This window comes from Lathyrus oleraceus, chromosome 4, assembly GCF_024323335.1.
Source record: "Lathyrus oleraceus cultivar Zhongwan6 chromosome 4, CAAS_Psat_ZW6_1.0, whole genome shotgun sequence".
In the NCBI taxonomy this organism is placed as follows: domain Eukaryota; kingdom Viridiplantae; phylum Streptophyta; class Magnoliopsida; order Fabales; family Fabaceae; genus Lathyrus; species Lathyrus oleraceus.
The window spans coordinates 388,214,305-388,286,393 of NC_066582.1; the positions used below are offsets into that span (position 1 = coordinate 388,214,305).

Consider the following 72,089-nt stretch of genomic DNA (forward strand, 5'->3'; position numbering starts at 1 on the left):
AATTCCAAACTCTTGATGATTTGATGATCAAAATAACATGCGAAGCTTATGGGGACTCATATATGATGTCTAAATCCATTGTGGACAATTCCTTGATTGTGCTATTGGCAAAGAGGGTCTTAAACCCTCGATGTGAGCTTGATAGATCAAAGGTGATCATGTGCCTTACCTACAAAATAGTTAGACAAATGCAAAGACATATTTTTGGTATTTTGGTTAGTAAATGATAAAATACAAAGTATGATACAATCAAATGGTGCTTGGTGATCTCTCCTAATACAAACCGAATGAATGCGGGGTAAGGAGGATGCCAAGGTATGATCCCAATGTTAATGCATATGATGAGATAGCATGAGGGATCTTAGGGTCAAAATTGGGGTCTTACAGGGAGGCTATAGGCGATGATGAGTAGGTGGAGCTCTATATAATGTATTCCATGAGAACATATCAGCTTTATTTGGTTGGCACTGTAATTGTTTTGGACAAGAATGCCACTTATATATATCTCGTCTACCTACGATACTTCGAGGACTTCGAGTGGATCCATGAGCACAACTGAGGGGCCGCTTGTTTGGTTTACTTGTAGTTGAAGTTATCAGAGGGTTGTTGGTGGAAGACAAATCATGTCACATGCATCATCACACCCTTACTAATGATTTGTGTGTTCCATACTTTTTAGGCTTGGACCCTCCAGCAATTCCTGTGCATCTCTGGCTGGGCAGGTGTACCGACTTACATTGAATATATGCCGCGTACTATTTCATTTTCCCTGCTCAGAGGGAACCAAACAATATAGTCGCTCAGAGTGTATATTGACTGCTTGGTTGTCGAGGACATGCATTTCAACAATTATGTCGATCATCGTGAGACGCGTCCATTTGATGAGATAGTGGTATACTATGGATGGTTGGCATGCATATCACGTTTCATTGCTCCTCATCTTCCCGAGCACATGATACGACAGTTTGACCACACCCAGAACACTCCTAGATACCATGTTGTCTCTGCTGCTCCTGCTTTGACCCGTAGACAGATGGATGCCAGGTTTGATGATTATTAGAGTCCCATAATACCGGAGGACGCACGGTGTACCATAGTTGAGAGCGACTAGAGCTACACCAATGGGTACATCAGGTGGTTCTTTAGGGTGTCACATCTGTATATGGTGCAAGCTGCTCCAGGAGATCTACCGAGGCCAGATCACTAGGAGATACTAAAGGAGGAGAAGACAGAGTTAGATCATGTTGAGGATGTCTTGCATAGATATTGTCTAATAGTGAAGATTGCGCAGACAGGCATTGACATATATATCTTCCCTGATGGATCTGATGTGAGGCAGGTCCTATATGCCATCATGATGGAGGCACAGGGGCGAGGGGTATTAAAGGCCAATGAGCCAGAGAAGGGAGAGGAGATGTAGTCTGACATACACAGTAGTGCAGTAGTATATATTAGTTTTACTTTGGATTCATTATGCATTGTATTTTATTTTCACCTCATGCTACTTTATGGTGTATTTTTACTTTATTTATATATGATGTTTTTGGACCATCTTGATTTATGTACGTCACCTTTGGCATATCAATTACATGGTTTAAATCTCGTCACATAACATGGTACATAACGTTTATAAATATTCATCTGAATAAACCTAAACACAACATAACATCTACTGTTATGGTAGGTTACGAAGATACATCTTTGAAAAATAAATGAAGATGCATCTCTGATATAATATGTGTGTCAAATGCCTTTTAGAGTTAGTGCATGGTGTATGAATTTTAAAATATTAACGAGATGCATCTCTAGATTATTTAACGTTTCATGGTGCATCCGGAGATGCATCTCCAAAATCAGATGACATTTTAGTATTTTCATGTGGTGTACTAGTAATATATAAGGTGCATTAAAAATTCCCAAAAACTTTGGGAAAAAGTATGATGAGGAGTCTATTTTGTAAATTAAACAAAAGATCATCAGTTTTCTTCTATACATTACTAAGGGAATATCATTATATGGACCATGATGGACCCTCTAAGTCATTTTAGAGTGTAGATATTTAGGGAGATCCTATAAAATTCGTTATATGAATCCTACAATCTATTTCTAGATTCTTGGGTCGATTCATAATATGTTTTGTAACTTAAATAACATAAAAGTAAAAGAAAATGAGAATAAATTTAAGGATTTTCTCAATGCACCATATATATTACTAGGGAACCACATGAAAATACTTAAATGCCCCAAATTTCGGAAATGCATCTTCGGAAACACCCCATGTACACACAACTCAAGGACATTAGAAGAGGGAACATACATCCTTTTCTTATTTTGAAACTTCCTAGGAAAATTGTCATTTTCTATGAGAACACCACTCTTATCGAAAGTAAATGGAGGTCTCTTCTTGTCACATTTGCTCTTGCTCCAGTCTGAAGGTTTGGCAACTTCAAGCCCTTTAATGGCCTCTTTATCAAATACAACAATATATCTAAGGAATGACATCACTTAAGAATCCTACAACTTACATCGATTCAAGAAATCAACAAGATTTTCCTCTACCTTTGATAGAACACCTGCATCTTTTCTTCATACTCATCTATAATAACGTGTTCAACTTCCATGTCGAGACCTTCAGTAGTCTCAGCCATCAAGACTTCAATAGGCTTAACATAGTATGCATCCTTTAATTTAAGGGGGTTGGAGTCAAATTGTATTGGAGTTTTGTCTTTATCCCCAAATTTCAATATGTCTTCTTTGAGGGTGTTCTGCACTAAGTCCCTGAAAAGTGCACATTGAGAAGTTTTATGACCCAAAAAATTGTGATACTTACAAAAACCTCTCTTTTTTCTCTGTTCCAATGAGAGGTTTTTTAGGCCTTTTGGAACTATGATTTTTCCATCAGTAACTAATAGATCGAAAACTTCGTCACATTTTGTTATGTCAAATGTATATGTTTTTGTAACGAATTTTTTGTTTTTACTAGGTTCGACTGGGTTTTTCCTGTTCGAAGGGTTTAACAGTTTGCAAAAAAATGGAGGTTCTTGCTTTAACTCTGTCGCATCTCGAAAAATATGATTCCTTGCGATGGTCGCGGAAAAAATTTATGTTCGAACAGAGTCGCCACCGAACTTTATTTATCCTAATGAATGGATAGGAAAATATCGATAAAACCTTTAGGGAATGGAATAATGGTCGTCGCAACCATATTCAGGTTCGGGAGTGGATTACGTAAGGGGAAGGTATTAGCACCCCTTACGTCCGATGTACTCAACGGGAACCTTTTAGTTCTAATTTGTATTTTGTGTATTAATTTATGTTTGTTTGTTATCTTTGGGTTATATTGAAAATAGAAATGGATGGGAACCTCAGAAGAGGGGAAAGGGAGGTTCTTTATTAGTGTGCTCGCGAAGATACAACAATCTCCTGCCTACGTATCCTTATGGTATAATAAGGAAATCAGAGCATTCGTAGTTTGGGGAACTACGGTTGGTTGGTGTCTTTTAATGAACAATTGTTTAGATCGCATCCTAAAGGCCAAACGTTGGCTTGTCTACTCTCGGTGGAGGCTTAAGCGCTAGTTTGTTGTGCGCATTAGAAAAGATTAAATAGTGTTCTTTTTTAAAAGAGTTTTAGTCACACGGGGGTGATGAGTTGGATTAATATGTTAGATATTTTGATTGGTTGAGATGTTTTTGGTTGGATGACAATTACTCGGATGGTCGAGTAAGACAACTCGTATCCTAATAATCGGGAAATGGAATAGAAGACTCTAGACCGCTTTCTGTTTCATCTGAGTATTTATGAAAGGGCTTGATAATAGTTAAGGTGTTTTGAATGGATGACGAATACTCGGATAATCGAGTAAGACAACTCGTATCCTAATAATCGAGAAAGGGAATAGAAGACTCTAGACCGCTTTCTGTTTCGTCCTTAGTAGTTATGAAAATAAGGTTGTGTATGGTTGATGTATTTTAGAATAAACGACAAGTACTCGAATGGCTGAGTAAGACAACTCATATTCAAGCATTTGAGAAGAGGAAATGAAGACTCGAGACCATCTCCCTTTTCGTATAGTCTATTGTGAAAATGATTTGATTTACGGTATAAGGTTTTAATCGGGTGATAAGAATTCGAGCAATATGGTGTGCTCCAATCGTTCGGATACTTGAGAAATAGCAAAGTGAACACTTCCTACATTCTTTTTCATCCCAAGATTTAATTAAGAAAAAGATTGAATTTCAAATTGTCATATTTGTATCTTAAAAACTGTATATATATATAAAAAAGAATGTATATTCAAATAATTATAAAAATAATAAATAAATATAAAGAACCGAAGACTTGAATTTTTTATAAAAAAAAGCGAAGTCACATAATAGCTATTAAGGAAAAAAATATAAAAAAAATGTAAGACCCCTCTTTAATTTAATTTAATGTCATACTGTTAGTAATTAATTATTATTATTATTATTATATAAATTTTGAAGTAAAAAAAAACTAAGTGAATATGCAAAATCTAATTACATCAATTAGGATAATGAGAATTAGCTGATCATCCATAATGTAAGCTACATACATATTATATAACATTTTCCACAGTGCAATGTCAAAACATGAACAGAGCTACAAATATTGCAAGTTTTTTACACTTTTAATCTTAATAGTCATTCCACTTGGAGTACTAATTATTTTCCATAATGAAATTAATAAATAAACATATAACCACAAATCATAGAAGAAATCAATGAAATAAATTTTGAAATTATTCATAGCTACAGATTCACTAGAAAGTTATCTAATCGTCATATCTCTGCATAAAAATGCCAAGTAAAAAAGAATAAATTAGTAGTTTACTACAGCGACACTCAAGTATATTTACACAACATCATAACAAAATCTAGAAGATGATTCAAACCAAACAACATCAATAAAACACATTAGACTAAAAACTCATGCTTTCAAACTACAAATCACAGCAGCAGCAGGTGATCAATACACGCAATACAGCAAAATATAATCTAACCGAAAAAAAACATAATGTAATGAACAGATCAACATAGAAAAAACTTCGACGAGTTTAAATTATTACCAACAGGAATGAGAATATCTAATGCTTTTGAGGTGTGACATAATCTGAACTGAAAATGGATCGGATTGAAAATGGAATAAGGACCCTGCGGTTGTGTTAAATATTGTCGTTACCGTCGTGAAATGTTGTTGCAAAGACGAGTTTGAAAAAACATCGACGAGTTTAAATTATTACCAACAGGAATGAGAATATCTAATGCTTTTGAGGTGTGACATAATCTGAACTGAAAATGGATCGGATTGAAAATGGAATAAGGACCCTGCGGTTGTGTTAAATATTGTCGTTACCGTCGTGAAATGTTGTTGCAAAGACGAGTTTGAAAATGTTGATGTTGTTCTCGTTCAAATTAGAGCAGCCGGTTATTATTGTTATTGATGGTCGTTGCTCTAGCCGGAACCGGTGTGATTGAGTCAGCGGTGGTGGTGACGTTGGCGATGTCGTGGCCAGATCTGAAGCGGGTTTGGAAATATTGCTGCTAATGTTGGAAATGTTGGCGGAACTCGCGGGACTAGAAACTCGTCAGAACAACTAACAATCATGAGTTTTGGTGGAGGTTTGGAGAATGATAAAGCTGAGCATGGAACAAATCTGCAGCAATCTGCAATGTGTCATGAACGCCCCCAGTTCACTACTCTTTCTCATCTCTTTACATACTCATTGTAAACCATATGAACATGACCAATATGCATATCTGATCCAAACTTGAGTTGCTTGAACCACTTTTTCTCATAAGATTTTGTGGAGGTTTAGTTTTCACATGGAGGGTGGATAAATATGCATGGATGAAGGGTGAAATGGTGGTTAACAGAGTCTTGTGGACGATGGCCAGAAGTTTGAGGAGGGTGTTCGATTTGTGATGGAGTGGTGTGGACGAAGACGGTGGTGGTCGTAGTGAGATTTCTTGTTGGAGGAGATTGTACTGAGAGTGCGAAGGAAAAATGAGACGTGGATTTTGCGGTGGTGTAAAGGAAGAAGATTCCAATTCCCTTTTTCTTTTCTCCGTTCCTTTTTGTAGCAGGGAATTCTTGAATGGAGAGAGGTTTGTCTGTGCTCCTTTCTCCACTTTTATTTTCTTCCTTTTTTTTCTTTTCCCGAGAGTGAGAGAGACTAACGTGTGAGAGAGTGTAGTTTGTGGGTGTGTCTAAGAGGAAACGTGAGGGAGAGAGGAAACGTGAAGTATCATAATTTTATTTTCCTTTTCTTTATTAATAATTCTTATTATATATTATTTAAAGAAAAATATTTATTAGATAATAATTTAATTTAGAAAAATATAATAATAAGATAAATCTCTAATTTTGAATACTAGAACAAAATAAAAGGACCGATTATAAATAGAAGTCGGACGAAAATTTACTCGAAACATTAAATCATACACATTAAAATGATCAGCACAAAATATACTTATTGAAAAAATACAACGTTTCTTCAAATGCTAAAATAAATTTTCACCGGTTAAAAGGCTCAGGCGGGTCAAAGTGCAACTGAAACAGTCACTAAAAAATATAACGAGCACACCAGGTTAAACTACGTGAACCGTAGATTAATAATACTGGTGTCTGTAATTTTAATTTTGAAACTTTTTACCCGCTGATTTGTGCATGTTCTTGAGAAAATGATTCAACCGATTTATCTGTATTTTCAATAAATTTATCGTGACTGATATTTTAGGTATTATTAATGATAAAATGCATGCTATGCTGTACATATGATGTAAACTGAAAATTAAATCGAATTTATGAAAATTTAAAATGCCCGGACAAAATCAGGGTATGATAAACTCTGCCACATGGATCTCACTCTCTTTGACATGTTCATAAACTATGTTATATTCGTGATCATCTTCGCCTGCTTCGAGATAAGCAACTTTTTCCTTTTTATTATATTTTTTCGATCTAGCCTTCTCAGCTTTCAAACATTTGACTTGTTGAACCTCTTCGTCCAGTTAGACCATGTCCCTTAGATCTTGTGTATCCAGCTTCTTCCTAATGGAATAGTCTAAACCTCCTACGCCATTTCGACTAACTCATGTTCATACACTTAAGTAAAGCACCTTGTTTTCAACAACCTAAATCTGTTGAGATAGTCCTCTGGTGACTTAGCAAAGTTTCCCTTCACACTAGCCAATTCCTTCAGGCTAATCTTTGATTGCCCCATATAGAATTATTCGTGAAGAACTCTCTCTAGTTGACTCCAATTACATATGTAATGTGATAGGAGTATGGTAAACCATGTGAAAGCGTTTTTTGTTAGAGAATTGGGGAAATATTTCATCCTTAAATTCTTATTGTTTGTCATATCACCAACCTCAGTTTGATATCTAGCGATATGTTCGACCGTGGATTCACTCGTGTCTCCTGCAAACTTGGTGAACTTAGAAACTTTCCAACTTCTGGGAATTTAAGTTTGCAAGACATACTCGAATAATGTAGAGAAGTAATTGGGTTTATGGAGGCCAACTTTGAGGCCATTTTGGGCCAAAATTTGTTATACCACATTAGTTATATTAGTTTTCCCCCAAAATTATTTTGTTGAGCATTCCTAACCACTTAGTTTGCACTTCGTTTCTATGCACCAATAATAACTCAGGGCCATTTTGGCATGTGTTTCCTTCGACTACCATGGGTGTGGGTGGTTCAATTATAACTTGTTATGGTATTAGATTATTAGGAACTGACTGAATGGGTGCTTGAGGAGCACCAATGAAATTAGCAATTCGACCCATTTGATGTGCCAATTGTTTGTAACTATGATTGGTGTTTTGAATCAGGAGATTAAACATAATACCAATTTGTTGTGTTAGGATGTTAACCATGTCATGATTACTTTCATCCATTTGTTGCCTCTCATATTGAAGAGAACTAGTGGTTAATAATGGCATACTTGAGAGAGATATCTTAACCTTTCTTGAGATTGCACCATTCAACCAGGGTTCCTTATACCAAATCCTAATGCTAAATATGGATTGATAGGAGATACAAAAACCATTACCTTATCTGTATATGTAGATGCATTTATGTAGGCATGTCGTCATTGTAGTTGGCATGCAATAAGGTTGTTCTCTACCAACAAGGGGTAATGTAAAATTCAAGGGAAAATGAGGCCTTTGGTCTCCTATATTCTGTGTAACTCCGGGGATAGTTAGAACATTAGACACTTGTGGTGGTGAAACCGCCACTTCAGGAGATATAGTCGAAGCTGACACTTGGCTTATGACTGTAGGATTTTCTCCAACAGAAGTTGAAGTTCCCACATTAGCCATTGTTGATCTGATTGGTTCTTCGTCTAGGTTTGAAACATTGTTCTAGGGTTGGGGTTGATTTTTTTTGTAGGATGAGTCATTTTAGGAATAGTGCTTCCACTCCTCATACGTATATACACTCGACAATTGAAGATATTTCACACATGAAAGACAAGAACAGACAATAAAAAACGCAACACTTTCTGCAATTTTTAAAACTTTTTTACACAAAAGCTTCTTATTGGGTGAGCCAATTTTTTTTACTGGTATTTTTAGTAAAACAATCACGAGTTTTGCTCACTTAAGAGATTAAACTCGAAAAATCTCAAGGGGAGTTTGTGTAGAAAGAAATGCAAAGAAAAAAGTGTTTGTGATTGAAAGTTAAATGCTTGAATATTAATGAACTGGATATAAATTCTATTATCAATATGCTTTGGATAAAGATAATAAACAAAAGCATAAGAAATGTTATGAAATAATTGTTGTAATTGAAATGACTTAAAGAAAATAGTCTGCAGATTCATATATGTTTTCCTCAAACTCGTTTCTCTCTGTAACTCTGATACTTTGAGTTCTATAGGAATTTATGATAAGAACTGCGGACGTATAATTCTATACAATAAGTCTGTGTATATACTACTACATTGATAGTTGTCCATAATGGTCAACTTTTCAGCCTTCGACACATACCCTAATACATTTGTTTCTAGCCTCTAGCGTGTTTCTATGTGTCTTGGTGTTTAAACTATCTATGAACTGTTGTTAATCATTTGAAAAACAATTGTACTACCTCGAACTACATTATATTGAAGACCTTTGTGTCAAAATCATAGTGTAGCATTGAAATTTCCAAAGGACTAGAAAATTTTGCTAAGTCCCCTAACCTGGTAAGGGCGTTGAACTCGCCACGTCATCATGTATAAATCACCATCCGAATGTAGAACTTATACAAAAATAAAAAATATGTTTAGAAGAGAGAGTGAATCTAATCTTGTAGATCTGTTCCTAAGACTCCTCCAAACCATGCCTATTGAATTTAACCCAGTTTCGAAAATCGCAGGTCATTGAACATTCATATCTGAGTACTATCGAGCCCCATATACCATTTCAGAAAGGCCCCAGTCAAACTGTCTTGAAAGTAGTGGATCAGCAATTGATTATTTCCAGTATGAGTCGACATCTTACGAGCGTACATCACCAGATGACTCAGAGGGCAAGAGTTACCTTTGTACTTTTCAAAATCTAGAACCTTTAACTTGTGCGGAATCTTCACATTGGGGACGAAACACAAATCATGAGCATTCTTCCCAAATAGATCTTTCCCCCTTAAAACTTGAACCTCTTTCTGCATAGTTTGAACTTGATCTTGGAACTCATCCATTCTCTCATAAACACCAATAGTCTCACTTTGGTCAGTGTGAAAAACATGTTCTTCAACATACGGAACACCATTAATCATGGGAGGTGGTACAAATATCATAGGTTGAGTTACTGGAAATTCAGGTGGGTACCCTTCAGGCACAAAGTTGGGAGGCATGCCCCAAGAGAAACCAGAAGGCACGTGGTGCTGCGGAGCACTGATGGGAGCCACAGAGATGGGCGTAGAGACAGTCTCAGAAATCATGGTCCTCTGAAGCGGAGTCGGAGGAGGAGGTGGAGGCTGATTCTGAGCAGCCGCCAAAGCTTCCATCATAGTAGTAAGCCTTTCATATTCGTCCCTTAAAGTTGCCACCTCTTCACGGAGCTCACGATTCTATTGCTCTAGGGGGTCCATATTTTTTAACTGATTAGCACGAGTATTGTACCGGTGAGACATCTTGTCTGAATGAAGGCCTAGAAAGAAATAAGACCCCTGACAAACTTGCTCAAAGGAAGACCAAGATGCAACATGATGCATGATATACGAATGCAAATGTTTATTTTCCAAGGAACTTTAAGACATAAGTTGCAAACACATTTCAATGTAAAAAGATTATTTTATTTAAAATAGAAAGGATTAAAATCTGAAATACAATTTTAATGGTCATAAGCAGAAATAAACTAGATCTATGGAATCATGTCCGACGATGATCCGACTCCAAACTGACACTTCTTGCGAAGTCTTTTGATCCTTTTATCGTAGCTGCTTTTCATAGCATCCTTCTCTATTAAGATTTGGTCTATAATTCCTTTCCAAAAGCTAGAAGTAGGAAGATGAGTAGATGATAAACTATTAGAGGAAAATAAATCCTTTTGGCTTCTAGCTCTCTTCACAGCACGTTGTAGCACCTCAAATTTGCCCTCCTCATTCATGCATTCATTTTAGGTCATTTAACATTTCATATTGCATTTCAACATGTTCAAATAGGGTCTGTTCATCATTCAAAATGTTAATCTTGAAGGAGCAAAAGTTTGTTCGTGAGCTGTCATGCTCGCTAGGCGAGCAGAATGGGTCGCCTAGCGAGTCCCAAGAAAAGCCACCAGAATCACCTGCGCTCAGAGGAATTTCCTGAACTGTCATGCTCGCTAGGCAAAGCCCACGCGTTTTGAAAAAAAAAACTAAAAAAAAAACTAAAAAGAAAACGAAAAAAACGAAAAATAAAATAAAAATAAATAAAATATAACAGAAAAATCTTGAACTTGGACCTCTCTCATTTGAGCCCACAAAGCCACGAAAATCAAGTTATAAATCCTGAAATTTCAGTAAAGGAAAAAAAAGGGAGAATTGGTGAAAGCTGAAAACACTCTGAAGTTTCCTTGAAACAAAACCCTAGAGAAAAAAGAGAGAGAGAGATTCTAACTAATTCAGAGCAACCTCCAGAGACTGAAGGGAACTCATCTACAAAGAACCAATTCCCTCTCATATAAACCCTAAGATTGCTTTGCAAACCCAAGGGTGCAATTCGATTTCAATCGATCTCCCCAATCAGGTATGCCTTATTTGCACTACTTTATACTTTCAACCTGAAATTTCTGAATGTATGAGGTATTATGGGTGAATTTGGAAGAGTGGGTATCGTTAGGTTTTGCATGTGGGCACATGTTTTAGTATGTATGTCATGTCTTGATGTGTAAATCCTTGCCCCCTGACTTTGAGTTTTGATACCCTTTTAATGCATTTGTTTGACAAGAGGTTTAGGCCTCCTACCCTTGGTTGCTTTTTGTGAACTTTAAGGGCATGATTCATGTGATTCCCTTATTTGGTGCAACTCTTGATTGCACCCCATCTTGTTTCCCTAACCTGTTTGTTGAGTTTTTTTGTGAGGGCTCACGTGACTCTTGAAGAGATAGCTTGCTTGGTATTCCACTTTATTTGTGAGATACCATTTGGAGATTTATTCTGATTGCTTTGCTGACTTGTTTTCTTTGATGGTGCTAGCCTGAGAGATCTCTGGGTTTCTAATTTCTTTAGTTGCTGTTACTTCGGATTGTTATCCGTGTGGTAGATCTCTTGATCCCTTTTACATCTTTCCCGTATTTTAGCGCTTTCTTAGCTGGAAGACCTCGATAGGAGGCAATATTTTTGTGTGTTTACTTTTGTGCCCAAAGACCTCCAAGAAGAGGCACCAGTGCTAAAGACCTCCATGAAGAGGCAATTGACGGATAAAAGGGATTAGTAGTCAATCCCCTGTTATTCAGTGTGTCGTTCTTTAAGATCACACTACGTGTCGATGCTTCAGAACAAAAGCCCAAGATCTTTTGTCCGGTCAGTCAATGAAGAGGGTTCCACCATTCTGAATCCCCACTTTTTGTCATGAGCTCACCCTGTCCAGGGTTAAGAGCTATGAGGTCTTATCCTCATTACCCTTTTGATTTGCTCACCCTGACGTTCAATGTCAGTGGTTAAGAGCCCATTTGATTACCTTCCCATGGCTTGTTTGTCGAGGTTGATATAACCCCTCTTGACTAAAGCCCTACCCACGGATGTTTGAGCCCCCTTGTTGGCGTGTTTACTTTAGGCATGTTTGTTTTGTATGGTGTGATCGTCTCCCCATAGGATTGCTAGGCTTTGTATAGTCTCTCGTTTGCATGTCAATTAAGGTAGCACAGTTCCTTCGTCTAGGACTTCCTTTTTTCATGAGCATTCCTAAAACAAACAAACTCATTGATTTTTCTTCTCCTAAGAACACGTTAACTCCTTCTACTACAAGTGAGTAAGTCTCCAAAGGTCGAGCATCCGGTAGATTGTGTGGTAACGTTATTCATCACAAAAAACAAACACATAGGTTAGCCGAGCTACGGTGCTCTGATTCTCAATCCTTCTTGAGATACGTATGCAGCAGGGTAAAGCCTGTGCAAGCAATAACTCTTTCTTTTCCCTACTTTGATTTTCTCTCTTCCGCATCGCATATAGGACTTTTTATACACACACTTTAGACATAAATAGCAAGCGTGGATCCTGTGGAGTACCACAGACGTGAAGGGGTGGGATAACCTTCCCTTCACGTAACCGCCCCCCTTACTCAGTTTTCTTTGGTTCGAGACTTTGTTTTATCCATTCCCTCTTGGTTATGCAGTACTACCTTTCCCTCCTCTTGGGATAAAAGTACATAGCTGGCGACTTTACTCTTTTTTTCCTCGCCACTCTTTTCGCGTTTGTACTTGGATTCGGGAAATCCTGGGGAGCGACAGCTGGCGACTCTGCTGGGGACTTATTTTCCCTAGTGGTCCTTTCCTAGCGTTTATTTGTATATTGCCTATTTTGTGTTATTTATTTATTGCTTTGCATACTTATCTGCTTGCATTGCATCCTATGTGTGATTTATTGTTTCATGCATACTGTGCTGGCTGTGTATCTGTTTCGCTGTTGGGTGAGAGTCACAAGAGGTAAAAAGGCCCAATACACAGGCTACGAGTGAACTTTAGGACACCTAGGAATAGAGTGATTCATGGGAAGCGGGTGGTATGGCGCCACATAGCGGAACATGGTATCACAAGCAGTTCAGATTCTAATGGGGTATTATCGTTGCATACACCTGGTGTGCATATGATGATATTCTTGAAAGGATTGTTTATCCTGCGTTTCTCTTGACCTTACCCTGGCCTAGATTACACCCGTGAGTGGGGCGGGAATGAATCATTTACAGGTACTGATGGTGACTGTGTTCTGGTGGTGACTTTTGTTTGGTTCTTGTTGGTGACCGTTGGTTCTGAAGTCTGGGTTCTAAGTTGATGACTGTGTTCTATGGTTCCCGGTTCCGAATTCATGCTGAAGTTTTGATCCTGCTCCTTGTGATACACAACCAACCAGCCATTGTTTCATCATTTTGCATCATAGCATGTTCATTTTCAAAAAAATAATGCATAAAAAAGAAAAAAGTTAACCCGCATATGCATATCATTTTTCAGGTTGAGACTCTTGATTACCTGAGAAATGATAAAACATAGCATACGCATCATACACATATCATTCTTGCATCATTACGGGTGTTCTTGAAGAGGGTGTTCAGGATCAGAAAGGGCCGTGTACTTTCACTAATGTTGGATTGATGAATCACGGGGATGTCTTTGCAACAGACAATGAAGATGGTGACAGTGATTGTGATATGGATAATTGGGTGCGCCCGTGTGCTCCGGGGGAGAAGATCAACAACTAGACTGCTGAAGAAATAGTCCAAGTTACTCTTTAGACAGAGTAATTTTCTTTTGTTTTTCATTTTGCATGAAAATCCTACGCTCTTCCCAGGGCGTAGTGGTTCATTGTAGGGCCACATCATGTTTTGAATTTTCAACGATTATCATCAATAAAGGACGTTTTGCAATCAAATTTGTGTTCACTGTCTTTCTGTTTTTACTTTCATTTTCAAAACAATAAAAATGGCAATGTTTTTTTTGTTTTTTGTGACTTCCTTGAACTCTTTTCTAAAATAAAGCATGAAACATCATTCGTGCAGAATTGATCTTGCGGATTCCATTAAAAACAGTTATGTTATGGCTCAGTATGACTTTGATAATCCCATTTACCAAGCCGAAGAGGTAAGTGAAGAAGATTGTGAACTCCCCAAAGAATTGGCCAGACTATTGAAACAGGAGGAAAGGGTCATTCAACCTCATCAGGAAGAGTTGGAAGTCATTAACCTTGGTACTGAGGACGCAAAGAAAGAGTGTGACACCAAATGTTACACCATATGTCCATGTGTCTAAAATAGTGGTATTAAATGGTAAAAATGCCAAACAAAATCCAGAAAATCAAGTCACATGTTATGATCAGGCATGTCAAATTTCAAGGCAATTGGACAAACTATGAGCATTTCACAAATCAAATAGCACAACATGTCATTTAGGCATCATGTTCAAGCAATCAAACACATTTAAAAATCCAGAAATGCTAAAAATCAGGAAATTAACATCAACAAATAATAGACATTAAAATGAACATGTGGAAAAAATTTGAATTAAATTGGATGCATATGCTATTTTTTATGATTTTTTGAATTTGATGAAAATAATGAAATAATATCGAAAATCATATGGAAATGATATGAAATGAAAATTGAAAATATGCAAAAGCCAAGAGTTGAACACAGGACACAAAGGTCAAATAGGCGTTGGTAATTAAATTAATTGGAAAATGAAAATATGCATGAAGAGGAATCGAACACAGGCATGGTGAGTCACAGGCGCTGGGAAATAAAATGGAAAATATGCTAGCAAGGCTCGAAGTCATGTACATGAGGTTCCAGGAGTGCTTAACAAAACAATTAAATTCCAAGTACACACATGCCAGAATCGAACCAAGGATGTTAAGGTTCAAGCGCGTTTCAAGTTGAAACGCTGCGTTTTGGCAAGGCAAAGGAAATCATAAGTGAAAACTAAAACTAGCCAGGCGAGGATCGAACACAAGACGCATTGGTTCAAGGTGCTTCTACAGTGAACCCTAGCGCGCTGAACCAGAAGCACTGCACTATTCATGGACGGTGGAACACGGTGGTTTCCACCGTCTTCTTCGTTGAGTCCGGCGGCGACGCATCAATAATTTTTCCAGAATCATGCATACTATATATGGATCGAAAGATCTCGTTACCAGGAGCATGAATCCAATAATCATTTGATCTAATTCTCAATAATAAGCATGGATCGAATGAAAACATAATGCACATCAAAAGTTCAACTCAGCATATCTCACTCATTTCTCAACCAAAACAGAATCTAAACACATTAGGATCATCAGCCTTGAAGGTTCTACCTAATCATGTGCATAAAATGAAGAAACAAGAGATTCGATTTCCAACCTTTCTGGAGAACAGAATGATGAAACAGTGGATTCAAGCTCCAGCAATGTCCAGATCTGCTCCTCAACTTGTGTATTGAAACTTTATGCACGAATTGATGCTTGAAACGGCTTGGATCTAGCTCAAGTTGAGGCTTCCATGTTCATCTTCATATGCTTGTGCAGCTTGATCTTTGCTCCAATTCTTCAATCCAATAGCTAGATCTTCCTCAATAACACTTGCTGAACACGATTATGCAAGAATTCTGATGAATTGGATGAAGAATTTTGAAAAATGAAGAGAGAGAAATTTGAGAGGGAAGTGAAAAATCTGATCTAAATTATGTTATTCCCTTGATTGTGATTAGCAAATTGGCTTTTATATGGCCCCTTAAGCATGCTGTAATTAAGATTAAGCATTGGCTAATGAAGAATTAATGAAATATGAGGTGTATGACCAAATTAGCAAATATACCTATGCATGGCAAAAGCACACGTGAACAGTGCCATGTGAGGGTGTAAAATCACTTAAAATCAGCTCATGAACAACATAGAATTGGAATTTAACTCATGTAATGCACCAAATTTGAATTAGGCATTTTCCCTCCAAAATACTCATGCCTGGACAAATGATCATGTGATTTAATTTCATGCAATGCAATGATGGATTTGGAAAATATTGGTCATGATAAGCATAATGCAAAAAGAGTGGTTCAAATTGGAGCTTTGTAGCCAAAGTTATGCCACTTTGAAGTTCCATGCACACTTTGCAATCATTGGATTATAACTTCTCAACCATTCATCAGATGCTAATGATCTTGGACTTTTTGGAAATGGGAGAGAAAGATCTTCAACTTTCACGTTGACCAAAAATTCATTTAAAGCCCCTCTGATGTTGGAAAGTCAAGTTGAATGTGGACCAAAAACTTGCCATTTTTGGAAACTTTCAATTACATGTCACTTTCCATTTTTGGAAACTTTTGATTTGGCTTCAAAATCTTCAAGATAGGTGTTTGACATGATGAATAGACCTTGTATGAACATGATTGAGATGCTTCCACTCACTTCCCCACCTCAAAGCCCTCAGTTGACTGCACAGTTGACTTGTGTGGGCCTCAGATGACTTGAAAATGCACTGATGAATTTGGGCCTCTACCACTTGGTAAAGTTGCTTCAAAATGAACCTTGGCTCATATAAGCTCTTTAGAATAGTCATGTGGCCTTCATATCAAGGAAAGACTTGTTCTTTTGTATTGATGAGTTCCTTGATGCCAATGTTGACTGCCAAGATGCAATGCAATATGAAATGATAAATGACCTAAAAAATGAAATGAATGCATGAATGGGGGGTGCAAATTTGAGGTGCTACACTGGGGCATGGGATTGTTGACGACACTAGGAGCTGGTGCAAAGTTAACGGCCTTTGAATCAATGAGGTCCTGAACTACGTGCTTAAAAGCTTTGCAGTTCTCAATATTGTGGCCAGGTGCCCTAGAGTGGAAGCTACACCTAGCATTGGCGTCATAACCCACCGGAAGCCTACCAACGGGAGGAGCCAGAGTGCGCAACTGCACAAGTTGTAGTTGTTGAAGACTAGAAAGTAGCTGAGCGTACGACATTGGAAGAGTGTCGAAACGCCGGTCCATCGTCCTTGGCCTCGGTTGATAGGCGGGTCTGTTACCCGGTTGTTGTGGTTGGTACTGAGCTGGTTGACGCTGTGGTTGTTATTGTTGTAGTGGTGCTGCAGCTGGAATGGTCACAGCCGCAACATACGGTTGCTGATGATAGTTCTGAAGGTATTCCTCCAGTTATCCCTGTTCTGATAAGAAGATATGGCACTTACGTCCCCTTCTCTCCTCTTTTGTCCCTGAATGAACGGCTTCTTCACCCCTGATGAGGATCCATCTCCACTCTGGGTCTTGTATGTCCTCAGGTGATTCTCCACCCTCTCTCCGGTAGAGACTACATCAGCAAAATTGGAGGCATTGCAACCCACCAGGCGCTCCAAATAAGGTCCTGGCAGAGTGTTCATGAACATGTTAGCCATTTCCTTCTCCAACATAGGAGGTTGAACACGGGAAGTTGTTTCTCTCCAGCGTTGAGCGTATTCTCTGAAGCACTCATTGCTTTTAAGAGACATATTTTGAAGTTAAGTTTTGTCCGGAGCCATGCCTGCATTATACTGATACTGCTTCACGAAAGCCTCAACCAAATCCCTCCAGCAACGGATGTAGGCTCTGTCCAGCCTCATATACCATTCCAGGGATGCCCCAGCTAGGTTGTCCTGGAAAAAGTACATAAGCAACTTTTCGTCATCGGAGTATGCAACCATTTTACGGAAATAGGCTTGCACATGGGTCTTCGAGCAAGAGTTGCCATTGTATTTGTCAAATATCGGGACCTTGAATTTCGGTGGCACTCTCACACCTGGGACTAGCCCCAAGTCAGCAACATATACTCCCAGAGGATTCTGTCCTTCCACTGCCTTCAACCTCTCTTCCAATCTTCTAAACTGGGGTCCACACAATGACCCATACCAAAGTCTTCCTGCAGTAGGGGGAACTAATCGTCCTGATCATCATGAACGGGTTGTTGACCGGAGGTGACATGTAGGATTGGGATAGGCCCCGGTCCATTGGGTGAAAGCTGAAAACACTCTGAAGTTTCCTTGAAACAAAACCCTAGAGAAAAAAGAGAGAGAGAGATTCTAACTAATTCAGAGCAACCTCCAGAGACTAAAGAGAACTCATCTGCAAAGAACGAATTCCCTCTCATATAAACCCTAAGATTGCTTTGCAAACCCAAGGGTGCAATTCGATTTCAATCGATTTCCCCAATCAGGTATGCCCTATTTCCACTACTTTATACTTTCAACCTGAAATTTCTGAATGTATGAGGTATTATGGGTGAATTTGGAAGAGTGGGTATCGTTAGGTTTTGCATGTGGGCACATGTTTTAGTATGTATGACATGTCTTGATGTGTGGATCCTTGCCCCCTGACTTTGAGTTTTGATACCCTTTTGATGCATTTGTTTGACAAGAGGTTTAGGCCTCCTACCCTTGGTTGCTTTTTGTGAGCTTTTTGTGAACTTTAAGGGCATGATTCATGTGATTCTCTTATTTGGTGCAACTCTTGATTGCACCCCATCTTGTTTCCCTAACCTGTTTGTTGAGTTTTTTTGTGAGGGCTCACATGACTCTTGAAGTGATAGCTTGCTTGGTATTCCAATTTATTTGTGGGATACCATTTGGAGATTTATTCTGATTGCTTTGCTGACTTGTTTTCTTTGACGGTGCTAGCCTGAGAGATCTCTGGGTTTCTTATTTCTTTAGTTGCTGTTACTTCGGATTGTTATCTGTGTGGTAGATCTCTTGATCCCTTTTACATCTTTCCCGTATTTTACCGCTTTCTTAGCTGGAAGACCTCGATAGGAGGCAATATTTTTGTGTGTTTACTTTTGTGCCCAAAGACCTCCAAGAAGAGGCACCAGTGCTAAAGACCTCCATGAAGAGGCAATTGACGGATAAAAGGGACTAGTAGTCAATCCCCCGTTATTCAGTGTGTCGTTCTTTAAGATCACACTACATGTCGATGCTTCAGAACAAAAGCCCAAGATCTTTTGTCCGGTCAGTCAGTGGAGAGGGTTCCACCTTTCTGAATCCCCACTTTTTGTCATGAGCTCACCCTGTCCAGGGTTAAGAGCTATGAGGTCTTATCCTCATTACCCTTTTGATCTGCTCACCCTGACGTTCAATGTCAGTGGTTAAGAGCCCATTTGATTACCTTCCCATGGCTTGTTTGTCGAGGTTGATATGACCCCTCTTGACTAAAGCCCTACCCACGGATGTTTGAGCCCCCTTGTTGGCGTGTTTACTTTATGCATGTTTGTTTTGTATGGTGTGATCGTCTCCCCATAGGATTGCTAGGCTTCGTATAGTCTCTCGTTTGCATGTCAATTAAGGTAGCACGGTTCCTTCGTCTAGGACTTCCTTTTTGCATGAGCATTCCTAAAACAAACAAACTCATTGATTTTTCTTCTCCTAAGAACACATTAACTCCTTCTACTACAGGTGAGTAAGTCTCCAAAGGTCGAGCATCCGGTAGATTGTGTGGTAACGTCATTCATCACAAAAAACAAACACATAGGTTAGCCGAGCTACGGTGCTCTGATTCTCAATCCTTCTTGAGATACGTATGCAGCAGGGTAGGGCCTGTGCGAGCAATAACTCTTTATTTTCCCTACTTTGATTTTCTCTCTTCCGCATCGCATATTGGACTTTTTATACACACACTTTAGACATAAATAGCAAGCGTGGATCCTGTGGAGTACCACAAACGTGAAGGGGTGCGATAACCTTCCCTTCACGTAATCGTCCCCCTTACTCAGTTTTCTTTGGTTCGAGACTTTGTTTTATCCGTTCCCTCTTGGTTATGCAGTACTACCTTTCCCTCCTCTTGGGATAAAAGTACATAGTTGGCGACTCTACTCTTTTTTTCATCGCTACTCTTTTCGCGTTTGTACTTGGATTCGGGAAATCCGGAGAGCGACACACGTTGCTCGAGTAATTCTACTAAGTCATCCTTTTCCTTTAGCTGCGCTTGCAATTCTACTTTATGAAGGTGTGAGGTGTGAAATTTGCTTTCCCAATCATCCCTCTATTTCTTTATCCTATCTAAAGCTTGTTGCAACTCCTCTATTCCTTTAATAGTGGGAGATTTGACCATTACTAAGGACATATGTCTTTCATAAGCGTATGGTATCTTGAACTCCTTTGCTCTCTTTTTCACCCAACTAGTGTAAGGCTCCAAAGCTACACAATTCCTCAATCCAAGTTCACCTTTTCTCTTCCTATGAACGTTGTGCCAAGCATGCACTATCCTAGCTTTCAACCCTTGAGTGTCCTTCCCTTCTTGGAAAAATAAACCTTCTAACAAAGTGTTATTAGGTTCGTCATTCATAGCAAACCGAAGTTGACATCTTTCCAAAGCCGAATTATAGTTGATTCCTCCTTTTATACCAAGAAGAGGCACATTAGATAATTCCTCCACAACTATCAATAATCTCTACGTCGTTGTAAACAAAATAATACCAAGTAATGTCATCATTGGTGAGAGACATAAGTCTTTGAGACCACCTCAAACAACCCTTGTTTTCTTGGGAGACAAGAGGCTGTGACAAGTGCAAAATAAACCACTTGTATAGTAAAGACGTACAACAAACTATAGTTCCACCCCCTTTAGAAGTCATATGCTGAATGGAGAAATAAATGTCACCAAGCAAAGTTGGAACAAGATTCCCAACCAAAAAGATCCTAATAGCATTAAAATCAACAAAATTGTCAATGTTGGGGAACAACATCAAACCGGTGTTGGATCATGTTATAGGATGTGGGGGAGAATGTTTGGTGCAAATGTGCATGGTTAAAGTCCTGCATCGCCTATGAATGGGTGGAATGTTGGATTTATAAGAGAGATGACTCATTTACCTATTACCTTAAGTTTTTTGGTGAATTGTGGTGTCTATCTTACTTGTGTGTTGCTCTTGACCCAATGTTGATGCTCCTCCTCATGACCCAAAAAATGTTATCATGAGCCTTTGGTTCGAATAACGTCTCTTTCAGTCCTCTTATTGTACTCTTTTAACCTTTTGTGACTTATATATATATATATATATATATATATATATATATATATATATATATATATATATATATATATATATATATATATATATATATATATATATATATATATATATATATAACTTAACGTAACATTTTATAGAAATTATGTCAACCAAAATAAATTAGGTGCCTTCAATTTTATGTCTTTTATTAAAACATATTTCACTATGATTCATAATAACAACCGTAGTGATATGTTTAGTGTTACTGGCTTAGAATCCCAGCACCAACCATTTTTCTTTTTTTTTGTCACAAAATAGGTGTGTCACTTATAATCTTAATATTTATATTAAAATTAAAATACCTTTCAACATGGAATGTAGTAGAAACCGTTCTGAAATGTATTAACATTTAATCACAGTCATTTTGTTCAACCGTGGTGAAAAATATAACAATATATTTAAGAAAATTTTTGCTTTTTCATGACAGACAATCGTGTCTCTCTTAACAAACCCATAACATTCTCTCACACCTCCATAAACAGTTACATACCAAGGAAATATGTTACACAAAACATATTTCTTTCACTTTACCCTCCTTACATTTTCGGTACGTAGACGTTTCCACCTTTCACTTCCTCTTCACGTTTTTGTTTGTAAAAGTGTAATGTTGTTTAAGTTATGTTGTTGTTAATAAAAGTTATATATTTTTTAGGGTATGTTGTTGATGATAAAACTTGTATGTTGTTGATGATAAAATTTGTATGTTGTTGATGATTTTGCTTTTGTTGAGCTATGCTGTATGTTGTTTATGGTAGGTTGTTGTTGATAAAAGTTATTTTTTTTTGTTGAGTTATGTTGTATGTTTCTTATGGTATGTTGTTGTTGATAAAAGTTATATGTTGTTGATTATTTTTTTGTTAAGATATGTTGGGTGTTTTTAAACTATATTTTTGTTGATAAAAGTTCTATGTTGTTGATTCTTTTGTTTTTGTTGAGTTATGTTGTATGTTGTTTAAAGTATATTTTTGTTGATAAAAGTTATATGTTGTTGGTGATTTTGTTTTTGTTGACTTATGTTGTATGTTGTTATTGATAAAATTATATGTTTTTTGATAAAAGTTGTATGTTGTTGAAGGTGTGCTATTGTTTATCATGTTGTTCGTTCAACATGTCCTAAAAGATGAGTTTATTATATTGTATGTGGCTTGAGTGTGTTACCAACCCCTCATTTAATATATAATCTTTCAAATTGAATTAGAAATTAATAATATAAAAAATTAAGTTATATTAGAAAATAAATTATATTAATCAATGTTTTACGTGCTTTCTTCAATCTATTATCGACATCTCACTCTATGACGGTTGGAATTTGATTTAATGCTTGTAGTTCTTCAATCAACACTTTCTTTTTTACCATTGTATTTCTCTAAAGTTAATAATTCGCATAATGAACTAGTAATAAAAGGAAGTGTTGATTAAATAACTACAAACAATAAACAAAATTTTAATAGTCAATGAGTGAGATACGGATAATGAGTTGCAGAAAGCTCAAAAAATATTTATTAGTGTAACTTATTCTTCTAATATAACTTAATTTATCATATTAATTTCTAAATCAGATTGAAAGATTATATATTTAACGAGCAGTTACTGAAATAATTATTATCCTCATGAGCCTCGCATCGACGTTTCCATTGATCCATCCCCTTTCAGGTGGTTTCTAGTTTGATCCATCCTCTATATGATGGTTTCCAATTTATAAACCTTGTAAATAATTATTATTAAACTTTTAGAATTTGATAAAATCTTAATGTGATCTTAAATTAAAAAATATTAGATATAACATCTCTCTATATATAAGGTATTCATATATGTTTTACACATCTGATTAAAGAGTTATCATTAAAAAAAACATTTTTGTCTTTCATGTAGTGGCAGTATAGGAAAGGTTTCAACATATCTTCTATCTTCGTTCGCATGACAATGCTTGTCAGAATGCTTGTCAGACTGCACACCAAAACTCTTCATCTCCTTCCAAACCTGAAACGATTTCTGACACAGTTTATATATGAAAAGCGAATCAGTTGAGATATAAATTAATATTTGAGTTTAATATTTTCCATTCAAACATGAAGTCGAGGCTTCGAGGTGGAACAACAACATCTGATTTCTTTTTAGTGGCCAGCTCATATCAGTGTGAGATTAAGGTAATTCCTACTATATTATGTTAGGATAAATGCATTTTGTTTATTTAGTTAGTAACAACTTCAACAGGTTCATATAAAAAGAAGCATGATCTACTACCTAATACTTGGTGTTGTACAAATTTGCAGCAGAGCCTGCAGTCAAATATAGTTATGTCCCTGAATCACATGTGCAATTCAATTTTAACCAATTTAAGAATTTAGGAATAACACGAGATGGTTTACCTTCTACTTCTTAATCAATTAAAAAAAATAAATAAAGGATTAAATATGTTTACCATCCTCTTATCTCATATTTTATTTTTAATTTTTGAAAAAAATATTTTCAAAGAATAGTCTTCCTAAAAAAATTTCAATAACCCTTTTGATCCATCCTGCTAAAACTACGCTAATTCGGTTACTCGGTTTCTAAAATTGTCGTAAATTTTATCATTAAATTATAAAATTCGTTGCTAAATTACAAGAGAGACAAAAAGTATGGATATAAAATTTTAGGAGGATCTTTTTTAAAGAATATTTTTTTAAAACTCAAAAATAAAATATGAAATATTTAGAAGGACCACAAACATAATTAACCTAAAAATTAATGAACCAAAATCACATCCACCTAAAAGGAACAAAAACCACTTTAGCCACAAATCGAAAACCATCTCCCTTTCCCCAAGCAAACTCAACTGGTTAATGACGACCCAAAATTAAACTAAACTTGACCTTCCCTTCCAAACATCTACACAACAATATCTCGTACATGATGAAAAATATGACAAATCACTTGACAATATACAATTATGTTTGAGGAAGAGATAAATTGACTGAGAAAATGTCATAAAATTTGGACATCTTTTTAAATTTAAGAAACACGGTCAAATAAACTATCATAGATCAAGTACATGTCCTCGACCTACTTTAAGAATTGCTTATTGGAAGATTTACTCATTGTTTACGGTTTCTATTAGGCGGTCAATCGTATTACATATTATATTGTAGGTGAGAGACACTAACATCTGATGAGCACATTCTAAGCCTCGAGAATAGGCCCAAATTCTCTAGTTTGGAAATCAACTTGCTCAAACCTTTCACCACAGGTTTCCGTCACAAGCAGAAAAAAGAAAGGAGTTAAAGGATCATCTTACTTCAAACCTCTTTAGATACTAATCTCTTGGGTCAAACAATCGTTGACCAACACTGCTAGATTATAGAAAAAAACACAAGCACAGATCCAAGCTCTCCATTATCATTCAATTCAAACCTAATAAGCATGAATCTAAAAATCGAACTAACACTAATGCAAAAATAAAAATATAATTTTAAAATTTACACCATTTATACTAAAAACGAGTGTAAATAAAAAACACAGAGCCAATTTTGTAAATAAAATCTCACTTTAAATATTAATACGTGGCAATACACACTACGCCAAAAACTAGAATAGACAGCGCACCTTAGAGGGCGCTTTATTACAAAAGCGCACTCTAAAGTGAAGCGAAAAAATAAGGAGCGAACAACTGGAATAGACAGCGCACTTTAGAGGGCGCTTTTGTAATAAAGCGCCCTCTAAGGTGAAGCGAAAAAATAAGGAGGAGATAGAGGGACAACAATACAGGGCGCTTTTAAAAAAGCGCTCTATAAGTCCATGTGCATTTCCAGTTTATAAAGCGCTTTTTGAAAGCCTTAGAGAGCGCTTTCATAAGCGCCCTCTTAGGCCCCCTTTAGAGGGCGCTTTTTTTCCACAAGCGCCCTCTAAGGTCCCCTTTAGTAAATATTAAAATTATAACATACTGCGCGTTTTGTTATTTCACTCTCTGTTATTTTCGTTCTTTTTCACGTTAGGGTTCTCACTGCTATGATTTTCGCTACTTCTAAGGCGTTCTCCTTCCACCTCTGTTAGATCTACGACGTTTCCTCCTTCTATTAATTCGTTGTTAGCTATTCGATTTTGACACCATAGGTATTTTTCTAATCTTCATATTACTTGGTTTCTCTTCTGACGTTCGCTATTGTTCATTTTTGGTTTCATTTTTCTTGGTTCATACATTTATTGAGTATTCTCAACAATAATTATTGTGTTGCAATGCTAGAAATGGAGACTAGGCATTATGGGTTAAAAGTTTCACAGAGTTATTAGCCCTTTTGAAAGATATGCTTCCTGAGGATAATGTTCTTCCCAATCGAATATATGAGACCAAAAAGATGTTGTGCTCTATTGGCATGAGCTATGATAAGATACATGCATGTCCAAACGATTGCGTTTTGTTTCGAAATGAGTATGCATCGTTAAATGAGTGTCCTAAATGCGGTGTCTCGCGATATAAGAACAAGTTGTCTCCAGCAAAAGTCTTGTGGTATTTTCCTGTTATTCCTAGATTTAGACGCATGTTTTGAGTGATGTAGCAACATTTGGAGTCGGTGTTGTTCAGGTTCGACCGAAAGGAAACTAAATTTGTAACGTTCCAAATTTATCAGACCATAATCTGAACAATATTTACATGTCATTTAGGTTCTTGCTACGATTTTAACTTTGTGGTTAGCAGACAAATCTGGTCGCCGGCTTTTACTTATTGTGAGTCTGAGCTTTTTCGATAATTTTTGCATTCACATTACTATTAGTTTGGAGGGTAATAAGAGATTAATCAAAATCTCCTATTGCAGGTTTCTTCATCTGCAATGGCTTTGAGTCTTTTGGTTGTTTCAATATCATTCTACTTGAAGGTAATAATAATTTTTTTGTTTGTTATATTTTTTGAACATTTTTTTTTGTTTATTTTTATATATACATAATACATTAACTAGATATTACACATGCATTCATGCATAAATGTTCAGAAATTTGTAACACAGATTCACAAGATTATATATCAGTAAATTCTTCTTTATATTTTTGGTTTTTTATATGGATAATATATTTTATGTTGAATTTGCTCTCAGGAATATATATCACCAGATTCTGATTTATATGCGACATTGAGCCTCGTATCGGTGGGTGGAGTTGTGGTGTGTAAATACAACTTTATTACACAAATGATGGTTTCTATTGTTTGTTTCCCTAACTTCATTATTATAAACTTTCAATTTCTTTCAGGTCATGGTTATTGCATTCTCTCTGGGATTAGGAGCAATGCCATGGATTATAATGTCTGAGGTACAATTTTCTTCAATAATAATATGCATGACAACCCTATATGAACAAACCTTTGTTGTAATATAATGTGATAGTTGATGTGTTGAATATATTTTACATAATAGATTCTTCCGATTAACATCAAAGGCCTAGCTGGAAGTTTTGCAACACTTGCCAATTGGTTCTTTTTCTGGTTGATTACATTAACAGCAAATTTGCTCTTGGATTGGAGTCCGGGAGGTTTGTGTGCATTGCCTATGTTAATTTTCTATAAATATCTATTGTTTCTAACCAGAAGCTTCCTATGTTTTTATCAGGAACCTTCACAATATATACTGCAGTGTGTGTTTTCACAGCAGGATTTGTTGCCATTTGGGTCCCCGAGACAAAGGGAAAAACTCTTGAAGAAATACAACAGTTTTTCAGATGAAGTTTCCTTTCGAGTAGCACTTCAGCTAGTGTTCACTCATGTATTCACATTCATATTTTTTTTTCTGAATCAACTCAATTCATTTTTGTGCTCTTTGGTCTTGTTAAATATGAAAAATACCAAAACAGTGTGATTTTCTAATCTAGCAGCATACTTGCATTTTTGTTGTAATTGATTGATTATAAACAAATAAATGAAAGAGAGTGGTTATTATACATTTCAATTAGAGTAGCAGTGGTTTCGGTTCATGACATTTCAAATAGCAAGAGGATCATATAAACAATAAGCATATATCAGTATTTGTATTTTAATATTATAAAAGCATAAAAAGAACCTTTAGTTGCTCTTGTGAATTATAACAAGCAGATGTATGTCATTTTCTTCTGGTTACCTCTTGTGGCTGCAACATAATCTGAAATGAGAATATGGTCACAGAGACATGTGATGCATGTAAATGTTAAATGACCACCCACTTTAGAGGGCGCTTTCCAAAATAAGCGCCCTCTAAACCCTTTAAATTTCCACTTTAGAGGGCGCTTTCCAGTAAAAGCGCCCTCTAAACCCTTAAAGGTTTCCACTTTAGAGGGTGCTTTCCAGTAAAAGCGCCCTCTAAACCCTTAAAAGTTTCCACTTTAGAGGGCGCTTTCTTTAAAAAGCGCCCTCTAAAGTGGCCCTTAAAGGGCTTAAAGAGCCACTTTAGAGAGCGCTTTCATCAGGAAAAAAAGCGCTGTCTTTACCTATGCCAGCGCCAGATTAGAGGGCGCTTTAAAGCGTTGTTATAGGCCAAAAAAACCGCCCTCTTTTCCCTTATTTGGCGTAGTGACACACCCTATTTTTTAAAAACGGATGTAAACTTAAAATATTATTATAATCAAATCTCTATTATTCCCGTTAAATTTAAAATGAGTGTAAATGTAGATGGTTTGATATTTAGATAAATCGAAATTTAGATAAATTTAGATGAGTGAAATTTAGATAAAATCAAAATATTACTATAATCAAATCTCAATTACTTCCGTTAAATTTAAATCTCTGTATAAGGTTATAAGTTTCTTTTAAGTGAATATTTTGTAAATTTTAATTTCATCTCCTTTTTTTTCTTCTTCCTTTTTTCCTCTTTTTGTTAGTTTTACGGTATTCAAAGAGTTCATTCAAAACCCTACCATTATGTGAAATCGATTACATCCAAAACTTTAGCCTTTCGTAAAATCAATTTCAATCAAAACTCTGTTGAAATGTTAAATTTGATTTGGGCCTAACTTTATAATTTGATTTTGGGCTTAGTTATTTGGGCTTAGTTTATTTTGGGTAATATTTTTAGAAAAGTCTTGTAGTATTTGTAGTATCTAGATATTTCTTAAGATTGTAATATTCTCTAGAATACTCTTTGAATGTCTAGAGTTGAGAACTCTCTAGAATCAGTGTGTCTAGAGTTCTCCTTAGAGTACTATAAATAGAGATGTAATCTTACACTTTTGCATCAAGTAAAAATACAAAATTCTCTCTTCCATAAATAATTTTCCTACCTACCAAGTTTTTATTTAAGCCTCTAATATTCCCATACACTTTCCCTAAACATAAAAAGGGTTTATTTCCAATAAAGTGGCATCAGAGCTTCAAGGTCCTAAAAAATGGCGAAAGGAGGTTTCCCTTTTCGAATGTCGATGCTCACAAAGAACAACTATGACAATTGGAGTATCAAGATGAAGGCGCTACTAGGAGCTCAAGATGTGTGGGATATCGTTGAGAAAGGCTTCAATGAGCAAGATGAAGCCTCACTAGGCCAAGGTGTAAAGGAGACATTGAGGGAGTCAAGAAAGAGAGACAAGAAAGCTTTCTTCCTCATTTATCAATCGATGGATAAAGATACATTTAGGTGAAAGTCATGGAGAAAATACTTCATACTTTAAATCCAAGTTTTGACTTCATTGTTACCAACATTGAAGATAACGGGGATTTAAAGACCATGACTATTGAGCAACTCATGGGTTCCTTACAAGCATACGAAGAAAAACAAAAGAGAAAAAATAAATAAAAGGAGGCTATTGTGCAACTACTACAACTCAACATAAAGGAAGCAAGTTATGCGAATTACAAGAGCCAAAGAGGACGAGGTCATGGCCAAGATCGTGGGCGTGGACGAGGACATGGAGGAGAAGGAAGATACAGTTAAAACAACTACTCTAATAATGGAGAAAGAAGTTGGAATCCACAAGCAACAAGAGTTCGTGGAAGAGGAAATTCATGGTCGATGTAACAACCCAATTTTAGTATTTATTTATTATACAATTATTATTATATTTTATTTTAATTATGTGGAGTGTTAATTAATTAATTGGTTGTTGGGTAGTATAATAATTGATTATATTAATTAATTTGGGGTGTTAATTAATTATTTAGTTGATATGAGATATAATTAAATAATTGTATTAATTAACTTAGTGTGTATGTGGTGTTAGTTTAATTTAATTGAACTAATTAGAGATATTTAAATATTAGGTCTTATTGGGCCTATTAATTAAATTAGAAGTATCATGATTTAAGCCCAAATAGAATACTATAAATAAGAGGAGGAGAGTGAGAATTATGATTCATTTGATCATTTGCCAACAATAGAGAAAGAGAAGAGGAAAAGTGAGGAGAAGAGGGGAATAACAAGAGAGAAGTTAGGGTTTCCAGAAAATTAAAGATGTAAAGGGGGAATCCTTATTATTATGGGTTAGTATGATCGGGTCAATGGGTAGAAGTATGTTTAGGTTAAAATCCCTAATTTTGTATGGTTGTTTGAAATTGTTAGGTTGATGAGTATTCTTGATTTGTGGTGGTTTAATTGTGTTAAAACTGTACATTAACCTTATATAATTAGAGCATTATATGAGTTATAATTTTTTGAACGTTTGACTTTTTACGGATTCGAAATCGGAGGTCCGAAAGTCATCCAACGATGAAAAATGCAGAAAATTCTGCATGCTGTCCGTCACAATCGCGGCCTTTTTTTATGTTTTATTGTCGAAATCGTTTTGGTCATAACGTTTGATCCGTAAGTCCAAATTGAGTGCCGTTTGAAGCGTTGGATATCTGAAATAGAGGGCTATAACTTTGTTTCAGGAATAAAATAATTTTGGAGATTATTTCATGGACGTTTTGGGGGTTGAAGAAGATGAAAATTATGTTGGAAAATTTAAAAAACAACAACTTTTTAGTAATGCATTCGTGCACGATTTTGATCATAACTTTTAACTCGTGAATCATTTTGGGTTGGGGTTTAAAGAATTAAAAAGGTGACACTAATAGATATAGTGTGATGGTGATAAGTGAATTGATTGAGTATTATTCATATGCCTACTGTGTTGGTGAAGTTTTGTTCTTACGTTCGGTTAATAAATTGTTGACACATCCCGACGATTTTGGTCATAACTTTCATTTCGTAAGTCCGATTTTGATGGCGTTAGAAGCGTTAGAAACCTAATGCTCATGCCTAAAACATGGTAGTGATTTTTAATATGTTTTAATAACATTCACATGCCTACTGTATTGATAAATATATTGGTTTATACGTTTGGTTGATGAATCGTTGCATTGTTGTAATATGATTGTGTGATAATTATGTTGTTATGTCGATGATGTTAAGATGTTGATGAGTTGTTGTTATTTGTTGATATTATTCATGTGGTAACATGAATTGGTTAATTGCATATTATGTGAATGGTGTATTTGTTATGAATGTTAAGATGGTAGATATGATCTTAATTGCATATTATGTGAATGGTGTATTTGTTATGAATGTGTATATGTACCATTGGTGGATAATTCATAGAGTTGAGTTATGGTGATATGTGGAATGTTAAGATGGTAGAGATGATCTTAATTGTATATATTGTTGGTATTTGTACATTCATTCATGGCATGGTCGGCTTCATAGTGGAAGCGGTGAAACTGTGGGTTCACATAGACGGTGATCCTTAATTGGAAATAGACGTAGCCTATGTTGATCCTTAATTGGAAATAGGCGTGGTAGATAGACGGTGATCCTTAATTGGAAATAGACGTAGCACACGTTGATCCTTAATTGGAAATAGGCGTGGTAGATAGACGGTGATCCTTAATTGGAAATAGACATAGCACACGTTGATCCTTAACTGGAAATAGGCGTGGTAGATGTAGCACACGTTGATCCTTAATTGGAAATAGGCGTGGTAGTGACTTTGATCTTGTCCGGATCGGAAGCGTCGCTTGGATTCTGGATATTGAATCGGAAAGCGGGGAAACGTTGGGTTCACATTGAGGTACCGCATGCATAGAGTAACATGTCTTGCATTGAGTCAGATTAGAGTTATGTGATAATTGAGTGTATGCATTATTGTGATTGTGATATGTGTATGAGATATGGTAATTGAATTTGATGATGTTTAGATACATAACTTGACAACATATGTGATTATGTGATAATTGTAGTTATGCGTATATTTGAGAATATAATATTGGATTTTAATATTGTACTCCTTGAGTTTGATGGATGTTTGAAACATGTGAAATAGATGTTGGTGAGTATTATTTACATGGTTATACGAAGTGTGATGAATTCCTTTAATTGTTGATTTAATCATTGTGCCTTATTATGCTTCTTCATAATGATTTGAATTCTCACCCTTTCTGTTTGAATGTTACCTTTACATGGGTATCGCGCAGATACTCAGGAGTAGTATTGCTGAAGTACGTGGACGGTAGCTCACTCGAGATTAGCCGGAGAGTTTCCGTATTCTAGTTTAGAGACTAGGTAGTGAGTCAATGCTATGGTCATGTAACACGGGGTAGATTGGTAGTGTTGAACTCATATCTGATTTGGATATGTTTTATGGTATTACTTGTGAACATGTTTAATTGAAGAGATTATTGAGAGATGATCATGGTATGGGACATGGATCATTTTATGAAATGCATGGATATTCGTTATTTTTCGCTGCGAACGCATATTCTTGAATATTCATGATAATTTGAAATGTGTTATTTTAAATGACCAGGTGTATTGTATATTGATGATGAATGAGGTTTGATTTTTGAAAGCTTTTAGTTTTTGAAAACGTCGATGTGACGCCCTTTTGTGTATATGCGTGCTTATTTACTCTGATTATAAGTTAAGTATTTTGGGGTAGAAAAAGGGGTGTTACATTAGTGGTATCAGAGTATGGTCGACCAGTTGGTCAATAGTCGTTAGGGTTTTCCATCCCGTTGTATTTGATTTGTGTGTCTGACACGATCGATACTGTTTGTCTGGTTGGTCCGTCCGGCCAGGTTATTTAATTATGTTTGTTCCCTAGTATGCGATATATGTGTGAGAACACTGTCGATGCTTGTTTTATTTTCCATTGGCAGGTTGGAAATGAAATAAGTGGGGGAGAAGCGTCTGCTTATCTTGGATGTTCCAATTATATCGAGCTTGGACATTATGTTGTTGCATGCAAGAGTGCAGTGTTGGCTAGTTAACCTGTTTGAGAATGTTGTGTTTTCCCTGAACCCGAAGAGAGGTCGGATTCGAGGATGGTATTGGTTAGAATTTAATCGGGTGTATATCAACTGTTTTGGAGAAGACGGTTATTTTCCTGAGGTTGGTGCTAAGGAAGATTGGTTTGTGTCTGCTAAGCAAGTTGATGAATCGGTGCAAGATGGTGCCGAGTTGTTTATGTTGTTGGCAACTTTGGATATTCGTGAGAAGAGGACGATTGAAGGATTGCCAATAGTTTGTGAGTTTGCGGAGGTATTTCCGGAAGATATAAGTGATTTACCGCTGGAACATGAGGTTGAGTTTTCGATTGATTTAGTTCCTGGAACTAGTTCTGTATCGATGGCTCCCTATCGAATGTTTGCTTCTGAGTTGAAAGAGTTGAAGAGTCAACTTGAAGAGTTGCTTGAGAAGAAGTTTATTCGTCCTAGTGTGTCGCCGTGGGGTGCACCTGTTCTGTTGGTCAAGAAGAAAGAAGGTTCTATGAGATAATGTGTTGATTATAGACAACTGAATAAAGTGACGATTAAGAACAAGTATCCACTCCCGAGGATTGACTATCTGATGGATCAATTGGTTGGAGCTTATGTGTTTAGAAAGATTGATTTGAGGTTTGGGTATCATCAGATTCGGGTAAAGGCTGAGGATATTCAAAAAACTACTTTTCGGACAAGGTACGGTCACTACGAGTACTCCGTGATGCCTTTTGGTGTGACTAATGCACCTGGTGTATTTATGGAGTATATGAATAGAATTTTTCATGATTATCTGGATAAGTTTGTTGTTGTGTTCATCAATGATATATTGATTTATTCCAAGAGTGAAGAGGATCATGCCGAGCATTTGAAGGTTGTGTTATCGGTGTTGAAAGAGAGGAAGTTGTTTGCTAAACTCTCTAAATGTGAGTTTTGGTTGAGTGAAGTAAGTTTTCTTGGACATGTGATTTCGAGTGGTGGTATTTGTAACACCCCGATAAAAATAAGATAATTATTTAGTTAAGTTAATATTATATTTATTAATTTAATTAAATAATTGGAATTATTGGATTATTATTATTATTATTGGAATAATAATTATTGGAAAATATATATAAGTTGGAAATAAGAAAAAGAGTCCATTTGGTAAAGAAAGGGTTTTTACGTGAAAAACAGAGAAGCGGCTGAAAAGTGGAAAGTGGAGAAAGGGCAAAGAGGCAGAACAAGAGGAAGAAGGTTGAAGAAGGAAGAGCTTGAAGCTAAAAGATTCGCCGGATTAACTCAGGTAAGGGGGGTTTATCGTCGTTTAATGGGTATTATGGATTAGCATGTAATGGGTAGTGATAAACCGTTGAATTGACCCTAATTGGGATTGTGAATGCTGAAAATTACGTTGGATAAACTGTGTTAAAAACTGTAATTGAATCGATAGTCGTGTGAGTCGTAAATTGCTGGACGTATAGCTTGTTACGGAATTGGAATCGGAGGTCCGGAAGTCCTCCAACGGCAGAAAATGCGGAGAATTCTGCATTCTGCCTTGTGTTAGCGCAGGAACAGCTTTCTGTCTTGCGTTAACCGGTTAACCCAGGGTGTTAACCGGTTAACACTGTGTTGTATTGTGTAAAATTGCTGTTTTGTCTGCGTTAACCGGTTAACCCAGGGTGTTAACCGGTTAACACTGTTGTGATTGCTGAGATATTGCTGTTCTGTCTGCGTTAACCGGTTAACCCAGGGCGTTAACCGGTTAACACTGTTAAGTTTTGGGCAGGAAGCGTGTTTGTGCTGCGTTAACCGGTTAACCCAGGGCGTTAACCGGTTAACACTGTTGCAGAGTGGAAAATTGGTGTTTTAAATGTTGTGTACTTAATTGATGGTTGGCATATGTTGGCGGATGATGTAAAAGGGATTATTTCCTGTTGTTTTGAGTAGTAAGGGTATTAGTAGAGTGTGCTAATACTGTGATTAATTATTTGACATGATATGGTGTTTGATACATGTGTTGATGATGTATGATGATATGCATAATGTTGTGAATGTATATATATTATGCATGTATTTGTGAATGGACTGTTGATGTTGCATTGCTAGATGATTAGCGTGCATAGCATAGCCCTTGGGGTTGTAGCTAATTCCCATGGTGAGGAATTAGTGAGTGAATCATTGTGGATTCGTTGTTGATGTTTGCATGCTAGGTGATTAGTGTGCATAGCATAGCCTTTGGGGCTGTAGCTAATTCCCATGGTGAGGAATTAGTGAGTGAGTCACTAGATCTCAAATGAGTGGGACTAGTGAGCTTAGTAGCCGTATCTGGATTTGATCGGTGAGCTGGAACTATATGTTCAAGAATAGTCGGTACCGCATGTGTGGAGTCTCATTGCATAATATGTGTATGGCGTATAATATGAATGGATGTATTCCAATATTATACGTGTGTTTGTGTTGATAGTGAGTATGAACATGAATTGTATTGGTATTGAGTATGATATTTGAATTGATGTGCCGTTACCGAATATGTGATGTGATTAGGGTGATTAATGTGTTAAATTACTTAACATGACATGATATTTTATAATGCTCATTATATTGATTGAGGAACTCACCCTTACAACTATTTTTCAGGTAACGAGCAGTGATTGAGTAGAAGCTAGTGCTTGGAGTCTAGTGTAGTCTCCTTAGTGGGTCATGCTCTGATAGATGTAACATCGGGATGGGATGTTTTAATTGTTTTACTGTTGGTTGTTGAACCATTTTACATGTAATGTGTTACATGTTTTACAATGATTGATGAGATTTCTATCCGCTGCGTATTATGCAAATGCTTATGTTTTGATTTAATAAAGAGCATGACAGTTATTTGGCAAATGGTGTGAAGTGATTGTGTGACACCCTTGATTGCATATTTACTCTGATAGATAATTGTTGTTTTGATTAAATATTTGGGGTATTTTAGAAGGGTGTTACATTAGTGGTATCAGAGCATAGTCGGTCGAGTCGAGTCGTAATTATTCTGTTTCCCCTGTACGGGATAGGTGTTGTGTAACCCTATCAGTACTTATTGTTTTAGCTTGTTGGGTTTTCAGAATAGAGATGGCTGGAAGAGGTAGAGACGATGCTGCGATTGCTGAGGCTCTGGGTATGCTAGCTGGAGTACTTGGAGGGAATCCGAATGTTGTGGGAATGGGAGTTGCTCGTCAACTGAGTGAGTTCCAGAAGAACAATCCTCCAATGTTCAAGGGAGCATACGATCCAGATGGTGCTCAGAAGTGGTTGAAGGAGATCGAGAGAATCTTCCGAGTGACTGAGTGTGCCGATAACCAGAAGGTCAGGTTCGGTACGCATATGCTGTCAGAGGAAGCAGATGATTGGTGGGTTGCTACCCGCACTGAGTTGGAAGCTGCTGGGAATGCTGAGATCACTTGGGCTGTGTTCAGAGAGAGATTCCTAAGGAAGTACTTTCCAGAGGATGTCAGAGGAAAGAAAGAGATAGAGTTCTTGGAATTGAAACAGGGTAACAGGTCTGTTACTGAGTACGCTGCTAAGTTCGCAGAGCTGTCAAAGTATTATACTCCCTATAATGAGGCTGCTGGAGAATTTTCGAAATGTGTGAAGTTTGAGAACGGGTTACGTCCCGAGATCAAGCAGGCTATTGGATACCAACGGATCAGAGTGTTTTCTGATTTGGTTGACTGTTGCAGGATTTTTGAACAGGATTCCAAAGCCAGAGCAGAGAGCTATCAGCAAAGGGTTGATAGGAGAGGCAAGAATCAGAATGATCGTGGAAAACCGTATGCAGCTGGCAAAGGTTTTCAGAAGCAGAGTGGGATGAAGAGGCCTAGTGGGGGAGACTCTAGCGCCCCTGCTAAGTGTTATAGATGTGGTCGGGCTGGACATCGTGTCCATGAGTGTACCAGTGCTGAGATGAAGTGTTTCAAGTGTGGCAAAGGTGGTCATTTGGCTGCAGAGTGCCGGTTGAAGACTGTAACTTGTTTCAACTGTGGAGAGGTGGGTCATATCAGTCCACAGTGTCCTAAGCCGAAGAAAGAGAATCAGTCAGGAGGCAAGGTCTTTGCCTTATCGGGTTCTGAGACTTCTGCAGATGATCGTTTGATCAGAGGTACGTGTTATATTAATGGCTTTCCTCTTGTAGCTATTATCGACACAGGTGCTACTCATTCCTTTATATCTTTGGATTGTGCTGTGAAACTTAAGTTAGAGATATCTGAGATGTATGGTAGTATGGTGATTGATACTCCTGCGAAGGGTTCAGTGACTACTACTTCAGTTTGTTTAAATTGTCCTTTGAGTATTTTTGGTAGAGACTTTGGGATGGACCTTGTGTGTCTTCCACTAGTGCAGATTGACGTTATCTTGGGTATGAACTGGTTGGTGTCTAACCGGGTTTCTATCAACTGTTTTGATAAGACTGTGATCTTTCCTGAGATTGAGGAAGGAGAGAGTTTGGTTCTATCAGCGAGGCAGGTGAATGAGGCAGTAGCAAATGGGGCAGAGTTGTTTATGCTGTTAGCGACTTTGGAGGCTAAAGATAAGCTGGCGATTTGTGATCTAGCAGTGGTGTGTGATTTTCCTGATGTGTTTCCGGAAGAAGTGAATGAATTACCGCCAGAGCGTGAAGTTGAGTTCTCGATTGATTTGGTACCTGGTACTAGACCGATATCGATGGCTCCGTACCGTATGTCTGCTGTTGAGTTAACTGAATTGAAGAGTCAGTTGGAAGATCTGTTGGATAAGAAATTTATCCGTCCGAGTGTGTCACCGTGGGGTGCACCAGTGTTATTGGTTAAGAAGAAAGAAGGTACTATGAGGTTGTGTGTGGACTACAGGCAACTGAATAAAGTGACGATCAAGAATCGGTATCCTTTGCCGAGGATTGATGATTTGATGGATCAATTGGTTGGTGCGAGTGTGTTCAGCAAGATAGATTTGAGATCTGGGTATCATCAGATACGTGTGAAAACTGAGGATATTCAGAAGACTGCTTTCAGAACAAGGTATGGACATTATGAGTATTCTGTAATGCCTTTTGGTGTGACTAATGCGCCTGGAGTATTTATGGAGTATATGAATAGGATTTTCCATCCGTACCTAGATAAGTTTGTTGTGGTGTTTATTGACGACATTTTGGTGTATTCGAAATCTGAAGAAGAGCATGCTGAACATTTGAAAGTGGTTTTAGAAGTTCTCCGAGGAAAGAAGTTATTTGCTAAACTGTCTAAGTGTGAATTTTGGTTAGAAGAGGTTAGTTTTCTTGGTCATGTAATTTCAAGAGGTGGTGTTGCTGTTGATCCTTCTAAGATAGAAGCGGTGTCTAAGTGGGAAGCTCCGAAGTCTGTTGCTGAGATTCGAAGTTTCCTTGGATTGGCTGGTTATTATAGGAAGTTCATTGAGGGATTTTCTAAGTTGGCGTTACCGTTGACGATGTTGACCAGAAAGGGGCAAGTGTTTGTTTGGGACTCAAAATGTGAAGAAGGTTTCCAAGAGTTAAAGAGAAGGTTAACTATTGCTCCTATTCTGATATTACCGAGTCCGTCGGAACCATTTGAGGTTTACTGTGATGCTTCATTGTTGGGTTTGGGTGGTGTGTTGATGCAGAATAAGCAGGTTATAGATTATGCTTCGAGACAACTGAGGGTTCATGAGAGGAACTATCCGACACACGATTTAGAGTTGGCAGCTGTGGTATTTGTTCTGAAGTTATGGAGGCATTACTTGTATGGATCAAGATTTGAGGTTTTCAGTGACCATAAAAGTTTAAAGTATTTGTTTGATCAGAAAGAGCTGAATATGAGACAGAGGAGATGGTTAGAATTTCTGAAGGATTATGACTTTGGTTTGAATTACCATCCGGGTAAAGCAAACGTAGTGGCTGATGCATTGAGTCGGAAATCATTGCATATGTCTATGTTAATGGTTAGGGAATTGGATTTAATTGAGCAGTTTAGAGACTTGAGTTTGGTGTGTGAGAGTACTCACAATAGTGTTAAATTGGGAATGTTGAAGTTAACGAGTGGTATTCTGGATGAGATTAGAGAGGGTCAGAAATCCGATGTGCTTTTGGTTGATAAGTTGACTCTAGTGAATCAAGGTCAAGGTGGTGAATTCAGAGTTGATAAGAATGGTGTTTTGAAATTTGGTAATCGGGTGTGTATTCCGGATGTTACCGAACTTAAGAAGAGTATTCTGGAGGAAGGACATCGTAGTGGCCTGAGTATTCATCCTGGAGCTACGAAGATGTATCATGATTTGAAAAAGTTATTTTGGTGGCCGGGAATGAAAAGAGAAATTGCGAGTTTTGTTTATTCCTGTTTGACTTGTCAGAAGTCAAAGATTGAGCATCAGAAGCCGTCTGGGCTAATGCAACCGTTGACTATTCCAGAGTGGAAGTGGGATAGTATCAGTATGGATTTTGTGTCTGGTTTGCCGAGGACAAATAAGAATTGTGAAGCTATTTGGGTGATTGTTGACAGATTGACAAAGTCGGCTCATTTCATTCCGATTAGAATGGATTATCCGTTAGAGAGATTAGCTGAATTGTATATTGAGAAGATTGTAAGTTTGCATGGTATTCCGTCGAGTATTGTTTCGGACAGAGATCCTAGATTTACATCGAAGTTTTGGGAAGGTTTGCAGAGGGCTTTGGGAACTAAGCTGAGATTGAGTTCTGCATATCATCCGCAGACTGATGGTCAGACTGAGAGGACGATTCAGTCACTAGAGGATCTTTTGAGGGCTTGTGTTTTGGAAAAGGGAGGTGCTTGGGATTGTTATTTGCCTTTGATTGAGTTTACCTACAACAATAGTTTTCATTCGAGCATTGGTATGGCACCGTTTGAAGCTTTGTATGGTAGGAGATGTCGGACACCTTTATGTTGGTATGAGTCCGGTGAGAGTGCTGTGGTTGGACCGGAGATTGTTCAACAGACTACGGAAAAGATTAAGATGATTCAGGAGAAGATGAGAATTGCTCAGAGTCGTCAGAAGAGTTATCATGACAAGAGGAGGAAGTCACTTGAGTTCCAAGAGGGAGATCATGTGTTTCTTCGTGTTACTCCGATAACTGGGGTTGGTCGAGCTTTGAAGTCGAGGAAGTTGACACCTCGATTTATTGGTCCTTATCAGATTTTGGAGAGGATAGGGGAGGTAGCCTATCGTATCGCTTTATCGCCGTCGCTTGCGAATTTGCATGAGGTTTTTCATGTGTCTCAGTTGAGGAGGTACATTCATGATCCGTCGCATGTAGTCCAAATAGATGATGTACAGGTGAGAGATAACCTGACTGTTGAAACATCACCTATGAGGATCGAGGATCGAGAGTTGAAGCAGTTGCGGGGTAAAGAGATTGCCTTGGTGAAGGTAGCTTGGGGAGGACCAGCAGGTGGCAATGTGACTTGAGAACTGGAGAGTCAGATGAAGGAGTCTTATCCGGAGTTGTTCGCTGGAGGTATGTTTTCGAGGACGAAAACTCTTTTAGTGGGGGAGAGTTGTAACACCCCGATAAAAATAAGATAATTATTTAGTTAAGTTAATATTATATTTATTAATTTAATTAAATAATTGGAATTATTGGATTATTATTATTATTATTGGAATAATAATTATTGGAAAATATATATAAGTTGGAAATAAGAAAAAGAGTCCATTTGGTAAAGAAAGGGTTTTTACGTGAAAAACAGAGAAGCGGCTGAAAAGTGGAAAGTGGAGAAAGGGCAAAGAGGCAGAACAAGAGGAAGAAGGTTGAAGAAGGAAGAGCTTGAAGCTAAAAGATTCGCCGGATTAACTCAGGTAAGGGGGTTTATCGTCGTTTAATGGGTACTATGGATTAGCATGTAATGGGTAGTGATAAACCGTTGAATTGACCCTAATTGGGATTGTGAATGCTGAAAATTACGTTGGATAAACTGTGTTAAAAACTGTAATTGAATCGATAGTCGTGTGAGTCGTAAATTGCTGGACGTATAGCTTGTTACGGAATTGGAATCGGAGGTCCAGAAGTCCTCCAACGGCGGAAAATGCGGAGAATTCTGCATTCTGCCTTGTGTTAGCGCAGGAACAGCTTTCTGTCTTGCGTTAACCGGTTAACCCAGGGTGTTAACCGGTTAACACTGTGTTGTATTGTGTAAAATTGCTGTTTTGTCTGCGTTAACCGGTTAACCCAGGGTGTTAACCGGTTAACACTGTTGTGATTGCTGAGATATTGCTATTCTGTCTGCGTTAACCGGTTAACCCAGGGCGTTAACCGGTTAACACTGTTAAGTTTTGGGCAGGAAGCGTGTTTGTGCTGCGTTAACCGGTTAACCCAGGGCGTTAACCGGTTAACACTGTTGCAGAGTGGAAAATTGGTGTTTTAAATGTTGTGTACTTAATTGATGGTTGGCATATGTTGGCGGATGATGTAATAGGGATTATTTCCTGTTGTTTTGAGTAGTAAGGGTATTAGTAGAGTGTGCTAATACTGTGATTAATTATTTGACATGATATAGTGTTTGATACATGTGTTGATGATGTATGATGATATGCATAATGTTGTGAATGTATATATATTATGCATGTATTTGTGAATGGACTGTTGATGTTGCATTGCTAGATGATTAGCGTGCATAGCATATCCCTTGGGGTTGTAGCTAATTCCCATGGTGAGGAATTAGTGAGTGAATCATTGTGGATTCGTTGTTGATGTTTGCATGCTAGGTGATTAGTGTGCATAGCATAGCCTTTGGGGCTGTAGCTAATTCCCATGGTGAGGAATTAGTGAGTGAGTCACTAGATCTCAAATGAGTGGGACTAGTGAAAAAGGGGTGTTACATTAGTGGTATCAGAGTATGGTCGACCAGTTGGTCAATAGTCGTTAGGGTTTTCCATCCCGTTGTATTTGATTTGTGTGTCTGACACGATCGATACTGTTTGTCTGGTTGGTCCGTCCGGCCAGGTTATTTAATTATGTTTGTTCCCTAGTATGCGATATATGTGTGAGAACACTGTCGATGCTTGTTTTATTTTCCATTGGCAGGTTGGAAATGAAATAAGTGGGGGAGAAGCGTCTGCTTATCTTGGATGTTCCAATTATATCGAGCTTGGACATTATGTTGTTGCATGCAAGAGTGCAGTGTTGGCTAGTTAACCTGTTTGAGAATGTTGTGTTTTCCCTGAACCCGAAGAGAGGTCGGATTCGAGGATGGTATTGGTTAGAATTTAATCGGGTGTATATCAACTGTTTTGGAGAAGACGGTTATTTTCCTGAGGTTGGTGCTAAGGAAGATTGGTTTGTGTCTGCTAAGCAAGTTGATGAATCGGTGCAAGATGGTGCCGAGTTGTTTATGTTGTTGGCAACTTTGGATATTCGTGAGAAGAGGACGATTGAAGGATTGCCAATAGTTTGTGAGTTTGCGGAGGTATTTCCGGAAGATATAAGTGATTTACCGCTGGAACATGAGGTTGAGTTTTCGATTGATTTAGTTCCTGGAACTAGTTCTGTATCGATGGCTCCCTATCGAATGTTTGCTTCTGAGTTGAAAGAGTTGAAGAGTCAACTTGAAGAGTTGCTTGAGAAGAAGTTTATTCGTCCTAGTGTGTCGCCGTGGGGTGCACCTGTTCTGTTGGTCAAGAAGAAGAAGGTTCTATGAGATAATGTGTTGATTATAGACAACTGAATAAAGTGACGATTAAGAACAAGTATCCACTCCCGAGGATTGACTATCTGATGGATCAATTGGTTGGAGCTTATGTGTTTAGAAAGATTGATTTGAGGTTTGGGTATCATCAGATTCGGGTAAAGGCTGAGGATATTCAAAAAACTACTTTTCGGACAAGGTACGGTCACTACGAGTACTCCGTGATGCCTTTTGGTGTGACTAATGCACCTGGTGTATTTATGGAGTATATGAATAGAATTTTTCATGATTATCTGGATAAGTTTGTTGTTGTGTTCATCAATGATATATTGATTTATTCCAAGAGTGAAGAGGATCATGCCGAGCATTTGAAGGTTGTGTTATCGGTGTTGAAAGAGAGGAAGTTGTTTGCTAAACTCTCTAAATGTGAGTTTTGGTTGAGTGAAGTAAGTTTTCTTGGACATGTGATTTCGAGTGGTGGTATTTGTAACACCCCGATAAAAATAAGATAATTATTTAGTTAAGTTAATATTATATTTATTAATTTAATTAAATAATTGGAATTATTGGATTATTATTATTATTATTGGAATAATAATTATTGGAAAATATATATAAGTTGGAAATAAGAAAAAGAGTCCATTTGGTAAAGAAAGGGTTTTTACGTGAAAAACAGAGAAGCGGCTGAAAAGTGGAAAGTGGAGAAAGGGCAAAGAGGCAGAACAAGAGGAAGAAGGTTGAAGAAGGAAGAGCTTGAAGCTAAAAGATTCGCCGGATTAACTCAGGTAAGGGGGGTTTATCGTCGTTTAATGGGTATTATGGATTAGCATGTAATGGGTAGTGATAAACCGTTGAATTGACCCTAATTGGGATTGTGAATGCTGAAAATTACGTTGGATAAACTGTGTTAAAAACTGTAATTGAATCGATAGTCGTGTGAGTCGTAAATTGCTGGACGTATAGCTTGTTACGGAATTGGAATCGGAGGTCCGGAAGTCCTCCAACGGCAGAAAATGCGGAGAATTCTGCATTCTGCCTTGTGTTAGCGCAGGAACAGCTTTCTGTCTTGCGTTAACCGGTTAACCCAGGGTGTTAACCGGTTAACACTGTGTTGTATTGTGTAAAATTGCTGTTTTGTCTGCGTTAACCGGTTAACCCAGGGTGTTAACCGGTTAACACTGTTGTGATTGCTGAGATATTGCTGTTCTGTCTGCGTTAACCGGTTAACCCAGGGCGTTAACCGGTTAACACTGTTAAGTTTTGGGCAGGAAGCGTGTTTGTGCTGCGTTAACCGGTTAACCCAGGGCGTTAACCGGTTAACACTGTTGCAGAGTGGAAAATTGGTGTTTTAAATGTTGTGTACTTAATTGATGGTTGGCATATGTTGGCGGATGATGTAATAGGGATTATTTCCTGTTGTTTTGAGTAGTAAGGGTATTAGTAGAGTGTGCTAATACTGTGATTAATTATTTGACATGATATGGTGTTTGATACATGTGTTGATGATGTATGATGATATGCATAATGTTGTGAATGTATATATATTATGCATGTATTTGTGAATGGACTGTTGATGTTGCATTGCTAGATGATTAGCGTGCATAGCATAGCCCTTGGGGTTGTAGCTAATTCCCATGGTGAGGAATTAGTGAGTGAATCATTGTGGATTCGTTGTTGATGTTTGCATGCTAGGTGATTAGTGTGCATAGCATAGCCTTTGGGGCTGTAGCTAATTCCCATGGTGAGGAATTAGTGAGTGAGTCACTAGATCTCAAATGAGTGGGACTAGTGAGCTTAGTAGCCGTATCTGGATTTGATCGGTGAGCTGGAACTATATGTTCAAGAATAGTCGGTACCGCATGTGTGGAGTCTCATTGCATAATATGTGTATGGCGTATAATATGAATGGATGTATTCCAATATTATACGTGTGTTTGTGTTGATAGTGAGTATGAACATGAATTGTATTGGTATTGAGTATGATATTTGAATTGATGTGCCGTTACCGAATATGTGATGTGATTAGGGTGATTAATGTGTTAAATTACTTAACATGACATGATATTTTATAATGCTCATTATATTGATTGAGGAACTCACCCTTACAACTATTTTTCAGGTAACGAGCAGTGATTGAGTAGAAGCTAGTGCTTGGAGTCTAGTGTAGTCTCCTTAGTGGGTCATGCTCTGATAGATGTAACATCGGGATGGGATGTTTTAATTGTTTTACTGTTGGTTGTTGAACCATTTTACATGTAATGTGTTACATGTTTTACAATGATTGATGAGATTTCTATCCGCTGCGTATTATGCAAATGCTTATGTTTTGATTTAATAAAAGAGCATGACAGTTATTTGGCAAATGGTGTGAAGTGATTGTGTGACACCCTTGATTGCATATTTACTCTGATAGATAATTGTTGTTTTGATTAAATATTTGGGGTATTTTAGAAGGGTGTTACAGTATTTATGTGGATCCTACGAAGATTGAAGTTATATCTCATTGGGAAGCTCCTAAGTCTGTTGCTGAGATTAGAAGTTTTCTTGGTTTGGCTGGTTATTATAGGAAGTTCATTGAAGGATTTTCTAAGTTGTCGTTACCATTGACGCAGTTGAGTAAAAAAGGTCAAGCTTTCATTTGGACTTTGCAGTGTGAAGCGAATTTTCAAGAGCTTAAGAGAAGATTGACTACGACTTCTATTTTGATTTTACCGGATCCGTTAGAAACTTTCGTTGTGTATTGTGATGCTTCTTTGTTGGATTTGGGAGGTGTTCTGATGCAAAAAAGGCAAGTTGTAGCTTATGCTTCAAGGCAACTTAAAGTTCATGAGAGGAATTACCCGACGCATGATTTAGAGTTGGCCGCTGTTGTGTTTGTGTTGAAGCTCTGGAGACATTACTTATTTGGATTGCGATTTGATGTGTTTAGTGATCACAAGAGTTTGAAGTACTTATTCGATCAGAAAGAATTGAATATGAGGCAGAGGAGATGGTTGAAATTCTTGAAAGATTATGATTTTGGTTTGAATTATCATCCTGGAAAGGTGAATGTTATAGCCGATGCATTGAGTAGGAAGTCATTGCACATGTCTATGTTGATGATTCGAGAGTTTGAATTGTTTGAGAAATTTAGAGATTTGAGTTTGGTTTGTGAAGCGACGTCTTCGTGTGTTAAACTTGGTATGTTGAAGCTTACGTGTGGCATTCTTGACGAGATTAGAGAAGGTCAGAAGTCAGATTTGAAATTAGTCGATGTTATGACATTGATTAATCAAGGTAAAGGTGGTGACTTTTGGATTGATGAGAATGGTATCATGAGGTGTCGTGATCGAGTTTGTGTTCCGGATGTCGCGGATTTGAGAAAGAGGATTCTTGAGGAAGGGCATAGAAGTGGTCTGAGTATTCATCCTGGTGCTACTAGAATGTATTAAGACTTGAGGAAGATGTTTTGGTGGCAAGGTATGAAGAAGGATGTAGCGAAATTTGTGTATTCATGTTTGACTTGTCAAAAGTCAAAGATTGAACATCAAAAGCCGTCTGGTTTGATGCAACCGTTATCTATTCCCGAGTGGAAGTGGGATAGTATCTCTATGGATTTTGTTTCGGGCTTGCCGAGAACATTGAGTAATTGTGAGGCGATTTGGGTCGTTGTGGACAGGTTGACGAAATATGCTCATTTATTTCGATGAGGATGGATTATTCAATGGAGAGACTTGCTAAGTTGTACATCGAAAGGATTGTGTGTTTGCATGGTATTCCGTCGAGCATTGTTTCTGATAGAGATCTGAGGTTCTCTTCGAGATTTTGGGAAGGTTTGCAAAGTGCTTTGGGTACGAAGTTGCGTTTGAGTTCGGCATATCATCCGCAAACTGATGGTCAAATGGAGAGGACTATTTAGTCGCTTGAAGATCTTTTGAGGTCTTGTGTTTTGGAACAAGGAGGAAATTGCGATAGTTTCTTGCCTTTGATCGAGTTTACGTATAACAACAGTTTCCATTCGAGTATTCGAATGACACCTTTTGAGGCTCTTTATGGCAGAAGGTGTAGAACTCCTTTATGTTGGCACGAATCGGGAGAGAGTGCTATGGTTGGACCCGAGTTGATTCAAGAAACTTGAGGATAAGATGAAGGAATCGTATCCGGAGTTGTTCGTTTGAGGTGAATTTTCGAGGCCAAAAATCTTTTAAGTGGGAGAGAGTTGTAACAACCCAATTTTAGTACTTATTTATTATACTATTATTGTTATATTTTATTTTAATTATGTGGAGTATTAATTAATTAATTGGTTGTTGGATAGTATAATAATTGATTATATTAATTAATTTGGGGTGTTAATTAATTATTTAGTTGATATGAGATATAATTAAATAATTGTATTAATTAACTTAGTGTGTATGTGGTGTTAGTTTAATTTAATTGAACTAATTAGAGATATTTAAATATTAGGTCTTATTGAGCCTATTAATTATATTAGAAATATCATGATTTAAGCCCAAATAGAATACTATAAATAAGAGGAGGAGAGTGAGAGTTAGGATTCATTTGATCATTTGCCAACAATAGAGAAAGAGAAGAGGAAAAGTAAGGAGAAGAGGGGAAAAACAAGAGAGAAACTAGGGTTTCTAGAAAATTGAAGAGATAAGGGGGGAATCCTTATTATTATGGGTTAGTATGATCGGGTCAATGGGTAGAAGTATGTTTAGGTTAAAATCCCTAATTTTGTATGGTTGTTTGAAATTGTTAGGTGGATGAGTGTTCTTGATTTGTGGTGGTTTAATTGTGTTAAAACTGTATATTAACCTTATATAATTAGAGCATTGTATGAGTTATAATTTTCTGAACGTTTGGCCTTTTACGGAATGGAAATCGGAGGTCCGAAAGTCGTTCAACGATGAAAAACGCAAAAAATTCTGCATGCTGTCCGTCACAATCGCGATCTTTTTTTATGTTTTATTGTCGAAATCGTTTTGGTCATAACTTTTGATCCGTAAGTCCAAATTGAGTGTCGTTTGAAGCGTTGGATATCTGAAACAGAGGGCTATAACTTTGTTACAGGAATAAAATAATTTTGGAGATTATTCCATGGACGTTTTAGGGGTTGAAGAAGATGAAAATTATGTTGGAAAATTTAATAAACAACAACTTTTTAGTAATGCCTTCGTGCACGATTTTGATCATAACTTTTAACTCGTGAATCATTTTGGGTTGGGGTTTAAAGAATTAGAAAGGTGACTCTAAGAGATATAGTGTGATGGTGATAAGTGAATTGATTGAGTATTATTCCTATGCCTACTATGTTAGTGAAGTTTTGTTCTTACGTTCGGTTAATGAATTGTTGACACATCCCGACGATTTTGGTCATAACTTTCATTTCGTAAGTCCGATTTTGATGGCGTTTGAAGAGTTAGAAAGCTAATGCTCATACCTAAAACATGGTAGTGATTGTTAATATGTTTTAATAATATTCACATGTCTATTATATTGATAAATATATTGATTTATACGTTTGGTTGATGAATCGTTGCATTGTTGTAATATGATTGTGTGATAATTATGTTGTTATGTCGATGATGTTAAGATGTTGATGAGTTGTTGTTATTTGTTGATATTATTCATGTGGTAACATGAATTGGTTAATTGCATATTATGTGAATGGTGTATTTGTTATGAATGTTAAGATGGTACATATGATCTTAATTGCATATTATGTGAATGGTGTATTTGTTATGAATGTGTATATGTACCATTGGTGGATAATTCATAGAGTTGAATTATCGTGATATGTGGAATGTTAAGATGGTAGAGATGATCTTAATTGCATATGTTGTTGGTATTTGTACATTCATTCATGGCATGGTCATCTTCATAGTGGAAGCGGTGAAACTGTGGGTTCACATAGACGGTGATCCTTAATTGGAAATAGACGTAGCACACATTGATCCTTAATTGGAAATAGGCGTGGTAGATAGACGGTGATCCTTAATTGGAAATAGACGTAGCACATGTTGATCCTTATTTGGAAATAGGCGTGGTAGATAGACAGTGATCCTTAATTGGAAATAGACGTAGCACACGTTGATCCTTAATTGGAAATAGGCGTGGTAGATGTAGCACACGTTGATCCTTAATTGGAAATAGGCATGGTAGTGGCTTTGATCTTGTCTGGATCGGAAGCGTGGCTTGGATTCTGGATATTGAATCGGAAAGCGGTGAAACGTTGGGTTCACATTGAGGTACCGCATGCATAGAGTCACATGTCTTGCATTGAGTCACATTAGAGTTATGTGATAATTGAGTGTATGCATTATTGTGATTGTGATGTGTGTATGAGATATGGTAATTGAATTTGATGATGTTTGGATACATAACTTGACAACATATGTTATTATGGGATAATTGTAGTTATGCGTATATTTGAGAATATAATATTGGATTTTAATATTGTACTCCTTGAGTTTGATGGATGTTTGAAACATGTGAAATAGATGTTGGTGAGTATTATTTACATGGTTATACGAAGTGTGATGAATTCCTTTAATTGTTGATTTAATCATTGTGCCTTATTATGCTTCTTCATAATGATTTGAATTCTCACCCTTTCTGTTTGAATGTTACCTTTACATGGGTATCGCGCAGATACTCAGGAGTAGTATTGCTGAAGTACGTGGACAGTAGCTCACTCGAGATTAGCCGGAGAGTTTCCGCATTCTAGTTTGGAGACTAGGTAGTGAGTCAATGCTCTGGTCATGTAACACGGGGTAGATTGGTAGTGTTGAACTCATATCTGATTTGGATACGTTTTATGGTATTACTTGTGAACATGTTTAATTGAAGAGATTATTGAGAGATGATCATGGTATGGGACATGGATCATTTTATGAAATGCATGGATATTCGTTAGTTTCCGCTGCGAACGCATATTCTTGAATATTCATGATGATTTAAAGTGTGTTATTTTGAATGACCAGGTGTATTATATATTGATGATGAATGAGGTTTGGTTTTTGAAAGCTTTTAGTTTTTGAAAACGTCGATGTGACGCCCTTTTGTGTATATGCGTGCTTATTTACTCTGATTATATGTTAAGTATTTTGGGGTAGTGTCGCATCCGCGAAAAAACAACTGGCGGGCTGAAACAAAAAACAACAAACAGAGCCGCCACTGCGCGTTATTTATCCCAAGATAGGGAAAGGAAACGCTCAGAGAAACCTGGAAAAAGCATGGTCTCGCGACCAAAGAGAAAGGGTAAGGGAGTCGGTTACGCAAGGGGAAGGTATTAGCACCCCTCACGTCCGTCGTACTCGACGGGATCCACGCTCTAAAAAAAGAAAAGGTTGCTAAAACATCACACACACACACACACCGAAGACAACACAGGTGGGGTTAAGAGGAAGAGAGCTTGATAGGACATCGCATCCTATGCCTACGTATCTCGTCTGGAACGAGAATCAGAGCTGCCGTAGTTCGGCTCACGCACGCCAAACAAGTAAACAAACACACAGGCAAATATGGAGCCTGAATGCCAATCACTGGACTTACATCAGCATCCGAACCAAAACGCACACAAGAAGCCAAACGTGGAGCCCGACCACCAATCACTGGACTTACATCGGCATCCGAACCAAACACACGCACACTAGAACCCGAATGCCACTCGATGGACTTACATCAGCTTCCAAGCACACAACAACCAAACAAGTTAATAGGGAGTCGGGAACTCGAGCCTATAACTGTCAAGCACACACACAAAAAGAAAAAAAAAGTGCCCGGAGAGACCTCGCACGGTCTCCTGCCTACGTACCTCATCTGGCATGAGGATCAGGGCGACGTAGTTCCCCTGAACGGGAAAGGATGAACATGCAAACTAGTAGGGAGTCGGGAACTCCAGCCTACAAGTCATCAAGCAAGCCAGAAGAGACGCTGAGACGTCAGAAGAAACTGCACACACAGACTAATAGGGAGTCGGGAACTCGAGCCTGATAGCTGCCAAACAGAACACACGCAAAAAAGAAAAGGGTGCCCGGAGAGACCTCGCGCGGTCTCCTGCCTACGTACCTCATCTGGTATGAGGATCAGGGCGACGTAGTTCCCCTGAAAGGGAAAGAAATTCTAGCCAGAAACCAAGGGGAGACACACTACCAGGGAGCTGTACTCGAGCCTAGTGTTATCATGCATCATTGCCCTATGTTGTGGTTTCTACCTACTTGCACAACAGCAAGCTAATCCTATCCAGGAAAACAAGCATGCAAGCATCAATCAAAATAAAACAAACATTTCAAACAAATATTTACAAAGCACACACTATATCCAGTCAAGTGAGGCTCAAACAAGGGTGGACTGCCGAGGCAAGTCATCTGTACAAGGTAGAGTTAGCTCTTAACCTTGCCATTGAGAGGCTAAGGTGAAGCTGATGAGAGGTGAGTGAAGATTAGACTTCACAGCTCTTATCCCTGATCAGGGAGAGCTTCAGACAAAGGAGAGTGGGTCCAGAATGGAGGGACCCTTCTACGCTCAAGACTCTGACACAACTGTACAAAGTACAAGATCTTGGGTTTGTGTCCCAATGCATCAACACAGTGGTGTGAGCAGAGGGACGACTCAACAGAATAGCGGGGGATAGATTGCATATCCCTTGGATTCCGCCAATTGCCTCATAGAGGTCTTTACCTGCTTGGCACAAAAGTAAACAATCACAGACATCGCCTCTTAAGGAGGACTTTAGACAGTTGCCTGGCTAAATAACAAGTCAGGTCTTCCAGACTACATGGAGACGAGAGAGTCTACCTCAACTGGTTTAAAAACCAAGCAGCAGCAGCAAGCAAGTTCTTAAAGAACTGTAAGCGACTAAATGTACCTGAAATCAATCAAGCATCATCAGTACTCAGACAAACTAACAGTAAACAGCAAATGGTTAATCAGTTAATCTGTACAAGCAACACAAGTTAATGCACATAAGTGCAAGCCATGAGCTCAAGCTCAAGCATCAAACCTTACAACACAAAACCAATGTTAGTTTACAACATCAAACAATCTCAATTTACAACTTGAATTTTTCCCCTTAAGCCTTTTGCACTTTTAACCTGAAAATCCAAACCAAATGTGAGAAACTAGACCACTAGGCCAAGCCTAGGGTCCAAAGGGGATGAAAAAATCAAAACAGCAAGTGAAATTTATCCAAAATCACATTCAAACAAATTAGAAGCAAATGCAATTGGTCCCATGCTCATATCAATCACCATTATCATTTCATGCACAATTTAGTATCAAACATGCAATTTGCAACTTCAAATGACCAAACAGAACTATCTCAATCAAATCCATATCAAAACAATTCAATTAATTCCACAAACATTCACACCTAAACAGGACACATTCAATGTATAGCATGTCAATTTTCAGCTCAATTGGACAAAAGGAAGTAGGTCAATGAAAATTAAGAAGTCCAGACACATTTATACAAGCCAATTCAAGGCATCCAAACAAGCATCATCTTCCATAAATCATAAAACAGTGACAACAATTAAGAAATGAATGGGATCAAAACCATGATGTCCTATAATGTGTCTAGAATGCTCATACCAAATTTCATCTTCATCCAATACAATATGAGAATTTCACAAACAAAATGCCAACATGTGTCACACAATGTTACCAAATGAGCACACAGGGAAGAAAATTATCAATCAATTAGAAAACTCCATCCAAAATTCCAGCAAAAATCACATGTAATCTTGACATATCAATTATCATTCACACAAAAAATTGGAGCAATTCAACATTCCTAAGCCAGGCAAATAAAATCATGAAGTCAGCAGAAATCCAAACAAGTCAACACATGGTAGCAAAATGAGCATCAACTTCAATCAAATGCCAAACAGTGAAAACAATTAAGAAATGAATGGGACCAAAGCCAAACTACATCTAAACATGTTATGAATTACTCCATCAAATTTCACATTCATATGATATGGTATGAGCATTTCACAAGACTTGGAAGACAAACACTCAAACAAAGCCCTAAAAATGCTAAATAGCAATCAAAAATCTCAATTAAATGGAAAATGAATCAACAATTCATACAAAAAATCATGGTGAAACTAGACATATACAAGACACAGCATGCAAAATTTGAGATCAATTGGAAAAGCATAGGCATGTCAAATAAATTCATGAAATTGACCTAACCTAGTGTGACACAAATTGCCACACTCAACTTGCACACATCATATCTACCAAACCAGGGATCCAAAATTCACAAACTATACATCAAAATAACCAGCAAGGAGTCAAGAATTAGCATGTGAAATTTCATTCAATTTGGATAATGTATGAGTATTTCATGAAGGATATGGTGAAACATACACAAAATGCACACAAGTCAAAGATCAATAGGCAAAGTCAAAACTTCTCCAAGCACAACTTGAGTTATCATACCTATAAAAAACTAGAGAAAATTATGAATCTAACAAAAAAACTCCCACTAAATTTGGATTAGAATTGGATTTTTTATGAATTTTTAAAGATTTGTTAATTATGTGAAATAATTATTTAGTGGAATTATGAATTAAATTAATTTAATTAAGTCTGAGTGGCAATGTTGTAAATACTCCCAGCCGGTCCAAAACGCACAGCTTCAGTAATGTGTTGTCCGCGTCTCATTGGTTCAGTTCGGCGGCAAACAGGTTTTCGAAAGTGGCCATGCACAGGATGGATCTAACACGGAAGCTTTTCCAGAATTCGTTGCTTCTTCATCGCGGTTCATGTTCTTCACTTCCAAAATTCGGTTACGCTCAAATCTCAACCAAAATTCACAAACGATATATGGATGGAAAGGTCTAAACACGTACAACACGAATATCACTATGAAATCATCCAGAAATTCATGTACAGCAAGAATCGAATGGAATAAGTTTGCTCATCATGATGTTCAAAAACTAAACACATCATGATGTTCTACATTCAAAGACCTTCCAAATGCCTATCATGATTTACACAACGGTGAGTTTCGAATTTTGGTACCTTGGAGATGGCAGCTATGGATTTGTGTGTGTTTTGCTCCAATTATCCAAAACAGATGCGTGTCAAGGTATAGGAAGGTGAATGGAGTGATCAACCAAGCTCAATGTTGCTTCAATTGGAAGAAATCTCAAAATGCCATTGTTGAGCTTGCTTACAACAGTGGAGATTCTTGATGCTATTGCCACGAGCTTGCCAAAACAGATGGAGATCAAGGCTTGTGAAGAACGAATCAAAAAGAATTATGCCATTTGATGAAGAATTGGTGGAGAATTCTTGAAAAAAAGCTTGATGAAATTTGAGAGAAAATGCACTTTTGGAGGGAAAGTTTGTTATGAATCGTGGAGAATGTGATTATCCTTTGCAATTCAGTTATGATTAAACATTTATACTCCAGCTTAATCACTTTCTTAATCACCAATTAGCAAAAACTCATGTGATTAGCATAATATGAAACTTAAGTGCAAGTTCCAAAATGCCCTTGCCAAATATTGAACCATGACAGCTCATGACAGCTCAAACATCTTCTAAATGGCATTTGTGATGTGTTGCAAAAAACCTCATTCCAAAATTCCATATATTTCCCAACTTGGACCATTTTGCCCTTGGATTTTAATTAGTGCACTTGAAAATTGACCTTTTGCATTGACCATTTTTGATGAATTTTGATTATGCATCATGAAAGTACATGTGAAATGGAGTTTGCTCATAAAAAGATCATCCATTTTGGACATTCCATGTGAAAGTTATGCCACTTTGATTATAGGCATTTTTGGAAAATGAATGGACCATAACTTGTCAACCATACATGAGAATTTCAAGTTCTTGGACTTTTTGGAAAGGTGAGACCAAGATCTACAACTTTCATGTTGAACAAATTTTCATTTGAATCTTTTTTGGACATGTAATTTTGTGGTGAAAAACTTTCCATTTTTGGAAACTTCCATTACAAGTCACTTTCCATTTTTGGCAATTTTTTGTCTGACTTTATTTTCTTCATTCTTGAGCTTTGACATGTCAAATTAAGCTTGTTTCAACATGAGTGAAGTGTATCCAACTCTCTCCTACCTCCAAATCCATAAAATCAAGCACAGTTGACCAAAGTTGACTTTTGCAACTGATAGATGAATTTGGCAATGCACTGATCAGTCTGAGCCCCAATCTTCTGATGAAATGGCTCAATGATGATACCCTAGCCTCCATAAGATCAATACAATCATGAAATGATCCCCATATCCACTGTAGACCCCATCTCCTTGTTATGCCCTGATTGGCCCAATGCAGATGACTAGGGTTGACCAGTGGTCAAAACCCTAACCTCAAGGACTATGCTCCAACACTTGATGATGACAAACCATGATGATGATGATGAATCCTTTCAAACAAGATGAAGACCAATATCCTTGAGAATCAAAACCCTAATTTGGACCTCCACATCCTCATATGATTAATGACCAGTCCAATGAAACCCTAGCTTGCACATGACCTCCTATCTTCTGATCAAGACTTGTGAGGATGACTTGCACAATGTAACCACATGATATGCAATATGCAATGACTAATGACCTAAAAATGCAATGCAAATATGTTAAGCCAGTCCCAAGAGAGGAGGGCAAATTTTGAGGTGTTACAGGTAGAAAAAGGGGTGTTACAGTCGAGGTGTGACAAATCACAAATCAAATGCTTCAACTGCAACAAGATCGGTCATTATGCATCTGAGTGTAGATTCTCGAAGAAAGTTGTGGAGAAAACTAACTTTTTAGAAGAAAAAGGCAGAGAAGAAGAAACTGTGTTGCTCGCGTCCCAAAACCAAGTTGAAGAGAAAAAAAGTAAATGGTACCTCGACACCGATGCAAGCAATCACATGTGCGGCGATCGAAGCATGTTCGTAGAGATCAATGAAGCAACAACTCGCAATGTCTCATTTGGAGATGACGCAAAGATACCGGTCAAAGGCAAAGGTAAAAGTCTTATACGCTTAAATAATGGGAGTCATCAATTCATATCCAATGTCTATTATGTTCCTAACATGGAGAATAATATTTTGAGCTTGAGATAATTATTAGAGAAAGGCTATGACATCCATTTGAAAGAACATAGTATTTTCTTAAGAGATTGTAGACATAACTTGATTGTTAAGGTGTCTATATCAAATAATAGAATGTTCCTCTTGAACATTCAAAATAATGTTGCAAAGTGTCTCAAGACTTGCTATACCGACTCTTTGTGGCTATGGCATCTATGATTCAGATATCTCAACTTCGACAGTCTAAAATGTTTGTCAAAGAAGGAAATGGTGAGAGGCTTGCCTAGTATAAACCACCCAGACCAACTATGTGAAGGATGTCTAGTTGGGAAGCAATTCTGGAAAAGCATTCCAAAGGAATCAACGTCAAGAGCGACAAAACCACTAAAGCTCATACACACCGATGTTTGTGGACCAATCAATCCAAAGTCGTTTGGTAAGAGTAAATATTTTCTCCTCTTTATTGATGATTATTCTAGAAAAACATGGGTTTATTTCTTGAAGGAGAAGTCAGAAGTGTTTGAAAACTTTAAGAAGTTCAAAGCCCTTGTGGAGAAAGAAAGTGGTCTTTCCATTAAGGCCATGAGATCTGACCGAGGAGGAGAGTTCTGTTCAAATGAGTTCCATAAATATTGTGAAGATCATGGAATCCGTCGTCCACTAACAGTGCCAAGATCACCACAACAAAATGGAGTATCAGAGAGAAAGAATCGGACCATACTTAACATGGTGCGAAGCATGCTTAAGAGCAAAAAGATGCCGAGAGAGTTTTGGCCCGAAGTAGTGGCATGTGCGATTTATCTGACAAACTGTTCCCCAACAAGAAGCGTGCATGAAAAGACACCACAAGAAGCATGGAGTGGAAGGAAGCCTGAGATCTCTCACCTCAAAGTGTTTGGAAGCATTGCATATACTCACGTTCCTGATGAAAGGAGAACAAAGCTCGATGATAAAACTGAGAAGTATGTATTCGTCGGTTATGACTCATGCTCCAAAGGGTAGAAGCTCTATAAGCAAATAGTGGAAAGATCGTCATAAGTCGTGACGTGGACCTTGAAGAAGAAGATTGTTGGGATTGGAGTGTTCAAGAAGACAAGTACGATTTTCTTCCTTACTTTGAAGAAGAAGACGAAATGAAACAACCAATGGTAGAGGAAAATATTACACCACCGGCCTCACCGACACCAAGGTTGGATGAAACAAGCTCAAGTGATAGGACGCCACAACTAAGGAGTATTGAAGAGATTTATGAGGTAACCGAAAACATAAATGACATTAAACTTTTTTGCCTTTTGGGTAATTGCGAGCCTCTAAGCTATCAAGAAGAAGTTGAAAACATAAAGTGGAGAGACGCCATGAAAGAAGAAATCAAGTCAATAACGAAGAATGATACATGGGAACTTACTATACTTCCACAAGGACATAAAGCAATCGGATTAAGATGGGTGTACAAGGCGAAGAAGAATGCAAAAGGAGACGTGGAGAGATACAAAGCAAGATTGGTGGCGAAAGGCTATAGTCAAAGACAAGGAATTGACTATGATGAGGTATTTGCTCCCGTTGCTCGTCTCGAAACTATTAGACTGATCATTTCTTTGGCAACCCAAAATGAATGGAAGATCTATCAAATGGATGTGAAGTCATCCTTCTTGAATGGTTTTCTCGAAGAAGAAGTTTATATCGAGCAACCACAGGGCTATGAAGTAAAAGGGCAACAAGAAAAAGTCTTGAAGTTAAAGAAGGAATTGTACGGACTCAAGCAAGCACCGAGAGCTTGGAATGTTCGAATCGACAAGTACTTTCAAGACAAGAACTTCATCAAGTGTCCATATGAGCATGCACTCTATATAAAGCGCAAAGTGGAGATATTTTTTGTGCTTATATGTTGATGACTTGATCCTCACAGGGAACAATTTAAGCATGTTCAAAGAGTTCAAGAAAGACATGTCAAATGAATTTGAGATGACAGATATGGGGCTCATGGCATATTATCTCAACATCGAAGTAAAGCAAGAAGGCAAAGGAATTTTTATCATCCAAGAAGGTTATGCCAAAGAAGTCCTTAAGAAGTTCAAGATGGATGATGTCAATCTAGTTGGCACCTCGATGGAATGTGGCAGCAAGTTGAGTAAGCATGAAAATGGAGAGTTTGTTGATCCAACTCTTTACAAAAGTTTGGTTGGAAGTCTACGTTACTTGACAAGTACAAGGCCGGATATTCTCTATGTTGTAGGAGTCGTAATCGCTACATAGAAGCTCCAACAACTCACTTCAAGGTGGAAAAAAGAATCCTTCGATACATCTAAGGTACAACAAACTTTGGCTTGCACTATTGCTCTTCTAATAATTATGAGATTATTGGCTATAATGATAGTGATTGGAGTGGAGACTTGGATGATAGAAAAAGAACTACTGGTTTTGTGTTCTTTGTGGGAGATACTACTTTCACTTGGATGTCAAAGAAGCAACCTATCGTCACACTGTCAACTTGTGAAGTTGAGTATGTTGCCGCCACATCATGCGTTTGTCATGCAGTTTGGCTAAGAAATTTGTTGAAAGAATTAAAAATTTCACTAGAAGATCTTGTCAAAATATGTGTTGACAATAAATCAGCACTTGCTTTGGCAAAGAATCCTATATTTCATGAAAGAAGTAAGTACATCGACACTCGTTACCACTTCATAAGAGAATGCATCGAGGAGAAAAAAGTGAAGTTGAAGTATGTGATGTCTAGAGATCAAGCTTCCGACATTTTCACCAAGCCACTCAAATTGAAAACTTTCGTGAAGCTAAGGAATATGCTTGGAGTCACAAATCAAATTTAAGGGGGATGTTGAAATGTTAAACTTGATTTGGGCCTAATTTTATCATTTGATTTTGGGCTTAGTTATTTGGACTTAGTTTATTTTGGGTAATGTTTCTAGAAAAGTCTTGTAGTATATGGAGTATCTAGATATTTCTTAAGATTGTAATATTCTCTAGAATACTCTTTGAATGTCTAGAGTTGAGAACTCTCTAGAATTAGTGTGTCTAGAATTCTCCTTAGAGTACTATAAATAGAGATGTAATCTTACACTTTTGCATCAAGTAAAATTACAAAATTCTCTCTTCCATAAATAATTCTCCTACCGATCAAGTTTCTATTCAAGGCTCTAATATTTCCATACACTTTTCCTAAACACAAAAAGGATTTATTTCCAATAAACTCATAATCAATTGTGTTCATGTCTCCTTACAAACCCTAATCCATTTATGTTTCCGTTTCAAATCAAATCAAATCAAATCAAACCCAGAATCAATTGAATACACCATTTCTATTTCAAGCTCTTTCCATCGAGTTAAGGGTTTCTGATTCATCAAAGATAATGTCTCCATTTTGAAGAATCTATTGCTATTTTTGTTTTTCAATTTCTTTTACTCTTGATGATATTCTTCTTTTGCCTTGCTCTCATAAAATGGAAGGGTTATATAATTCTTCATCTGATCTTGTTTTGGTAACGACCTTATAGGTCAGTAACTCCATATGCATGAAAATTTCTCTGACTATCCACAACTTAGGAGATTCAATCTTCGCACTAAAGACAATAATTTAAGAAATTATCTTTTTTTTTTCTTTTCAAAATCACTCTAGTTATGCTGAAAGCACACTGTCATGTCATGTAGGAAAAACGTTGATGTGGGAAAAGTTATGTGATTTCAAATAGAGAGTACAACTTTGACTTACGGTAAATAATATTCCATTCTTTGCTTGTTTCTCTCTTCTCTGAGCTAAACAATTCTGACTCGAGGTAATAAAGATGTTGGTCAAATTTAATTTTCCTGTTTCTAAATTAATATATTTGTGAGGTTAGGTATTTATTCCTCTCTAATTTGTTATTATCTCAAATCTGAGAGTAATCTGTGGTATAGTAAGTTAGAGATAAAGCAATGTTTATCAACTAATACAGTAAGAAAAGTAAATAAGTGTAACAAGACAAAAACTGCATTTTGAATGACTTTGTATTCTTCATTACCGTATTCATCAAATTCTCTTAAAATTTATTTCTGATCTTGCTTAGTGATTGCTCCATTTTTACTTTCAGTCCCTTCATGCATTGTATAGTTCTCATGCACTAATAACATATCTATTTTCTTAGTTTATTTTTTATGTGATCCTAAAGCGTCATGCTTTCCTAGGTATACCATTTGAACCTGAGATTTTTTGACGCCTAATGTGATTGTAACTATGAGTTTAATGACAAATTTATATTTATCGAAAAGCTTTCTTGGATCCTCTTTAAACACCAATGAAATTCTAAAGTCTTCTCTAATGAACTTTTCTATATTCATAAGTTAACTTATATCTTCAAATATATGAATCATTCTAAGCTTGTTAAATTTGTTTTGCTGGACTTGATACAATTTAGAGGTGTAATTAATAAGAGCTACACTTGTAACTGTTTTCAGAGCTCCTTGTAGTGTTGAAAATGAATATAATTTTGACACGTTATTCCACATTCAAGTGATCACTGAACAAGAATTGTTAGAAACTAGACGCGTCCATTATGAAGTGATAAAGGACCAAAAATTTTATAGTGGCTTGATTAACATGTCAGAAATTATGTTTTTGGCCTTTTGTTATATATTATTTATGATTATTTCATATCTCTTTGTTGATAATAAGCATTTTTAATTGATTGCAGGCTCGTATATACGAGGCAATGAACCAATTCAATTTCATTCTATCCTACAAACCTTCATAGTTTTTAAGGTTTGTATGGTCCTAATATTGTGGAAGCTCACACCCCATCTATTACTGGCTATGTAACTTTTTCCTATTCATTTTAATCAGTGTGAACTCGGTGATGCATACAAGACTCACATTGCAGAAAAGGAAATTTCAGATGAAATATTTGTGTATGCTATGTTTACTAAAGCTTCTTGTTAATTTCATCATGGTTTTGATTTTCTGTCCTAATTACTTGTGGTGTTGCTGGATCAGGGGTGTGATGCTTCATTGCTATTGTAGAGCAATGGTGATCGAAACGGATCCTCTTAGAAGAAAGCTATTCCGAATCAGACATTGAAAGGTTTTGACAAAATTGACTTCATAAAGGAGGAAATTGGACGAGCATGTCCGTGCCACTTGCTCTTGCAGCAAGAGATTCTTTTCTTTTGGTTTGTTGCTGACACTTATAAATTATTTCTTCTGTTATAAGGTCTGATTTCTGATTTGTTTTGTGCACATGGCAATGGCAGACTGGAAGACAAGATAGCCATCAATCATTTTCCGAGGATGCAACCGATCAAATTCCAAGGCCTGAAGATAACATTTATCGCACGCTTCACCTATTCAATTTTAGAGGATTCAGTGCATGGGAAGCAACCAGCTTTCTTGGTAAATTACTTTTATTTTATCTTTATACATTTTTCCTATATGACAGATTTTGATCAAAAACCATGATGTCGCATCCCTCATTATAGTCTCACACTTTTTAAATAACCTTGAAAATGACTAATGACATTTGTTGGCGAGTTTTTGCTTGAAATGCCCCACTCTTAAAAATTTAATCCCAATATATCCCGTTTTGAAAAAAAAATCACAGTCTACCCCATTTTTTAGTTGGGCCTCGTCACTTGATGTGACGAGGGGGTGCTGAAAGATATTTTGCCTCATGGGCTCGGCAAATGGAATGACGAGGGGGTGGACGAAATTTTTTTGCCTCATGGGCTCGTCACTTGAAGTGACGAGTTGCTAAAGGAATACTTTTTTTTTTGTTTTTATTTTAAATAGTATTTTAAATAGTATATTAAATACTAATAATAATTAATATAATTGTTTTTTATATATTAATTCTATATTTAATTAATATAATTGATTTAATTAAAAATAATAATAATTTGTTTATAAAAAAATATTTAAAATAAATAATAAATAATTTATAATAAATAGTAAATAGTAAATAATAATAATTATTATTATAATAATAATTTGTGATATTATTATTTTTGAAATATTATTAATAAAAATGAATAATTTTTAGAATATTAATAATAGAAATAGTTGGTGTTTTATATATTAATAATAAAATTGTTATTTTTCCCTCCAAAATGTCAATCTTTTTTTGGGAATGATATTTTTCCCGCCAAAAAGTTTTTGTGTTTTTACTGTCTCGGCCAATGATTTGCCGAGTATTCACTTATTAATTTTTGTATAAGTAGCAGAACTTGTAGAAATGTAACTCACACCACCAAATCCTTTCTTTAGTTCATAATGTCTGTTTGTGGTCTTGTATTTTATGGACACGGTGAAAAAATGAGTGTTTGCCTTGATCCGCAATGGAATTTCAGAACACTGATTTCTGCCATCCACACTGGCTTCCGACAGTTGGGCGGGCGTCGTATGAAGGAGAGGAAAGTAGAGTATCGTTGTCCATACATAACGTTGACTGATGCAAGCCCCGATGGTACGTACATGTATTACCTGGATCGTATAGAAAATGATGAAGATGTCCAGTGTATGTTTTCGGCACATAGTGGTGAAGTTAATAGAGGAGTTGAAGGTCCACTTGTGTTGGTTGTTGTTGTTGTTTAGTTAATGTGGTCTTACTTTGTAACCATAACCCTTTGATTAACAAATGTATTTCATAAATGTTTGTTCCCAAAAGACATTAGAAATACAAAATGGTTTATATATATTATGTGCATAGTAGTTAATAAATAAATAAATAAAGCCCTCGTCACTTGGAGTGACGAGCCAACACTCTAAGCATAAAGCCCTCGCCATTCCATTTGCCGAGTTGATGAAGAGAACGAATGCACTCGCCATTCCATTTGACGAGTTGATGAAGAAGTAGGCACAACTCGTCAATCAAAGTGACGAGCACTAGGTGCAGAAAATTTTCATTGAGTTTTCCCTTCAGCATGGGAATCTCATGTTGTAGGGGAATCTGATTCCAATTTTTTTTACATGCATTCCATGCCATGCAAGAGTCTAATCATATACTATTCAAAATTTTACCATATTTTTTTATTATTATTTTACCCATATAAATATTCAATACTTCTACACTTCTTACTCATCAACTACCTACAATTTCTATTACACACATTTTAATATACAAGATGGTGCAAACGAGGTATGAATTATCGAACTAATCCTCGACATCATTTACAAGGGTACCGTGTTGCAATAGAACACATGGAAGAAAAAGATGTAAGAATGATTTATTATAATATTTAACTTATTTAAATTTATTATATACATTCTAATATTAATTATAATATTAAAGTTATTTATTTTATACATTCTAATAGTTATATTTCTTTTAACAGTTTATTTGGAGGTCGTACATACAATATCCAGTGCCTGATTATAATGACAGCCGAGTATGGAGTGCAACAACATATATCATATGTTTCTATACCGTTGAGATGCATCAGACGGATTGAGTCAAACTCCAATTTGGATTTGAACAACAAATACCGTCTCCGCCAAGATGTCTAAGTGAACACCATAACATGACTATGGTCCAAGCTTGGGACACGCATTGGCAAGATTTAAATAAAGAAGAGCTGAAAGAATGGAAAAGAAGAAGGCATTTGGTGTTACAAGGAAACTCGGTCATTGGTGAGTCTAAGCCGGGTAGAGAATACATGAATTGGTTTTTATCAATTCCTTTTATGCACGTTGCTCCGACACAATTTTTGGATGATCCCCGTCAACGTGTAGCTTCCTCAACCCAACACACAACCCAACACACAACATCACCCCCGCAACAACATAACCAACCATCATCCTCAGCTCAACAATCATACCAACACATCCAGACCACCCAACAACACACCATTTATTCCACCTCAACCCAACACCATAATCCCCAAACTCCATTCCCTCCAACAAACTACTTTTACAACCAACAATATCAACAACAAACCAACCTACGCCCACCCATACAATACACTCCAATTCCTCAACCCAACTTTGAATACTCAAACCCTCATTCTCAACCCCAACCTTCTAACACCACATACGCCCATCCCACTCCCACATACAACCCTGATGATGTGTATTATCCTCCTATCCGAAACACCCCACCCGAAACCTACACACAAACCACACATTCACTACCCAACTTTGAGCTCACCGATGACCATTTAATGAGTATGCCTTCTTTTGGCGTTCAAGAACTCGACGTTATGCATATGCCTCCTAACACATCACAACAACGTCAAAGTCAACAACAACAACAAAACGCCCTTGATGAATTGTCTTCCGACTCATCTCCGTCTCCCGTACGACAAAGACAAGAAGACTTGGGCAAGGGAAAACGCAAAAAAGTTGGCACAAGATGTGGAACAGGCGGTCACTATAGATAAAATGTATTGCTTCCATTATATCAATAAAATGTATTTCTTCCATTATATCAATAAAATGAATTTGCTTCCATTATATCAATTAATCATTTTTATTATTAATATTTCAAAAATAATAATATCACAAATTATTTATTATCATTAAAAACTATAATTATTTACAATTTATTTAAATCAATTAAAAATTATCAAAATTATATCAAAATTAAAGAATTAAAGAATAAACTATTTAATAAACTATTCAATATTAAAGAATTAAAGAATTTAAAAAAATTATATTAACTATTATTATTCAATTAAAGAATTAAAGAATTAAAGAATTAAAAAAAATTATTCAATTAAAAACTATTCAATATTAAAGAATTAAAGACTTAAAAAAAATTATATTAATTATTATTAGTATTTAATAAACTATTTAAAATATTAAAGAATTAAAGAATTAAAAAAATATATATTAATTATTATTTTTCAATTAAAGAATTAAAGAATTAAAAAAAACTATTCAATTAAAAACTTATTCAATATTAAAGAATTAAATAATTACAGAATTAAAAAAATTTAAAACCTGCACCTCCTCGTCACTTTAAGTGACGAGCCCATGAGGCAAAAAAAATTCATTCACCCCCTCGTAATTCCATTTGCCGAGCCCATGACGCAAAAAATCTTTCATCACCCCCTCGTCACTTGAAGTGACGAGCCCAAACTTAAAAAGGGGGTACGTTGGAAATTTTTTTTCAAAATGGGGTATAGTGGGAAAAAAATTTCAAAATGGGGACAAGGCAGGAAAAAACTCTTTGTTGGCTTCTTGATCATCTGAAGGAGGACACAACATTGGAAGAATTGGTTGTGATTTCATTCGGCAAAGGTCATACAACTTTAAATTAACAGACAACCAGACCGTATTATACCTCTCGATTTCCTCGGTCAGATGACGCAAAACTATGCAGACAACAAGAATATCAGCCGCAGCATGGACAAGTTTTACAGCGGCAGAAGGGACAAGTTTTACACATGTGATAACTAAAATAGGATGGAATATTACTATATTTTTTTATACCTTATTTAATGAAAATAGGGTGTAAATTTGTTGACATTCATAATAAATATTATTCATTTTACATTCAATTTTAATTACATTCGTTTTTAATGTATATATTTAACAATTTACACCTATTTTCTCTAAAAAAAAATATAATATTTTTTTTTTTAACCTTTTTTAGATTTCTTTATCACATCCACCCACTCATTCACCGCCATCACCCCACCCACAAGCAATCTCCCTTTAAGAAATGCTGATTGGTTTGTGAGATGAGGTTATCTATAACCTGGCAAGCCTAACTTGCAGAACATTTGACATTAACTTGTAAAGAGATCCCAATAGAAAAATATGTATAAAATCCCATAATTGGGAGGGAGAGTCCACCTTAGGGATTATAGTAACAAAGTAGGAAGAAAAACACCTACTGAGAGAAGTAAACAGGTGGAATTGATTAAACATCACTTCCAGATTCTCCCACCAGATTCTCCCAGATGAGAGACAAAAACTTCTTTGGAAAATCAAAGTTAAAATCATCGGGAGGAATTTCAATTAAAAGATTAGTTGTTTAAAAGAAGAGAATATTTTAAGGAGTTTATTGAGGACCAAATGTCTTACTTAGGATGAATTAATAAAAAATAGGTTTAATTACAAATTTGTTCCTTTTATTTCTATTTTTATTTAAGTTTTGGCTCTTCTATTTTGAAATTCAGTTTATTGGTTTGCCTATTTGAATTTTTTCAGGATAGTCCCTTAATTCATTTGAATCTCAATTTTTTATGATGTGGCAACATAATTAACGTGGTGGCAGATGTTATGTGACATAATTGAAATTCCACCTTATTTATATTTTTTAATTTCAATAATAATATAAATAATTAGGTTTATTAAAAAATAAAATAAATATAATAAAAAATTAAATTAAATCATAACAAATTTTGAAATGATTTATTTTTTGAAAGAGAAAATTATATATAAACTTTTTAATGAAATAATAAAATTATTAATATGGTGTGTGTTTTTCAAGGATTAGAATTACATTTCTTGAAAATTGATATTGAAAATGCAACAACCCTACATCTATTTCATGTTTTAAAAATTATTCCCAAGAATTTTTTATTTTCAATTCTCAAAAATATTATTATACATAACTTTTCTTATTTCCAAAGTTAAAGAGTGGAAATCTAACATTCCTATAATAATAAAGTTTAACTAAATACAACTTCCGACTATTATTCACATTTATCAATTTTTATAACTTTTAAACTTAATAAATATTATAAATATATTTGAGAAATTTACTTTTTGACCATACACTTGCATGGGAATAATAATTCTGAGATTAAGATTTCTGTTGGAAATCCTCTAAAACCTATGTAGAATTTCAATCAATCTTGATGAACAAGATTGTTATTACCCACACAATAGTCATAAAAAGAGAAGAACAATGGAGAAAGAAGGAGTGTAAAGAACGATGAAGAAGAAGAAGAATTAAAATTATGCAGAGTTTCTCTCTGTCCACAAACTGTGGAAAACTTCTTATTCACTTTGCAACTACAAAATACTGTGAATTACAATGTTATGAATACCCTATTCACTTCATTACAAGAATAAGAGTTACTCCCTCTATTTATAGATTTAGGTTAACTTAGACCTCAAGCCAAAGCCCAAAACTATAAAAACCCAAAATAGATAACACTACTAAAATAGGCCTAAGTCAAAATCCTGTGTGAAGCAACATGCTTTGACACTTCGACACACTAACACAACTCAACACACTAGGTGGTTCGACACTTCCTTGTTCTTGTCGAGCAACCTGCTTCGACGCAAGGAATTACAATTCAACACACCACCGAATTCATTGTGTCTAAGTTATCTACATTTATCATAGCTTTTAGTCTTCTAAACACTTCGACCTACACTCCCTTCGTCATGATGTCTACGATCTGATTCTCAGTTCTGTAGTGTTCCACAATCATCTTCTCATCTGCTGCCTGCTCTCGAAGATAATGGAACCTCAACTCGATGTGCTTTCTTCGACCATGTGCTATCGAATTCTTTGCCAAATTGATAGCTGACATGCTGTCGATCTTCATGGTAATTGCTCAATGACTCTTCGTTGTTATCTCTTCGACCAGATTCACCATCCATGTTGCTTGACATGCACAAAGAGAAGTAGTTATGTATTCTGCTTCACATGATGATAACACCACTACTGGTTCCTTTCTCGAACTCCACGCAATTGGTGCACCACCTAGCATAAACACATAGCCAGCTGTGGATTTTCGATCCTCAGCATCACTACACCAACTTGAGTTGGTGTATCCCACTAATTTACATTCCTTTCCTTCATCAACTGCAGGAACGAAAATGCCATAGTCGAGAGTTCCTTTCAGATACCTTAGTATCCTCTTCGCCGCTGCTAGATGTGATACCTTTGACTTCTGCATGAACCTACTCACCATACCTACACGGTATGCTAAGTCAGGCCTTGTGTGACAAAGGTATCGAAGTGACCTAGTAAGTCTTCTGTATTAGGTTGGGTCGACATCATCTTCATCTAAATCTTTCGACAGTTGTAATCTGGGCTCAGCTGGAGTGGAAGTTGGATCGCAATCTTGCATCTCAAATATATTGAGAATTGATGGGTACTCCACGAAGCATGTTGAGGGAAATGAGTAACCTAGATGGAACTTGCCCATCCTACATAATAGGATAAATGTATAAGGGTCCAATATTGAACTAGACAAGGATGACACGACTTATGTCTTGTGTTCAATATGGACATAAGGGCAAAAAGGGTAATTAGACACACAAGTATTATCAGAAAAAGGGATTTGTCATATCACATGACATTTTCGTGTCTTGGGTAGCAGTGATGTGTTGCTAGATACCGCTCACTGTTTATTATGTTAAATACGTGATTTAATATAATTGTCAATGTCGCGAAAACCTATAGGGTCACACACAAAGAGAACGGATTAATGAGAGATCGAATAAATAAGGAACATCGTAAGATACGGTGCACTTAAGTGAATTGTATAACATCGTAAGGTACGACGCACTTAAGTAGAATGCGAAATGTGGTAAGGTACCACATGCTTAAGTAATTTTTGGTATATCATAAAATATGGGCCACACACACTTAAGTGGGCTTTTTAACTTGCACCCCACACAAGTGATTTTATAAATAGAACCCTTGTGCAGAAGCATTTCACTTGATGAAATTTTGTTTCTCTCTCTCTCTCACTCAAAGCCTTCATTCGTAGCAGCTAGCACTGAGACTGAAGGAATCTGTTCGTGTGGACTGAGTAGAGGCGTTGTCACCATTAAACGCTCGTGATCACTCCTTATATCTTCATCAAAGGTTTCAATTGCCAGAAAAGGTAACAATTTCTATCACTGGTCATGCTTATTCATAAGGATCACTAAAGGAGAACTTTTTAATTTCCGTTGCATTTTGGATCGCAATTTTCCTTCAGATATATCTGAAGGCTATAGGACTGAATATGTTTCAATGTCAATGAGACTTTAAGGATCAAAAAGTCACTCACTATAATCCAATAGATAATATATATTCCTGATTACAAATTAAACTAGCACGCCCTTATACAAACACGATGTAATAACACAAAATAGAAGCAACAAAACAACAACAACCATATTTAATATTTATCTCCATCTATTCTAAGAAAACTCTTACGCTAATTTACTACCACATTACCAGTGATGTCTAACGCAAGTCGTTGATTATGTGTGGGTGTTGCAATTCCATGGGTATCAAGTTAATTCATACTCATCACAAAAACATAACCACTAATTTATTAATTGAATGAAAAACATGTTACTAATTGAATTAAAGTGAAGTTGAAGAGTAGTTACCATAAGAACAATGAACAAACATTACCACAAAAAATCCCGTTTATCTCGGGTAGACATAGGGGTTAACCTCAATTTTATATGTGAGATAACGAAGAGCCTCATGAAATATGCATCATTTTATCCCTCGGTCGAGATTCCACCGAGGGGAAAGACTTAATGGTTATGGGTTCGATCCCTAGTAACCATATTTTTATTATTTTCAGAACTGGATGGCGCGCCCATATGTTTTCTCAGTTTTAAGAAAAATCGAGGTAATAGAGCAATATTGTTTCCTCGATTTAAAATAATAACCTAGGATAAAACATTAATATTTTTTTATATATATTTTCATTTTAACCTATATTAGTGAACTTTTTCCCATTTCTGAAACAAAAACATTATACCTTTTGTCCATTTCTCAAACAGAAATATTGTACCAAAAATATTCATTGTTTACACAAATTGCAAAACCAAAATAGCATACACCTTATAAACAAATGATTAACTAACAAACACCAAAATGAAAATGAAAATTCTTGAAGGTCGTCCAAAAGTTTTCGTTTGTGATTTGTAACTAGACATTAATCACCTATAATTTGAACATTTGAAATCAATTAGGATAATCAACAACAACATTAAATCTTTAAACCATTGATCTCAACAACAAAAAATATTCAAAATTCAATCTCAACAACAATAACAACATTCAAACTTCAATATCAACATCATGCATCATATAACACTTACTTTAGGGATTTTTAATTTTCTGACTTTTACTTCTAACCATGCAACATATGATATACTTCGACATCTCTACATGTTGAAAAAAATATATATTAGTAAAAAAATACAAAAGTAATATATATATATATATATATATATATATATATATATATATATATATATATATATATATATATATATATATATATATATATATATATATAGATATATATATTATATATATATATATATATATATATTATATATATATATATATATTATATATATATATATATTATATATTATATATATATATATATATATATATATATATATATATATATATATATATATATATATATATATATATATATATATATATATATATATTATATATATAATAGCCGGTTTTTTCCTGTGCAGTAGCACAGGGCCTCACTTTTTGTGGGGCCTCAAATTAACTATTATTAGTGAATATAAAACAAATTAATAAATCAAAATATTTTTGTATCACATATAATAAATAAAATATTAAATGCTGAAAAATAGAATATTTGGAAACCAAATGATGAGGGGTAACTTGTGTTCTTTATAAAATTATAATATATAAATAAATAAAATTTTAGGGTGAAATGGGATACTAGTATACTGTATATACTACTCAGTAATATCAAAATTCAAAACAAGAATCCTGTTGGTGTTGGTGACGATTTTTATACCTACTTTTTCTCATAAGACCAAATTGCAATTTGGAATCTTTCAAAACAAAATTAGTTTGTATTAGTATTGATATTTTTTATGATTAATTTATAATTTATTTAATTATATGTAATTTATTTTCTTACTATTAATTTATAATTTGCTTTTAATTATAATTATTAATTTTTTATGGTACTATATTAGAGAAGAACACAACATAATAAAATATAATTGAATATTAATTAAAGTCTTTTCTCCATGATTTAATTATTAATATTTTTTTATGATTAATTTATAATTTTTTTTATTTAATGTAATTGTTTTTTTTGTTATTGATGTAATTGATTAATTTATAATTAAAAAATATAATTGATTTTTTTTTTTTGATAATCATTAAAATTATATATATATATATATATATATATATATATATATATATATATATATATATATATATATATATTATATATATATATATATATATATATATATATATATATATATATATATATATATATTATATATATATATATATATATATATTATATATATATATATATATATATATAATATATATATATATATATATTATATATATATATATATATATTATATATATATATATGTATGATATAAATATTTACTTACTAGGTTTCTCATATCCCCTCTTCATTATCATGGCGAATAACATGCACATCATTAGAATTATTTTCTTCAGATATGAGACGCACATGTGTTGCGAAAGAAGGGTCTTATAATTTAAATCTTGATTTTTATCACTATTAGAAATATATTTTCCTTGTAGAAAATCTGACCATATAGTGTTAGAAGTATCAGTGTCATAAAATTGGACCATCTCTTTAGAAACCCTTTAACTAAACAAAGTCATGAAAGTTTTGTTATGCTCTATCAACATCAGATTTTCACTCATCTTGGGGAATTTTAATTTGATAAGACTTTTGTGAGTGGAAAAATAAGGTTGAACTTCATCAACATTATTCAATATATACATATGTGCTTGAAAAACTACATCTCGGTCAATTTCCTTAACATTTAAACCTTGAGTACCTCTACCTCCATATCTTCCATCATGACGAGACTCAAGAATTCCTATATAATTTTCTTCTGAAAAATAGTTTATACAAAATTCAATATCTTCTTCTATGATGTACCGTTGAACGATAGAAGGTTCTGGACGATGATAATTCTTTGTATACTCTTTAAAGATCTTCATGTATCGCTCTACCGGATACATTCATCTTAAATAAACTGGACCACAAAATATAATCTCTTTTACTAGATGAACAATTAAGTGAACCATAATGTAAAAAAATTATGGAGGGAAATCATCTATAATTGACAATCTTGTAAATTTTTTTGCATCCCGGATATAACAACTCTTCCATGTCACTTTGCAAAGTATCTTCCACATGATATTTTTTAAAAGCGTCTACTCAAATATCACAAATCATATTTCTAAAGTATCATTCATAAATTCATCAACTTCAACTCTATGTGATGCCGTTTTTTTATCACTTTACCATGTCTTACCCATTTCTTGTAATTTTGAATAATTCCATCACAACTTAAATGACTGAATATTTCATCCTTTGGATGTTTTCGCGTATTTCAACATTTTTTACAAGGACAAAAAATACCATTATTGTCAGGAAGGTTTTTTTCTACGAATTCAAGAAATTGAATCACTCCATTCTCATACTCTTTATTTAATCTTTGTCTTTCATCCAACTACGATCCATAATCACATACTGCTTTTGAAAATAAAATAAAAATCGTATACAACCAACAACAATGAACATTTCATCTAAATAAAACAAAAATAACACTAAACAAAAAAAAACTACAAATATCTAAAAAAACAAAACAACATTATACCCTAAGTCTCAAAAACCACATCAACAACAACGAAATTGACAATAATAACAACAACAACATTAATGGTACAATCATGGATAAAGTTTAACATATCAGAAAAATGATGAGATAGTTAAGGAAATGTGTTGGCTTGAGGTTCTAGTTTCCTTATTTGAGATTCCTTCCTCCTTGAAGAAGATGAATAATGGTGTTTCAGTTTGTTAGGTGGAGAAGATGAAGAATTGTGTTTCTTTTATTTTTTAGAGTTTATATCTCAGTTTTTAGAAAGAAAAAAAAACCGAGGAAACACAACTCAGATGAAAGTTGGGTTTAATTTAATTAAATAAAAATATTAATTAACATTTCATGTGGGTATTCCTGAAAATCAAAGGATAAGATGATTTATAAAATAATGACACCATTTTGGTTATAAATAAAACATGAAACTGCAGGGGAATCGAAGCTCAAACCATGAGTTACATTTCCTGACGGTTTTCT

At 36.1% G+C, this 72,089-nt stretch overlaps 1 protein-coding gene across 1 annotated transcript; it reads left to right on the forward strand.

The window, feature by feature from the left end:
* Window positions 1–23,276: 23,276 nt before the first annotated feature.
* On the forward strand, window positions 23,277–27,833 carry LOC127137665 (sugar transporter ERD6-like 6). Its single transcript, XM_051064103.1, has 8 exons — window positions 23,277–23,354; window positions 25,849–25,911; window positions 26,001–26,060; window positions 26,277–26,342; window positions 26,431–26,490; window positions 26,595–26,709; window positions 26,787–26,886; window positions 27,818–27,833. The coding sequence occupies exons 1-8, from the start codon at window positions 23,277–23,279 to the stop codon at window positions 27,831–27,833; spliced, it is 558 nt and encodes a 185-aa protein (XP_050920060.1).
* The last annotated feature ends 44,256 nt before the right edge of the window (window positions 27,834–72,089 follow it).

Coding starts and splice junctions, on each gene's coding strand:
- LOC127137665 (XM_051064103.1), top strand. CDS start 23,277: ATGAAGTCGAGGCTTCGAGGTGGAACAACAACATCTGATTTCTTTTTA. Junction 23,355..25,848: donor CATATCAGTGTGAGATTAAG/GTAATTCCTACT, acceptor CATGTCATTTAG/GTTCTTGCTACGATTTTAAC. Junction 25,912..26,000: donor GTCGCCGGCTTTTACTTATT/GTGAGTCTGAGC, acceptor CTCCTATTGCAG/GTTTCTTCATCTGCAATGGC.